This window comes from Echiichthys vipera, assembly GCF_963691815.1.
Source record: "Echiichthys vipera genome assembly, chromosome: 4".
In the NCBI taxonomy this organism is placed as follows: Eukaryota; Metazoa; Chordata; class Actinopteri; order Perciformes; family Trachinidae; genus Echiichthys; species Echiichthys vipera.
The window spans coordinates 19189554-19261642 of NC_139829.1; the positions used below are offsets into that span (position 1 = coordinate 19189554).

Sequence of the window (72089 nt, forward strand, 5' to 3'; positions counted from 1 at the left end):
TGTACATGTACATATTGCCTTATTGAATGAACTGTGCCTCTGAAGTCCAGTGCAAGGCACCTGTGTTTTTATGAGGAGTGAAGTAAATGCAGCCAATAATGTCCCGTTGTGCAGCTGGAGGACTGTTTGGTTTTGGCTTGGTGATCTCTGGCCTGGGAAGAGCTTTGAAGTGTAGCTCATGTAGCTAATATACCATCATAACAGGACATTACAAGACCATCATGAGAGATTTGTAACCGGAACACACGTTCGATTGATTTCATGATTATGTTGCATCAGATTCATGTTTTAAAATCCATGCCACAGTGTAATGTATTGAACTGCCTGATGTGACTATGGTTAATTAATAGAATGTGTCACAGTCTGGTCTCTAAATCACTGCCAGCCACCTACGGAGTGTTTGGTTCGGCAGCCTCATTGTCAGGTAACCAGCGCTCACTCGGAGGTCCTGTTGTTTTCAGATATTTCAGCTGGCTGATGACATTTCTTACTAGGATGACTGGTTTTGACAGGCAACAACCACTTTAACAAGTCATTTCCAGTCCGATTCACAGCGTACTTGAAGTAAATCTTACGGTAACCACTTATCAACAGCAGGGCCTGATAGTAACCACTGGGGGCCAACTCGTCACACATTTCACTGAGTGTTAATGTGATTCTGCTTGTTACCAGAGAGGATGTTTTGAAGCTGGACTATAGTTTCAACGTATCAGTGTTGATGATCACTTGTTGTAGAGTTGCAGTAATCAGTAACTTGTGTCCCTGCTGTTGTAAAGTGCTTATTTGCACTGTGCCTGCTGCTTAAAGGGAAAATCCTTGTTTAAACAATTCACTGCATTCAACCCACTGAGCAGAGAGTGCCTGGCCATCTTTGTGAGCCTCAAAAAGTAATTTAAAAAAGCTATAGTAATTAAAATAAAATAAAAAGTGACTAACTAATATTAACATTTTGGTTTAGCTTTTTAACATTGAAAAACTATATTGGGCTGACAAAAATACAAATGATAATTTGATTTTGTTCGAAAAATATGAGCCACAAGGACTGTTTTCTTTTGTGCATACGTCATTACTCTGAGGGTGCAAGTGTGAGTTATATTCGGGCTGGATTTTCCCTTGAAGAGAGCACAGACTCCAGCTGGTGTACACCTGCTCACACATTGTTTGAAACCTCTGCCGCTGTTCAAATGCAGCGCAGTGTTACGTAAAGTATATCGAGGACTGCAGGGTTGAGTTTGGGAAAACATAAATGCTCTTCAACTCTCAAACACATCATCTGAAGTTAAATGAAATTTTAAAATAGTACTATTACAGTGATCTCCAATCACGATAGTGTAAAATGTTTCCTGTATCCATAAACTGGCACTCCTTCAACATATTTCTGAATGAAACGATGTGTTTCTTTGCAAATGTATGTCGACTGATTTTCATTAGTTTTTTAGTTATACAGCTTTCATTTCTACATTGTGGGTAATTCAATGCCTTTAAAGGTTCATTAGGTAACTATTATGAAAAATAACTTTTTGTCATATTTGCCCTGAGCGTCAATCAATAAATCATGTTTCTTTGCCTCCACCCGGTACTTCTAAAGGCATCTGGAAGATCCTGTGCACAAAGGAAACTAAACAATCAGAGCCGGGCAGTCTCTGGCAGTGTGACTGCTCTTGAACTGTGATCAAACTGTGTCACTAGCACAGATTAAATATGGATCAAGATTCTGTTACTTCTTTGCCTTTTTCTCATCTAAATGTTTTCAGTGTTTTTTAGTGTACTGTTTAGCTGTAAAATTAAATAATTTGCTGTGGGCAGTGCTTGTTTGGGCTGAACTGGTCCACAAACGTTCTCATTTTACAGCTGGTTTCTTAAAATGATTTGTCTCTTGTATTACTGTCAGGATATAGGGACAGTTGAGCAAATATGACAAAAAGTTTCAAAGTTACCAACTGCAGCTTTTAATGTATATGATTACTCTCCATCCAGTGTCATCACTCAAGTATTGAACTATTAATTTATATTAGAAAACCTTTGTCAAGCACTGCAACTCTAATTAAAATGAAGGCAGATGTGACAGAATAGTATGTGCCTAGTGCATGTTGCCAAGCAGCATGTCGCATCCAAGTTTCTCTTTTCCCTCTGTTATCTTAATTTATATTTCTTTACATGCTCAATAAGAGAAAAGGACGGACAAGAGAATACTTTGAGAAAGATAGAAAAACTTGGCTGGCAGGGAGCTGACTTAATTTCCTGTTTAAAACGTCTAACACCACCATGAAGTTTGATAAACTAGACAACTCTTGATTGTAAATCAAGGCAACAACTTCCATAAATTTCATCACATTTAATAAAATCCACTGCTTTTTATATGCTGGCAGGATTGATTGATGTTCACTCTAAAGGTTATCTCCCAGAAAACAAACTAACTCATAAACCAGATTCTCCTTTGAAAACTGCGAGTTTAGGTATTGAATTGACATCTTTGACATAAAGCAGCCGGCAGATCCTCCCTGATCGACTCGATAGAATAGTGAAATCTTTGTACTTAACTGTTCCCGCTGATATAACCTGTTCAGTCTTTCTGTTTTTGTAAATGTTCTTGTTGCAAAGCAATCATGATCAGTAGTATGATCAGAGAAGACTGGACTTCTCTAAAAATGTATGTTGTTCAAAAAGAGGACACAAGTGAAATGTGGATAAACAGAGAGTAAACTGCACAAAAAAGACTAAAGACTGCTTGTGGTTATTGTGTCAAGGTTAGCTGTACCCAATACTCAACAATCAAATGACACGGACTAAGGTCAGAGCTAACACACATATCATATTTACTGAAACTTACAGTACTTTGACCATCTGAGGCAAAGCGTGGAGACTTATAGCTCTATAATCATTCTCTTAAAAAGCACAATTTCACCTGGACTAACTGCTAGTCTTTTACCAGTTTGCTGTCTTACAATGTGCGACTTTAAGAAGGGGACTAAAGGGTCCACAACCACTATTTGATGATTTGTCCATTCATGCTCTTCTTTTCTCTGGATTATACCAATCTAGAAGAGGAGAAAGGAAAAGCACCACAGGGTCGTACATTGTATTTATTTATAATAATTGTGAAATGTATTTGGCTTCTATCTTTCATTTGATAGTTTCATGAATGTATGTTTGCATTATTTCATCTACCAGTTATTTTGTTTTCTCTCTTTTGAGTTATTAAATCATGATTACATTACTGTAACACTACTGTTCATGCTTAATGGACCCAAACTGTTAATATCTGGCTTCCTCCTCCTAAAAGATTCCAAGTGTTGAAAACGAAAAGTTTCTCATAAACCCAGGAGAAGACTCGCTCACTCACACTCACTCAAAGTTGGCCTTCCTGACCCCTAGCGGCCGTTAGCAGACATGGCAGCGTCAGAGGATATTTCACGCCTTGTAATACATCTCTGATTACTACACTTTTAACAGTAAATCAGCTTGCACCTGCAGTTATAAGTCAGGCCTATGGCACCAACTTGTATAGGCTTTTTAAAATGTATTTTTGCATCTTTCTTTGATTAAAGCAGGGCTCCTACTCTACCATGTCACAGTCTGCTCGCTGTGACATGGTAGAGTCACAGCGAGCATTTATCCCTTTCTATTTGCAGCCAGTGCCAGTGTGCCACGCCCTCCCCAGCAGGCAGGATAAAGTTGTGTGTCCTCCCGGTTCAGACTCAGAGGGTCAACGCCTTTAATTCCCCCACTATATATCCCTGGACCTTTTCCTTTAAATGCAGATATTTCTGTTTTAGCCACGGCATATTCATTATAAAAAGATTTAAAAACTAGTCAGCCCCTTATCTTTCTCAATTAACTGCTTTTCTCACTTAAAGAGGAAGGAGAAGTCATCACTTTTAAAGATGCTCTGCGTCTTTTCCCGCTGACTCGGTGAAGTGAGGCAGGGGTAGCGCTTGGAGAAGAGGGCGCGGACACCTGCGCGCACAGCCTTTATCCATTTTTCAGCGGAGGGCTCATTGGAGAGCGAGCCGGTGTGTCTGAACCATGGCTGGATGTTGCGTGTCGGCGGAGGAGAAAGAGAACCAGAGGATCAACGAGGAGATCGAGAAGCAGCTGCGGAGAGACAAGAAGGACTCTCGCAGGGAGCTGAAGCTGCTGCTGTTAGGTGAGCATTACTGACTAGGGATCAAACCCGCACATCTGACTTATCCTTCTCACACAATACTCGGTGGCCCCAAATATAGACCGAAATATGCTCCAGATGGGATCAAACTCTTGGCGCGTACCTCAATCCTTACCCTTTCTGTCCCTTTCCGGCCAAAATATCAAAAAACAATCGTTCAAAGCTCTTAAAAATGTGCCTCTGAAGGAAAACCTCACTGCTTCCTGACCACACCTGGGCATGCAGGGATCGGTGGGATAGCAATCAGCAGCCTGTCGACTTAACTCTTTAAGTTTACATTTTATAATGTCGGGATAAACAGTCACTTTATAAAAAGTAGCCTATTCTCTTCAAATGTTTGATGAGTTGGAAAGATGCTGATAGATGACTGAGCATCCAGTATTAAAGTCATGAGCAGGCACAAGTTTCATATCTAACTGTTCTCTACATTTCCTTTATACTCATTCCTCTTTCTGCTCTCCGGATGTGGTGCAGTGCGCGCTGGCTTTCCCCGTTAACATTCAGGGTGTGAATGAGCAGCTGTGCGCCATGATCGTGCCATTGATGAGTGTATTTTGGACTTGAGTTGAATTGAATTATTTTTTTATTACAGTGCCAAAGCATATCAAAAGCTGTGTAAAGACACTTTACATATCGAGTAGGTAAAGACACTCAGAGAGTCAACAATTCCCCCATGAGCAGCAACAAGTCACACTATCTTTGATAATAGCTACGTTTGACCACAATGTCTGTTGCACCCTGTCACATTAGTTAATTGTTTGATTTATTTTATGTTAGCTTTATTTGATTTGATTTATGTCAGCTTATTATTACTCTGACCCTTTCCCATCTTTGTATTGAAACTGTTGCACAATAATTTCCCTCGGGATAAATAAAGCTTCTCGAATCTTGAATCCTTGAATCTTGAATAATAATAAAAGCAGTTCACACCTGCCACAGAAATACTGAAACAAGGCGACATGCAGATGATATTGTCCCTCCCTCTGATGAGACAACTGGACTTTTTTTCAGGGTAGCTGTCCTGTTGCATGGTTGTGATGTTTAAGCATGGTTGGGCTTTTATAGAGATTTTTATCATGTAAAGCCAAGTTTTTCACTTGTCCTGTGACAGTGAAGGGTGGGGACACACAGCTCACTTCGTGCTGTGAGTTCACTGACTCGGTCGAGGACACTTCAGCAGGTCTGAAGCCAACTGAGAAAGGGGCTTGAGACTTTAACCCAGGTTTTTCTTTTAGTGCTATGGTGCTGTGTTCAGCTGTGTAGCTTTGGGGACACTCCACAGATCAGAGAGTTGTCACATGACATCCAAAGAGTATCGATGACTCCATCGGTGCTCTGGACACCAAGAGTTTTTTCTTTTTACTGCAGCAGCGTGGGCGCACTTCAGGGACAGGAGCCATAGTCAAGACTTCGGTCAGTGGTGTGTTTGAAAGCCATAACTAGCTGCTGTGGGCGCGTCTCATGCAAAAGTAATGCAAATCCAGCCACGGACATGACATGAGCCGTGGGTTTGCCTCCACTGCTTTCGTTGAAAGGGCTTGACACAATTTATTGGAAGTCCCATTGAATTTGTTTTGAAAATTATTTTATAAGCTCAATGAGCGGTAGATGACACGCACATCATTGATAGTTTAGATCTGAAAAAAGGTGGTAGGCAAATTTTTAAAAAAAATGTGGATTCTGGTTGTGAGCGTTCTGAGAGTTTATATGAAAAGACACAGAAAACAGGTCAGTAGGCTGGTGAAATAGCTATACAAAGATTTACATGTCTGATGGACATACCAGTTCAGTGTACGTTTTGAAAAACTCTTGACATTAAAAGAACAATTTGGCAGAATTTGAACTGAAGTGCAGTCATGGTTAGAGATATTATTATATAAATTACACTATATGCATCGTCTTTCTATACTTTTTAAAGATTTTTCCAGGTAAGTCAAAGTATTATAAGCAATTAGCTGACAAAGGTATAAAGTAATCTGTAATCTTGGACATCTGTGAAGTATTTTAACAATAACATGTATTTACCTGAGTGACTCAGAGCTCTCAGTGGGTTTCATTAGAGTGGTCACAGTCAGGTCCCTGGAGGGGAATAAAAGATCAACACATTCTGCCTCTTCTGTCCATTCAGTCACCAGACTTTAAAAGCTGTAGGACGATGCAAACATGTTAACACTGCTCTATACAGTAAAGTGTGCAAGTACTGGTCAATTTCACTGCTCCTCGACATCATTGGAAAAACAGTGAAAGCATAAAGAAAGCAGGAATAAAGTATTATAACGGACTACCAACTAGGGCTGGGAGATAATTCAATATGATCATTTATCATCTTACAATTGAATCGATACCATGAAAAAAAAATACAACGATACACAACGTTGTCTAAATTGACAATAACGATCACATTAAACCAAATACTCAGAAGATGTTATCTGAAATACCTGAGGAGTATACAAACATAAGCTTTACCAAGTGATTATTTCATATAGAGAATTCATTTATTTAAATGACCAGAAAACATGCAGTACATCATATCGACCAGCCCTAATATCAACCATGTAGACGTGTACATTTAAATAGATGTAGTATCGATATTAAATATTAACAAACTAAAACTAATGCAAGCACAAAAGACACAAAGAGATCAGACAACAAGAACGGTCTAACTCATGAAGAGGAAAACAGAATTAGTTGGCAAAACATGGGGAAACAAGAATTAAGAGGATTGAGATTCGTGAAATATTTATTGGAGATCACTGTACTCTATTTAGTATAGTTGTGACATCACAACCGTACAGAAGTCCTAACGGCTTATGCAACAAAACAGTGTAAAATCAGTGGTGTCCCTTTAAGCATTTTAAATGTTTCTTTAATTTGAACAGTAATTCATCTCCAAATCATTCAGGATTTAATTTGTATGTGTGCTTATCTATTATAAAACTCATGATAGTTTACATGAGTAGTGATAATAGCAGCAGGAAGCAGGCACCACCACGATCAGCAGAGGCCTGCGAAACACCAAAGCACAAACATCTCCGGGGAAGAAGTTGAATTAGTAACTTGCACCGATGAGACATGAATGATACAGACAGAGAGGAGAAAAGCTCAGAGGAACAGGAACAGTTTTATCCCCCGGCAGACTAGGCCTATAGCAGCATCATTAAGGGCTTGTAAGCCCTAAATAGTTAGGGCTTACTAGCCCTTAATGAAGCTTTATCAAAGAGGAAAGTTTTAAAGAACAGTGCAGATTTTAGAGCCACTGAACTAACTACGGAAAACCCCACATTAAGGTGCTCTACTCAAAATAATGAAAAAAAAAGTGGGTGGGATTGCCTCGACACGGCTCTCAGCCCATTACTTCACTATATCTTTACACAGAAAATAGTTGTTTGCTACAATGTTAATGTTCTGAATATCGAGTAAAGTGCCTTTAAAGACAGGGACAAGTCACAATAAGAATGAACTTAATAACCTCACATAAATCCTACGAGAGACTTAAAAACCAGGAGGCATACAGTGATGAACGAGTGAGGCCTCTGAGCTACTTTAAAGATGACTCTGTCATGGCAGACATGCAGGATCGTGATTTGCCTCCATTTCAGTGCTTACTTGTCCGTCTTACCCAAACCCCCCTTAATCTCCAAGAAACTTGACTTGTAAACAGGGTGCATTCAAATCACGGACAATTTGTCTAAGCCTTGTTTGCTAAAATGTAAAGACTCAAGTATTCATGATGTCATGCAAAACAGCCAGGGAACACTGCATCCCCACTCAGAGTCTTCACAGAGCTTCAACACAGTTTGCTGACAGGCAGGGATACAGATGCAGGTGTATACCAAAAGACACACACACACGCACACACACACACACACACACACACACACACACACACACACACACACACAGAAGCACGCACACACACACACACACAAACACACACGCACACACGCACACACGCACACACGCACACACACACACACACACACACACACACACACACACACACACACACACACACACACACACACACACACACACACACACACACACACACACACACACACACACACACAGCAACGTTCAGTACTCAGGTCTGGTGACAAAAACACATTTGTTAAACAAATAGATTCAGCATCATGTGGTCTGAATGAGAAAATTAGGAGCTTGTGCTGTACGAACTAAAGAGAGACGTGTGTGTGTGTGTGTGTGTGTGTGTGTGTGTGTGTGTGTGTGTGTGTGTGTGTGTGTGTGTGTGTGTGTGTGTGTGTGTGTGTGTGTGTGTGTGTGTGTGTGTGTGTGTGTGTGTGTGTGTGTGTGTTTTACAAAGACAGTTAGTGAATTTAAAATTGATAGTCATTAAATGTAGGCCTTTTAACAGGGTGTGTGTCTGTTTGTGGAAAGCCTGTTTGTGTACACACACCGCTGACACTCTGCAGAGCCTCATGAAACTATCATGCACACACACATTGAGATGATATTGTCTCTGCTCTTATCCAATGTAATTGTGGGGGGTTATAAAATGCAGAATATGAATTAGTTGGTAAAACACACAATTGCTGGTTTATCAGGTAGATAGATCTATTGCACTATGGATTTTTTTTCAATACAAAGGTGACTGTACTATAATATTGTACTTCAACTTGACTCGTAGTAACAAGCAACACACAGATGAGTGTCAGAATGTGATATGGATTTAACCCTCACTGTATCCAACAGGTACTGGAGAGAGTGGAAAGAGTACCTTTATCAAACAAATGCGGATTATCCATGGAGGAGGATACACAGATGATGACAAGAAAAGCTACGCCAAACTGGTCTACCAGAACATCTTCACATCCATGCAGACCATGACCCGAGCCATGGAGGCACTTAACATATCTTTCACTAATCCCCAGAACCAGGTACTGTACAGATGGAGCCGAACTGGGTCTGCTACCTTTGTTGTTTTTTTTAAATCCAGGTTCATTTTGATACATTTTTTTCAACTTTATTTTCATTCATACATGCTGTCCTTTGTTTCAGCACAGACTCAGCTACAAGCCTGACTTATCATTTTGTAAATTTGACACAGTATAAACATGTGGGACACGTGGAATGAAGTTCTCTAAATGACAGACTGTCTGTCTGTATGTCTGTGTCCATAGAGCCACGCAAACTCAGTCCTGGAGGTGGAAGTGGATAAGGTGGAGGAGTTTGATAAAAACTTTGCAGAGGCTATCAGGAGTCTCTGGGATGATGCAGGGATACAGGAGTGCTATGACCGACGCAGGGAATACCAGCTGTCCGACTCCACCAAATAGTGAGCATTAGATGTATAACTTGTTGCTCAATACTATACACACTACTCTCTTCACTTCTTTCTAATAGTTACCACAGATATAAAAGAGGGTAGATAAAATAACAAGGTAATGCCTCAACTCCACAGAGTAAGGTCTAGAGGACCTAATGGTCCCATATCTCAAGAAGTAATATTTCCATGTCTTTTTTTATTATAGCAGGTCAAGGTGCTCTATAAATACTCACAGTATCAAAATGCTCAATCCAAAGAGAAATGCACACAGCCCGTATTCAGAAAGTGTGTCTTTAAACAAGCCATCAGGACTTCACTATACTATCAGGACTTCACTATACTATACTATACTATACGTTGGTAGAAGGGGAAGCTACACTGCTGCAATGGTGGTGCAGAGGATTTTAAGAGGGGGGTCGTAAAGAGACAGGCGCTATAATGGAGCGTTTAGATAGAAGGTGAATACATGTATATTCAGACAGAATGAGAAAATTTTAGTTTTTTTAATAGTCTATTAAAAACCAAAAACACAAGCATGAACCTGAATATGAGCATAACATGTCCCCTTAAGTAAGTAAGTACCTCTCTGACTCCTCATGTATTGAATAACAACAGGTTGCATTATCATACCTTCAATTCAAACATGCGCATGGTGTGTATTCTTATACTGATTGAGAATATTCAAACCTGACTACTTTAGCCCAATTTAAATAAGTAAAGAAATAAAGTATTTGATGGAGAAGACTTTGAGTAGTGAGACCTTAATATTGGGCAATACATGAATAAACCACCCTCTTTATCTTGCTGTGTCAGGCTGCCATGTTTAGTAAGTACAAAGACTGTAATGAGCACAGGAGCTGTCCCTTCTGATGACATAGATGAAAAAAATTAGCATTAATAAAGTTTCCTTTTTTGTGAAGCTACTGATGATAAAAAGGGAAAAGAAAAGCAACTGTTCTAAGCTTGTGGTTTCTATTTTTAGCTGTGCAAATGCAGTGCTAAAACACACTGTATTTGTACTTATCTACTACTTCTTTCCTATGATTTTGGTTTTAACGTCTCATCTATGTCTCACTAACAGACAGTCAGTAATTCAATGTCAATACTTACTTAATTGATGATGCACTGCGTTTAATCAACATGTAAGTGCACTTCATTGTATGGTAAGACACATCAGGGTTTTATTATTACGGCTCTTTCTACCTTTCTACACAAACTCTAACAAACTAACAAACCTCAACTGTTATTTTCCTTTGAATTTGCTCTCCTTGGGCTCATTTTCCTCCCGTTTTCAGCTATCTCAGCGACCTGGGTCGAATTTCTCAACCCTCTTATATACCCGACCTGCAGGATATCCTCAGAGTCCGAGTGCCAACCACGGGTATCATCGAATACCCCTTTGACATGGAGAATGTCATCTTCAGGTGAGATATACCATACAGTTTAACAGGTAAAGGTTTAAGTATGTTGCATTGGAGCAGGAAGCATCACAGGTTGACGTTGCTTGTTGTTGACAACTGGCTGTTGTGGCAGGATGGTGGATGTGGGGGGTCAGAGGTCAGAGAGGAGGAAGTGGATCCACTGCTTTGAGAACGTCACCTCCATCATCTTCCTGGTTGCGCTCAGCGAGTACGACCAGGTCCTGGCTGAGTGCGACAACGAGGTGAGAATTCAGCTCAACAGCAGATCATACCCCAGACTTGGACCCTTAAAAAATGTCTTTGTTACTTTTTTCTATGCTGTAATTTTCATTTCAGAACCGTATGGAGGAGAGCAAGGCTCTGTTCAAAACCATCATAACCTATCCCTGGTTCCAGCGCTCCTCCGTCATACTTTTCCTCAACAAGACTGACATCCTCAAGGAGAAGATCATGTACTCTCATATAGCCACCTACTTCCCTGAATTCACAGGTTAGTTTATTAAGTTTGTGCTTGTGAAGTACAACGCTCGCTAATTTATTAGGAACACCTACTAAAGTCCTGCATACTGACAGGTGTTTCTGTTTTGTCCTCCCCATTTATATCAATAAGGGCAGACTAAATAAACCTCTCTGTATAATACAGTGCATTTCAACAGCACCAGAATTTCATCCTCCAAACGCCTCTCTTTTTAAAGGTCCCATGTTCCCAATGAGGTTTTCTTTATCATTTATAAAGCAGGTTTAGGTGCTTTATAAATACTGTGAAAGTATCAAAACACTCAATCCACAGAGAAATGCACACAGTCTGTATTTAGAGACTGTCTTTAAACACGCGGTTACCACCACTGTACAGTAGAGACTTTGCAAGGTAAAAGTGACGCTACAGTCAGTCCCCGGCTGCAGTGACAGTCCAGAGACACTGAGAGCGCAGATCCAGAACACCTGGAAAGGCTGACCAATCATAGCAGACTGGGCTTTATCGGGAGGGGAGCTTAAAGAGACAGGCGCTAAAACGCAGTTCTTTCAGACAGAGGGTGAATACAGATGTATTCAGACAGTATGAGAAAATTATGTGATTTTTTAACATTAAAGCATGTGAACATGTTCTAGTAGAAATCCAAAATACAAGTACAACAAGTAAGAACCTAAACAAATTAACATCATATGGGACCTTTAAACAGTTTCAACAAAAACGTGTAGCTAACCATCATGAAGGAATAATTGAGTGTCGTATTAGACTGCATTAGTTTTCGCTAGTTTCACCAATAAACTGGCAACGAAGCAGAAAAGAGGAAATACAAAACAATGAAATGTCTCAGATTTGGTCTCTCGTCATATTTAGTGATATATTTCAGGCTTAAACAAATACTACAACGTTTTGATGTTGAATTTACTGATTTCTATGATTAAAATAATGTCAACCCTGAATTGCAGGACCTCAACAGGATAAAACAGCTGCTCAAGAATTCATCCTGAAAATGTATCAAGAACAAAATCCAGACAAGGACAAGACGCTGTACCCTCACTTCACCTGCGCCACGGACACAGAAAACATCCGCTTTGTCTTTGTGGCTGTCAAAGACACCATCCTCAGACACAACCTGAAGGAGTTCAATCTAGTGTAAAGAGGAGCGGGAGGAGAGCCAAGACAGGAGAATTACTTAAAACAAAACTTTACAGTTATTTTTCTTGGCTGTCTTATTAGAGAGCAATTAGATCCAATATTTATGGTTTCTTTAATCCAAATGGTTTAAATATTTTCATCTTTTGTGCCTGTAAAAATCCATCCAAAGAGAACACGAATGTAACAGACATACTGCACCCAAATTACTGTTTTTGTAGGTTATTGTCTGAAATGTAGTTTTTGTGTACTGTAGTTTTTTCCCCATGCCATTATAGAAATGTGCTGTAGAAGAATATCAGTGTGAAGTAATAACATTTGGGCTATTTATTTAAAAATATAAATAGTAATATATAGTAGTATAGTATATGGTTTCTGTTCATGCAGAAGCTGCAGGAGTGCCTTTAGTCCTGAGTTTTATGATTTAATATTGTAGATTTTTTTTCTAGCACTAAGCCACCTGTGCCTTATTTACTCAGGACAGTCAGCACAGCCACTGAGTTTGTTTAGATGTAAATAATCCAAGTTGTGCTTTGGAAAACTCTACACAACTGTTTCTTCTCAGGAGGAATGGAAATTATATTTATGAACATTTTCAATAAACAATTATAGTTACTTAATGAAGAGTGCAATTTGTGTGCTTGGGATTTTCTGGGTACAAGAAATACATTTGAAACACATTTTATTATGTATTTTAAAACACTGAGGAAAGTAATTAAGCCACTGCAGTGAACACTTTGCTCATAACATAAACATAAATGTCAACAGAGATATTTAGTTGTATTAAACTGCGGTGCACCCCAAAACATCAGCAAACCTTTTAAATGTACATAAGAGTTAACAGCAGCTGTTAATAATTAGCATTCATTTCTTTTAAATATACCTTTCTCTGCATAATTCATCAACATAATTGGCATTGCATATGTGTGGTATAAAAATCACAAAATTAAAATCTGTAACGCCATAATACAGACTATTGTGTGGGGATGAATATATACAGATCAATAATATATTAGATCAATATACAGCAGATTGATACATGTCAGTACGGTATAAAAATAGCATGCGGCTCTAAATCACACTGAACAGTCTTCCTCTTGCAGATGTAAAAAAGAAACGTGAAAATTGAGTAAAAAACAGGGTTTTGAAAAAAAAGTACATTTTGAATTATGTGTTACATACACACAACTTCAATCAGCTTCCCTTTTACAGTGTACAACATTAAATGTGCTAAAAAAAACTATGGTTAACTTGGCCTCAATGTTATCAAGCGGTTTTCTACCATGTCTCTTACTAGATGTTGCATGTCAGTGTAGCTTCTACAGCCAAACACAATAAAACTGAAACTGAATTAAATTGTGTTTTGCGAAATAAAGGCCTATGTAATCCTGAAATTCCATCATCATTTTAGACAGAAGCAGACAGTGAGAAGCTGCATTTGTAAACTCAAGACTTTGCATTACCTCTCGTAAAATAAATCATTAAAAATCAATTATGCATGTGCGAAAGGATGAGTGCAATCAGAGTGAAGCTGAGCTTCTGTGGTAAATTAATTTGAGAATGCTGCCCCTTTATAGCACTCTTGTAAGCACGCACACACACGGGCACGCACACACACGGGCGCACGTACGCAGCATCATCTACCATGACTCACACATGTAGGTAAAGTATCATGCAGTAAATAACAAAGGCACTGACACACACAGACTTTGTGTGTATTTTTTTTTTTTTTTTTATCATTTGTCGCTCTTCCTGATGACTCAGTATTTGGGTAAACTCTCTCTTGCGTCGTCCAATCTGGAAAGAACCCACTAAAAAGAAACACAAACCATAGTTAGAGCTCATTTATGCACAATCATTTCCACGTAGGATTATATAAACATAAGGAAATGGCCAACTTACCTTGGCTATCTCAGGAGTTTTAAAGTTTATGATCTTCCCAAATTCCTTGGCATGGAAGACGGACTTCACTCTCTCCTGTGGTACACGAGACCAAGAACACATTTAGTGCAATTATCTGCTAAATGATTGTTTAAAACCAGTTATAAATCTGTAAAAATGCAAGTCTCCTCTGGGGGAACAAGGAAACTTCTGATGTGCATCTTAGGTGTAAAAGTTTGCTGTTGTACCTTAGCCTCAATGCGAAGTCTGCGGTCCTCTACAATCATTGGGTCCTTGGTGAACTCTTCAAACAGATACTGCCATTCACAGGTCAGCTGGCCAAATGTGCCTTTGGTCACAAAAAATATCCCCCTTGAAAAGAAACGACATTAAGAGGGTTAGGACTCCATAGGTAAAGGATACAGTATACTGTTGCAAAAGGGCACAGAAATATTATCTCCATTTACAAAAACACAATAAAGTTTACAGCGGATCAAAAACATACAGTCAAAATGATCTGGGATTTGACATTTTCATGGGTGTTTGTGAACATGAAGAGAAAAATTAAATGTAATGCTCATCTCCAACACAACTCTATCATGAAGAGAAAAGGAAAAGGCAGACAAATCAGATGCCAAAAACACTCACCTCTTGGTTATCATGAGGAAATCTGACTCATTGACCTTGGCATGAGCAAAGTATCTGTACTTGGCGAAACGTCCGTTCTCAATTTTCTAAAGAAAGACAGAGAGCAAGAAAGAGAGTGAGTGAATATTTAAACAAACAGCAGGACTTAAAAGATAATTCTGAATTGGACTAAAAACATAAATGCCAAGATGTCCATGTATCATGATAACATATATTCAAGTGAATTCAAACAACAGCATACTGTAAATAAGCACAAGTTAAAATGGTCCTCTGAAAAAAACTGTGAAAATATTGTGGGTTAATGAGGAAAGATGGGATGAAACAAAGACAAAGACAATGGCAGGTACAAGTTTAAAATATTAACATTTTATTGTGAACAGAAGGGCAGTGAATAGTGGCAGTGAATGACAGAATGATAAAACAAACAAAGTCACAAAGAAAGAAGACAATGTTGATGATGTCAAGATTTTTTTGGAGAATGAAAAAATACATAAACGATGAAAAAGAAAAGTTTCCTTTGTAGCTTGTAAGAAAATTATGAAAGAAGAGAAGGAGTTAAATAATAAAAGATAAAGACAGTCAAAAAAAATAATCTACACATCAAGTTATTAAAAAACAAAAAAAAATACTATGTAAATAAAACACATTTCTTCAGTTATTCAGGGTCCTTTCTTTGCTTTGTTGAAATCAAACTTTGACTCCGGCACAGACAAAGCACTAACGCTACGCTACAGCTATCACTTCTAGCTAGTTTTACTCATCACCCTCATCCTCTGAGCCACTTCTACGCCATTCACTGTCGGCCAATCTCCTCTGTGGACACGACAAGAGAGAACAGTCAAGGTCAGAGCAGAGAGAACCAAAGCCTGTTTCTACCCAGACAGCAACCGTCTCACTGTTGATTGAAGACAGATCAAAACCTCTCACACCAAGGTGAGAGTGTTTGGCGTTGTGTCTCTTTTCTTTATATTTTTGTCTAAATGCCATTTGTTTCTGTTAAACTGCTTTTCTGTCAAGAGTCATCCACCCAAAGTAAAAAGTAAATTTAATGCAGTCACAATCTATTTGAAGCCAGCAGTATTTAACTTGCTACAACAGAAACAAAGCATGAAATGTGACATCCACTTCCACTTGATTTATAGTTGTGTTACACGTGCCATTAGTCTTCATTTGGCATAGGAGAATAATCTGTCACTAACACATTACCAGACAAACAAATCTAGCCTAGGTGTAAAGCTAATGATACAGATGTGTGACAAATTAAAGGACAAGCCTGAATTAAATGACAGGAGAAACATAAGGGATGCAGATGCTTCTACACAGGACATCGGTTTGATAGGAATGAAAATGCTTTTGCAGTCACCAGATCTGGACCAAAGTGACGTCTTGGACACTTTGAACACTTTTCACCACCTTCGCCAAAACGCCAAATGAGGGAATAATCCTCCAGTAGATTTCAGATACTTGTAGAATCTTTACGAAGGAGCGTCAAAACCGTTCTTGAGGTTCGCTGAGGCCCAACACCCTACTGAGGCACTTTAATTTGTCACCTATCTGTAAATCTTTACTATTAGGCAAACATGGTAGCTCTGACCTGAGACTCGAAAGCAATGACTGCAACCCACTCCATCCAGCTCGACTGCTACATAATGCAGCACAAAGTGACCCACAGTTTATGCTCATAGCTTAAATGACGCAGAACTGAATTACTTTGAAAGATACATTTAAATATACTAATATGAGAAACCCATTCTGCTAAATCACATTCAGCTCAATGTACTGATAAAGAATTTGTTAAGCCGAAACCTCAAAGGCAAACATAATTTGCCAAAAGACCCTAACTACATTGTGTTATTTGAGTAACAGTGTGGAGCAAAAACAGCGAGGTAGTCACAATACACAGAAGCCCTGCTGCTGACAATTACACACTAATTGCCTATGAATAAGTGAATCAACACTGTGCTTTAAAGTAAAATGTTGAGTGTTTTCCTCCATTATCACTTATTTATTTTGGTTTCAAATGTGTTATTTTGTGTTTAATCACTGAGAACTGAGCAGGATTGCTCTCTTTATTAACAGGAAGGGACAATACAATCGATTAATTAAGTGCAAGGATAATTTTCCTTTTTTGTAAGAAATGAATGTCGGTATGTGTGTGCCTGCATGTATGCACACTGACACACACAGTCACAGTCCACTAGCAAACTTGGGCACAAATGTTTAGAGTGCACAATGGATGCATTACTTAACACATGGTAAAGTCACAGAAATCTAAAAGAAAATTAAATAGTGACAATATTCCGTTGTATTAAAGTTTTCCTCACCTCAGTCAAATCAACAATATTAACCAACCTTTATTAGCCAAGGTCTGTCTTTGGAGAGCAGATTAGACTTTTTTGTCCTACCTGGAGCATCTGACTGCCGAGGCCCTCCCTCTGCTTATATGGTCGTATGACACCATCCTCGTGAATGAAGCGAGGAGGACGCAACGAGGTGACATCTTGTGAAGTCTCTGCTGCCCTGAAAATGAGACAAAATGCGCCTTTTGAAAACTCATGAAACAGGGGTGTGTGTATATATCTACATACAGTATATATATATATATATATATATATATATATATATATATATATATATATATATATATATATATACATACATACGAGTGTGAAAGTATGTAAAATCAGACATTCAGCACCCCCATGATCCATTGTTTCATAACCACATTTTGCACATTTTGCAACGATTCGACTGTCAGATTGGCAGGCGAAACAGGCAAATATACACTAGTTATGTAAGCACATGAACACCAGAGCACACATCCATTGACATACATAGACATAAACAAACCTCTTGATCCCTTGGAAAGTACTGCTGGCCATGTCAATAATTCCTCCTGTAGGTCTGGCTACGGCACCGACCAGGCCTTTCCCAACACCTTTAAAAAAGCCTGCTGCACCCTCCTTCTGGGCTCCTGCAAAATAACACATCGTCACATTTATGAAAACTGATATGAGGACCTCCTGGAATAAACAGAGCTGCTACACTGTTCCACAAACAGGACAGAACCCACAGTTACATCGTACTAATATTTAGCTTTTATGCTGTTATTTCGGCCATTCAATTTTTATATCAGCAGTCACCAAATGTTATCACTAAAATCTGTATGAGGGGCCAATTCAACATACCTTTAATAGGTTTGGTAACAATCCCTGTGATACCACTGACAAAACCCTGAAAGAACAAAACAACAATATTACCAAGTTGCAGCAATTCATTCATTACGGCAGACCCTCTTACAGGCCAGAGACAAATCTACATAATTCTTCTCACTAGTTGTACTGTTTAAATTATTGAACAAGAGTTGCAAGAGAAAGGTCATTACTATATATTCTTACACTAAAAAACATGTGTTGTCAAGAGTATATTTTTCCGCTGATTAACGAAAGTGTGCGTACGTACAGACACTAATCCCTTTCCACCCCTGGTCAGGCCCTCTCTCAGACCACTGGGTTGTTTGTTCATAGCCTCTCGTCTCTTCTGCTGGTATTCCTCGTCCATTGTTATGGCAGCAACACCCTTTGCCATGGCACCTGTGATCCTGGAGGCCGCACCTGCTATACCCCCTGTTAGGTAGATACAAGCCTTTATAGTTACAGCACTCTTAAATATGTCTATTTCTTCTTAAAACTGTTACTATGACCTATTGCTTCATCTCCTGTTACATATAGAAGAACAAACAACACTGAACACCACCAAAAAGATCATCACAAACCATACAACCATCCCACAGACACACACATACAAGCCTAAGAAAGCATTATTCTGTTTTTTCCCATAAGGACCAGACAAATTTTTACAGATTTTTATATAAGCCGTATTCTTACCTACAGCTCCTCCCACCAGAGCCTTCACCCCAAGAGCCATTCCTTCCACAAACTCCTCAGGCCCCTGTATGGCTCCCTGGGAAAGCACAGATTACAATTAAACAGGAAGAAGACATGAAGACATTGTCTATTTTAATAGCTGTTCAAGACAAGGTATCATGTAAATGTTCACCTTAAATAATGAGCACTAAACTTTAACTTTTTTAATGCCGCAACATTGATACTCTATTTTAGCACTCATCAGCACTTGTATTACATTCCTACCTGATAAGGCTCATAGAAGAAAGCTTCCACTCCCTCAGACAGTCCTCGGATCAGTCCAAAAGGATTTCCAAGTACATCCAGGCCCAGCACTAGCACGTACATCTGTTTAATAGCCTGAAATAATAACGGGTAAGATGAGTCGTAGCCACCCCCTGGTTAGTTTAATTCTGAAAGTTTTGATACATAATGTCCAGAGGGATATAAAAACTGTAATACATGAAAACACTTCTAGAGTGTTAAGAGTGATTATAGCATTGTTATTGTGCATGTGTGTTACCTGCTTTGAATAATGTCTGATGACCTCCCATTGTAGTTGCTGGGTGGTACAAAACTGGAAGGTCAACTCAAAGAAGGCCAGCCTGAAATCAGTGACAGGATCAGTCAAGTAGCAGGGACTCCTCCGACAGCAAATCACACAAAAATAAATGAATGCTAGTAACTGTGTGTGAGTGATATGTTTTCTGTGTGTTCGTACTTGAAGACGACATCCTGCACATCAGTGAGTGTGGCACCGATACTCTTCAGCAGCAAGTTGAGGGACTGGACAGGAATGAGTTCTGTATCCCGCTTCTCTTTCAGGCCGTCTTCTCCTCCTGTACTCAGAGAGAAACTCAGGTGCAGCTGCAAATGAAAAAAAAACATGACTAAGTTTCTGGTGTTAAGCTCACAGCAGAAATGTGCTCTCTAGCTGAGTCTTGTGACTATATGTTGATGCAGATTTATTTGTGTTTCTTTTCATTTCAACAATAAATACTTTGCTTTTTTTTATCATTGTAGTTTTGTTCTAGAGATTTCAATATTGGACTCAATATTGGACTTCGCACCATTGGCTCCTCAGCCAATCACATACACCAAATGTCTTAAACTGCGGTTCCTCTCGTACTAAGCGGGATTACTATTGCAACAACACTCAAAAAATTGCTGCTCAATATTTTTTCACCATTTTTATAATCATAGAATTATCCATCCATCCATCCATCCATCCATTTTCATCCCCTTATCCAAGGCTGGGTCGCATGTGACCCCGAGGTGTTCCCAGGCCAGACGAGATCTATAATCTCTCCAGCTCGCTCTGGGTCTACCCCGAGGTCTCTTACCAGTTGGACTGCCTGGAGAACCTCTAATGGGTTGTGCTCAGGAGGTAACCTGATCAGATGTCTGAACCACCTCAACAGGCCCCCTTTACCACGAAGGAGCAGCAGCAACTTCGAGGAGGAATGGAGGAAACTAATTTCAGCCTCTCGTATATGCAGTCTCGTTCTTTCAGTCACTACCCAAAGCTCATGACCACAGGTGAGGGCTGTAATGTAGATGGACTGGTAAACTGAGAGCCTGCCTTCTGCCCCCAGCTCCCTCTTCACCACAACACTCCGGTACAAAAACTGCATCACTGCTGACACTGCAACAAACTGCCTGTCCATCTCACGCTCCATTTTTCTCCTCACTCATAAGACCCTGAAAAACTTCTTTGCTTAGGGCAGAAACTCACTCCTAACCAGGAATTACAACATGAACTACGTACAAATATATACATACACGGTCTATGATAAACACACACAGTGCGTACTGTACAAACCTTGATGGGGGAAATGTGGAAGTACTCATAGAGGCTGATAGGAGAGGTGTCAGCAGCAGAGGAATGGTTTAGTTCTGTCTTTATGTACTCTATGTCCTTCTCAAACAGTTCCACCTAGAGGATTAAGACAAACACAATTAAACTGGCACAGAAAACAAAAGTCAGAACGGATCTCAATGAGTCTTGAGGTCAGTGAAGATTGAACTTATGTATCACGGATTCTGAACAAAACACTGGTTCTGTAAAAGTGTAATTCCAGCACAAAATCAGCCAATGGTCTTTTTTGGCACTTGTATACATCAAATAAGCCATCAAGTTTTTTTCATGTATAAACTACAAATGGAAAAATCCGGTAGCTAAAAGCCGGGCGTAAAATAACCACAAACCTCTGCGGTAGCATGATAAGAGTCCTTACACATAAAAAGAAGCATCAATATCAATGGGCTCCTTCCTTTAGGATTGCAGCTGGTAATCGACTTGGACTTTACTACGGGAGGAGGTGGTACCGGGGCCAGTTGGTTAGTCTTTCAAAACACTCTTTTAATAAACTCCAGGTTCGCTAACTACGTTGTTGGTGCTTCGTTTTATGTGTAAGGGCTCTCATGCTACAGCAGAGGTTTGGGTGTTATTTTGAGCAGTATTAGTGGTTAAAAAAGACGTTTTAATGTCTTCACCGTACTGCCCCGAGCTAATCAGTGTTAACTGTAGCCACGTCTGGCTGTTAGCGGCTCTACCAGATTTCTTTGTTTCTCCGTTGTCTTGATGGCTTACTTGATGTATGTAAGTGCTGAAACAGACCATGGCATGATTTTGCGCTGGAATTACACTTTAACTGTCTTTGGATATGTGAGTGTCTGACCTCCTGTTCTGAGCTTGTGATGCTGGCATTCTCAGGTGTGAACAGGTCCAGGATGGCGTAGAGGAAGCCCAGATCGAGCTTTAGATCCATCTCTTGAATCAGCACCTTGAAGTACCTGAGGGGGACAAACATTCCCATCACTATTTTAGAGCAAAACTCATAAAACATAATCCAAGAACTGTATGCCAGAATGTGGCTAAAATGGAAACCAGTTCAAATATGAATGTTTTCGGGGCACTGGGATCAAAATCAGAGTATAAAATTATTGGATTATCAGAACGGAGCACAAATACAGTACTGTGCAACCCAACAAACAAAGACAGCAGGGAAGCACAGGAGGTAAAGTGAGAGAAGAATCAAATGAAAAACAATTACTTGATGCGAGAGATATCAGAGTGTCCTGCTGTTCTGGTTACAATGCTGATATCAGTTAGAGGTTTGGGTTCTGTAAGAAAAGTACAAATAAAATAATATTTTAGAATGAAATACTGAATACAAGCAGCACACACTCATTTTAAAAATGACTTACAAAGTGGATTAACAGACCTGCATCCATGGTGATTGATTTCGGCAGTTTTACAGGGTAAAAAACATAGGGAAAGATGGCTCCTGGTAGCTGATTCTGGATCTGTAGGGGGAAAGGATGTATAGTTGAAGCTAGTTAACTAAGGACTCAAGGACTTGATAAGCAAATGCTGAGGAAGTCATTCAAATAAATTGTAGACCTATAATACAGACAGATTTTCTATATATTTGACTCCTTTTCACCTGAATGCGGTGGATTTGGACACGGTAGGCACTCTGTCGTGGGGAGACGCTGTACTCCACCTTCACCCCAGGCAGGAAGTGCCTCCTGAGAGGAGCTTCACATGGCTGCAGCATCCGCATATCCAAGCCATTGGGTGTAAAGGACACCTGGATTGACAATGACAAAAACCACCATGCTTTAAAAAAGTAGGCCTGCAACTAAAGCTTATTGTTTACATGAAAAGGACAGCTTTCTTTGTTAACCATTTTCAAATTTTATTAATCACTTTTTAGATCAGACCAGGAAACTGAATAAACATTATTTAGTCTCTCACCTGGAAGTTGTTCTCCAGGTCAACGATGGCATTGTCTACAGGTCCAGACTCAGTGTACTCTTTGAAGCTGTTCTCCAGCATCTCAGCTTCTTTGGTGCTCAGAGTCTTCCAGCGACTCTTCTTCTTAGGCTTTAATTCCCACACCACATCAGAGCTGTGACAAGAAAAGAGAAACCAAAGAGAGTAAAATCATTGCATGGTATATAGCTGCAGCATAACCTGGAGAGGCCTAACATCATACAAATACATATGCATCTTACTGAAGTATTATAATCACATGATTTGTAGGTAAAAAGTTCTGTTGCTACTTCAATCAAAACAATTAAATTTCATCTGAGTCTATGATGGCTGTGGCTGGATGTTTTCACACAATTGAACTGCATAACAGAGACTTGTCATCAATATCTATGCCATAACATGAACCACGCCCAGTTTTGTCCTTTATTACATTTGTACACATATATGTATTTTGCTAGTTATCTACCTTGTGATCCCAATAAAGGAGACCTCCTGGCTGCTGCTGTTGTTGACCAGAGAGACGCCCACGTTCTGTAGCGACAGGATGATTTCCTGCTCGGCAAGCTGCGCCTTCTCGCTCTCACCGAGTAGCTTGTAGATACATTGCTCCTCAGTGAACAGTACGACACGCTGGAGACCTTTGGATCAACAATAAATAAAAATTTTTTAGCAAGTGCGTTCTCACTACATGGCAACATTCAAACACTGGCAATAAACTAGCAATTGTGAAGATTATTTAAAGTAAATTAAAGACTGTGCAAATCAAAGTTGCATAATACATTTAATAGGTCTGGGCATTTAATTTCAAGCTCAATGTACTTTACCTTCATAAAAGGAGATCACAAACAATTTCCCCTCACTGTTCATGTCCTCATGCAGGTCCTGAAGATGCAAGCACACACACCAACTCCATTTAAATAGACTCAGACAGACGTACACGTCATTACAAAACATAAACGATTTGACATCACATACTGCCACTATAAAAATTGCCTCTATGAAAAATTTGAGACTATATTTCAAAAAGTGAGCTGCAGATAACATGCAACACAGTTAAATATACACTATGTCAGTAATAATACATATTAGCATAGAGCCACTAAGTTGGTAGTTATGGAGACTGTATCTATTAAATGACCTTATTGTTATCATATGCTTTAGCTAACAACTCTCGATCATCTTGTTTGTTTGTTTTCAAAACTGTTGTTGGGCATAGTTAAAGTACTGAGTGTGATATCTACAAGCTCCTTTAGACCTAGAAGGTAAACATTTTTGCTTTAATGATGAAAGCAGACCGGCTCCTGCTATCCATTGAAAAGGCAGAGTCAGAAGCACCTTTTGACAAGGTGAGAAGTTGATCTGATAGAGCACAGTACCTCCTCACTCTTCAGCTTCCCACTGTAGGTACCACACTTCCAGAAAAGCTCTCTGGAACCAGTGGGTTCAGTCCAGGTGTAGTGCACAGCTCTCCCAGCCTCCAGCTCCTCCTGCTCCGCCTCCTTCTGAGAGCTGCACGCACCCAGACACACATGCCAGTACATATCAGTAACATTACTTATGACTACTAAAGACCAAAAAATTAAATTCCACTGATTTGAGATGACAGAAAAATAACACAACGGTACAGAAAAACAGAGGACAATATAACGGAGCCCAGCCACCAAGAATATACCGCCAAAACAGCCATCCAATCCAAAGTACCTGTCTGACAGAATAGACAAACAGTTCCCATCAACAGACAGAAAATGACAACGATGGCCAAACACAGAAAAGTCCCCAATACCTCCAAAGCAGAGATACTGTTTAAAATATGCATGTTCACTCTGATACCGATCTTGATTCGGACGAGACAAAAGCAGACATAAGAAAATGAAACAAGTCAAAAGCTACAGATGGAGATGGAAAATAAGGGAATACTAGTCAAAGCAACATTACTACTGTAAGAAGCAAGAGGTGTGATCCCGCTGTGCAGAATCCCAGCCAGTCAGCAGCATTCAAAGCTAGTATTTCTACAAGGTTGTGGAAAGGTATCAAGGTTTAACACTTGAAAAAATGGGTTTAGATGTCCAACCTGCTCCTTTTAATCTACCCCATGGTCCTTTAACAGTTTAGATGAGTCTACATTTCTAGCAGATCAATAATATCAGATGAATAATTAAGCAGGTCCTTTTAAAATATATAATTTGAGTGTGACAAAGTGGATGTCAGTTTTGAAACATACAGTATAAACAAAGTGTAAGGAATTTTTGTGATACACATATTTAAATGGAGCACAGTAATGTCTTATGATATCATTTTTAACAAGGCTAATACAGTATTTATTTCTCATGGGTAAGGGTGAGGAGCAGATTACACAGACAAACCAGAATCAGAGCTGTAGCAGTCTTCTTTGACTTATCTTTACCTGCACTCTTGATCTGACCACACTCTGCACGCAAGTGTGCTGTCACATTGAGGTGACTGTGACGTTAGCCTTATAATAATACACAAATTCATTATTACGTGCAGCATCATTTGTGTGCCTGCCCCATAAATCATTTTTTTTAAAGAGTATTTTGGATCCTTCTTGATTTTCATGCTATTCTTAATTCTTCCACCTGGTGTCATCCTTGTTTCCCTCCCTCATTTTGCATTAGCTAGTCATTCTACTCGCCATGTGAGGCAGTCTTTTGCTGAGTTCAGAGTGTGTCAGAACAGTTTCCCCTTTTTATATTTTTCTACCTGTCCTCCTCCACTGAGAAGGAGAGGTCGAGTATCTCGTCAGCCACCCACGTGGATTCTGTCCGGGCGCTGCATGACCCACAACACAAAAACATAAATCATCTATCAGCAAAAATAAACACTGTAAGTTAGCATTAACTAAACGACTTAAGAATTTAAACCGGTCAAGGGTGCTGCAAAAAAGAGAAGCATGTCATTATTTGGCAAATATGCAAAATACATATCAATGAAATGGTGAATGTTGTGCATGAGGAAATGCTATATCCTCTTTTGGTAAAAATGAAAACCTGCTGTTTAGAAAGTGAGTCATAAATAAATAAATAAATACTTAATTTAAAAAATAATACATCTGAGGAAGAAATAAGCAAAAAATAAAATGAAAATAAAACAGAGTGAATGAATAGACATGGCACGTCTGGCAAAACGTCCTTCTTTGATTTTTGAGATTTTCTATTTACACTTGATTGGGCACTTCTTTCTCTCAGGGCCAGTGTAGCACATCAAAACATGATTCAAAAGAAACTTGGACCACAAAAGCAGATTTAAAGACAACAATCACGCTAAAGAATCAATTTAAATTTTAGGAAATAAATAAAGAGAAAATGTTTTGCGCGCATTAACTGAAGATAACAGGTTCCAATCAAACAGAATTTCCTACAAAGGTTTGTTTTAGTATAAGATTAACTTCACCAAAATGATGTGATGTCAATCCATCATGAGTAAATACTTAAAAAACATCTCACTCATTTTCTCATTCACTCTTGGTCTTAGTCAGTTCCATTATTAAGCCGCCCACCAACTGTAATTTTCCATTTCTGTGGTTTTAAAACCTACATCAGTATCACGTTTGATAACACAATGAACCATGGAGACATGCTTCATCTCTCATGTTAGATATCCAACTTTCTCCTCCCCAGTCTGCACCTCTATTCATAAATATATCCCACCCAGTAAGTATTTAGTGCTGACAAAACTTAATAGTTTCAATTTGTTTATTTTTTTCTGACTGTCCTTCTTTTTTCTCACCTCTGATGGAACTGCAGAGTCTGGTCTTTTGTGTGGTTGATAATGAGGAAAGGGGCTGCGCCGTCGTGATACTCAGAGAATCGAATTGTGGCCGAGTGTTCTGATAAGTTCACATCTACAGCGATCCCACCCACCTGCGGAAAAAAAAAAACATACATCAGTCTACAAACTGGAATAAATGCTGCGTCTGAAATAGCATACTATGCACAACATACTCAATATGTATATTATCGCTCAACATACTTTTGTGTGAATAAAATGTGGTATATATCTTTGTGGAGGCATTAAGCTATAATTTCCTGAGAGCCTGGTTGGAGACACATAACCATGGTAAACCTGTGCCAACTTGCGCCAACCTCAGCTCTACAGCTTCAAGTTTAGGGTGTGAATTACTGGCAAAAGGAAAGCAACTAGTACAATGGTAGCAGGTGACAATATCACTGATTTTTAGTGTTTAAATTTTAGCTTTATTTCCGTTACAGAGCTGTCTTGGTCGCTGTCTATTTGTTATGAACATTGTCATCACTACTGTGTCCAGTGAGCCATATTTCACAGGAAGGAGAATGCAATTCATGTATAGTACTTAAAAATCTCACATACTGTTTTAGCCTACTAGATAGTATAGGATTTCGGAGGCAACCATAGTATGAGGGTGTCTTAAATGTTCTGCAAGTCAATGTGAGTACATGTCATCAGGATTAGATATACATGAACATCAACTATCACAGATGATAACAAGGTCTTAATACACTACAGCTTGTAACAAATTACTTAACAGGAAGGGACAACACTTGTGTTTGTGTGTACTTACAGAGTTGTCCAGATGTAGCAATAGGCAATTTTCTGGTCGTGTGAAGTCAATAGTCTGAGGAGGCAATAAACAACCTTCTACTTTGATCTTTACCCGCTTGGTGTCATTCTCAGGCCAGAAGGGAATGGCTGACTAAATGTGGAGAAAAAAAAAGATCAATAACACTGTTCAGTAAGGGTCTCATCTGCAAATGTTACACAGTAAATCATTCAGTATTTGAAAAACACAACCTGTACATCTATAATCAGTAAAATCCTACTCCAGACGTTTAATTTATAGTAAAAAATGAATTGAAATGTTTAACGTGTCAAGCATAATTGTACTTGATGGTAGTGAGAGTGAAAACCATATGATATATTATTCATTTGTTGCTGCCATGTTAGTGAATGTATACAGCATTTAAGTACAGTATAATTCACAGGCTGCAAGGAAAGACAGATGTAAACAAGAACAGTTTTGGCTCTGACCTGTTCTGGCTGAGCCTCGGTCCAGTTTTCCTGGCCCTCTTCACATATAAAGACGCTGTGCTTGGTTCTATTGACCAGCATGTAAAATGGCACGAAGGACACCATGCGGGTCAGACTGAAACTGCTTGCGTCAATCTTCACACCAACCTGAGGTCAGACAGGCATCACACAAAAGACTGTGAACTTATTCAATAACAAAACCTGCCTTAGTTACATACAAAAGTCATTTATATCTCCATTCAATACATCTGGCACAAACACATTTGACGTTCTCTGTGGGAAATCTTACCAGGTAATCTTTGTATCGGCCTTTACATTTGACATCTCCATGGCTGCCAACTGTATCCAGGGAGAAATCATCAGAGAGTTCACTGTCTGAGATCATGAGACGGACCTAAGGGGTTGAAAAGAATGACAGAAATAAAAAAAAGAGGGTATGGATATTAATCTTTGGATCATCTCACTATTCCAGAGTTTAAGCTAAGACATACTTACTTCAAGTTGGCCTTAAAGCTAGAGTATTTTTCCCGTTGGTGATAGGATGTCTTTAACTAATTAATTAAATGATTTAATTAAAAAACCTGTCTAATTATTTCTACAATATCCCTCTGATGTTCTTCTACAGTGACTCTTCTAATGCAAAAGGATGTCTTCAACACATGTGCGTATTTAAGACAAATGGTTATTTGTGAAAATGAATGTGATTTCAAAGATATGACTATCATTTCTCAATTCTCACTTATGATTTGAAGAAACTTCAGAACCCTAAGCCATAAAGCTGCATCATGTCCACAATTGTGCTAATAAAGAAGAGATATAAAATAGAAAACAACAAATAACCTTTTTCTTTTAATTAACTTTAATACCCTCTTACCTTGTTGTTTTTCAGGAAGTAACGAGGCTTGAAGGAGAAGAGCAGGGGCATGTCATAGTCCAGGGGGTGTTTACGGTGGATATCATCAGCCTTGTACTGCAGCAACCTGCCTGTCTTGTTCACCATCCAATATGGTGAGTGGATAGCAACCACAGTTTGTCCCTGGTCATATTTAACATGCACTGCTATATCCAACTCAGCCTTCTTCATCTCCGTCCCTTCACCATCGTCTTCGTTATTTTCTCTTAGAGACTTGAACACTATGAAGGTGATCTCTTCCTGGTCACTTTGGAGACTGTACGACAGGATGAGTTGTTAATTCAAATCAGAAATGTAGCAGAAAGCAAGTGATTTTAGATTTGCCCGTTATATCTTGAGGATGATGATGATTAATATATAGGTATATATATATATATATATATATATATATGTATATAAATAACATGAATACATTTTCGTAATAACAGAAGAAAACACTATCAACAGGAAAGTAAATCATCAACAATGAATGAAATCGTAGTCAAACCTATACTCAGAAGACCAGTCCTGAGCCAAGTAGTCTAGTAGGCAGAGGTCAAGACTTGATTGGTTTATGACTGCAGTGTGAAGCTGGGCAGAGTGGCCTGGTTCGAGAGTGGCCTCAGGAGCAGAGACTCCACTGTCCTGTTGAGCAGCAGGCAGAGAGGGACACTGAATTTAACAGTAAATCTGGAGTATCAGATTTTAGGAAGATCATTGGCTGAAAAGCACAGCACTAATTCTGATAAAATTCTGAAGAAAAAAAACCCAGAACAAAGCAATACCCTAACTTAATTTGATGACAAACCATGACATGATATTGCTCTTACAAATCAGAGTACACGAGCACTCAAGATTGTACACATTACTACTCCATTTTCCAAAGCATAGTATATTTTAGGACTTTTAGGTTTTCTTTTTTCCAGGTAGCAATGTGGTTGCAAGCAGAGACTGTGTTATTATTTTGTTGTTGACGCATTCATTACTGCTTAAACATCTGTGATCTGACAAATGTCTTTAAAACAAAATGCATTAAAACTTGTGGTGTTAAAAATATAAACCAGGAGATAAACAATAAGCTAAGATGATGCTGTGAAATTTTTTAGGTTATAGCTTACATTAAAAATGTTGCTGTTAAGTAGCTAACACTCAAGTCTCAAATGTCAATGTCCTGACAAAGTAAAAATGATCCTTACGGTAAAACAAATTACTATATGAAATATCCACTGTGATAGAAAACCTATGATTCAGCAACTAGTATACGAGTATAGTAGTCTCTGCAAATAGATCTTAACATTATTTAAATGAACTACAATAAACCATTGACTACAGTTTGGAAAAATTTTCAATCTACAATGGCCCACCTGAGACACACCCTACCTTAAGTTTGTAAGAGATGGGGTAAGGCAGCAGATTGCGTAACAGGATGGAAGGCCACAGGTGAAGCACAAAGGGCACATCAAAGTTTTCCCCAACACCTCCAGTGTGTTTGAATGTCACAGAATCTCTTAATGGCACCATGTTGACTATCAGCACACCACCCTGATCTCCACGGCGATGGCAGGTCTGCTGGAGGCGCATCTCATGCTGCTGGTGTGTCTCAGGCTGCTGGTTGTGGATGTCTTCGTAACTGAAGCCCTCTGAGCACTCAAACTGCTCATCCTGATTGTCAGCATCCTCCTCTGTTATTGGCTGAAGGCTCAGCTCAGATCTGAGAGGGGCAGCAGAGAGCAGGCATGGGTCAAAGAATGTGTACTATAGGTGCGTTTCAGGAACTGTGCAGGCGCATCTTTGCATGGGCTTGCGGCCGGGTTGCATTCTGACCAGTGGTCCTTTGCTGCATGCTCCCTCTCCCTTTCTCATTTACACACAAACACACCGTACAGCAAGCGGGGTACAAGTCTGTTTGTCAACAAAACCATTTTACAGTGCCCAGCATTTTTAGTATTTTCATTCATGTTACTTGTACATAAGATGAGGATGTGAATCATACGGGCCACCTTAATTCAAACTGCAACTATAGTGTATTCCTCACTTTGAGAAAGAGCAGCGCGCAGCTGTAATACTGATCAGCTGATCAATGGCGATCGAAACCCATTCAGAGTGATACGTCACCTCCGTAGTCTCGCAAATCTCTCTCTGGCCTTTTTTTGTAATGAAAACACAGTGAGAGAAAGGCCATTTGAGAGGGCGTGCCCTGAAACTTTCAAAGCGGTCACATTTTACCCTAATGTAAACACGCCTTATGTTAGTGGGAGTGAGAACAAGAGAGACAGAGGAAAAGAGAGACAAAAAGAGACAGTATAAAGAAGTAAGTGTGGACATGCAGACTTCGTGTGTTTGCTCTCACCTATATGAGTCCAGAGGCACACAGAACTCTTCAGTAGGGAGAGCTGTACCCAGACATGTGGATCCTTCAAAAACTTTAAATGGGATCGAGAAATGATTGATGATCTGTAAAAAAAGGAGATAGATCATTTATTATTATTTCAATTAGATCTCTAATTCTGTTCTATTTTAATACATAACGTTTTACCTCTACTGGGATTGCTGCTTATTATCATATATTTTAAAGACAATTAAAAAAATAGGAGTGGTTTTGATGTAATCTGGAAAGAACCACATATCTTGATAAATGATGTGCCTGGCTAATTGACATCACTACACATCTAATTAACTGAAAGAATGAAGTTTATAAGAGATCCAGTAGGGGAACAACGTACCTTGAAGGAAAAGTGTTTTTTATATTCTACAACATATCATGGAATATTATTTGCAGATAATATATTAAACATAAGATAATCAGTGTAGTACCTGGAAAGGAGAGCGGATCTTGATGTACTTGCTGCCCTCCACAGAGTAAATCTGACAGACCAGGAAACGAGTAACTCCTGAGTCTTTGTGCACTACACTGTACATTCCTCTGCCCACCTTGATCAGGGGGATCACACTGGCTGAGGTGTGGCCCATTGGAGCTGGAGAGGGCAGAGGAAATAAGAGTGTATATGCATTTGACATCAAATATTTTATTTTGACATTTTTCTTTTATTAGTTTGATGATGATAAGTAACAAGAATTAAATAAGAGGGAGAGGGGATGGATGGCCATATTCAAATATAAAAACACACAACATCAATAAGGTCATCTTTAAAAAATGATAATTTATATTTTGTGCTTTTACTTCATTGTAAAGTCAAGCTGACTGCCCAGTTGTAACATTGTTGGCCAATGATCTAAAAGTAAATTGTTTGAGAGATAGAAATACAAATTGAGTTTACCGTTTAGTCTGTTTGTATAACTAAACGGGGTTGGCGGTAATGGTGATATTGCAACAACTAATTGATGTGATCGACATGTGCATATCACAGACTGTATGTAAAGATGGACAATATGTCTTCACCTCTTCCCACTGTACAAAAGTGAAGCCAAAATACCCGGATACGAGGGCAGCCATCTTCTAATATTGCAACCAGAGTATGCGCTGTAGTGGTACCATCCATATACGTACTCGCGTTTCACCCAATTTTTATAGCATCAAATAACTAAATAAAATCAAACTTATCAGAAAACACCTGAACATACTGTATATTGTGTACTTTGATTTTTTTTTAGTTTGGCCCATGTCCCATCCACTTACATGTAGGGGGTAGTTTTTTTGACCTATACTGCAGCCAGCCACCAGGGAGAGATTGAGATCTTCTGGTTTCACTTTTGGGGAGCTATCAAGCAGTCCATCTTTATAACAGTTTATGGTGCATATACAGCATACGTGTGTAAACAGGTTAACTTACTAGGCTGTATGTAGTAGTCCTTTCCACTCAAGGAGATCATGGCTGAGAACTGGTCAGAGTCTGTTGTGGTGGAATAGTCCATACCGAGAGTTTCCCCATCCTGCAGCGTCACCATGCAATCAGTGTTCTGCTGGACTATGGGACAAAACATCTCACTGTGGCGGATGGACACTGGCAGGCCCAGGCGGTTTTTCACTACAAACGGAGCTTCATCCTTCTGGAAGGAGTCAGCTGTCTGTTTGGCAGCCTCTGCAAATGCCTGGGGAAGAGCAGGAACATTGTAGATGACGGCACATCATTAGAATTCCTGTTAAATTGATTACAGCCCTTCTCTTACCGTCCCCAGGTTACTGAGCATGACCAGTCCACATTTGGAAAGGGTGATGTTGAGCTGGTCTTTGCTGCTGATGACGATGACCGTTTTATAGTCCGGGACATGGTAATCCACATCTGACAAACCTGTGTACTTCACTGGCTTCTTCTTCATCTGGTTATAGGACAGTGAAAAGTTAGAAACACTGTGTGCATGTATGTGCGCATGTGCGTTCGTGTTTATGTATATCAGTACCTTTAGTTCCAGTCTCCATGATCTGAAACCGTCTCTTGTTTCATCTTCTAAGGGTTCCAGCAGCGGTTCCCACACTCCCATCATCTCATTGTAATAGTGAACCTAAAAGTTAAACACAATACAAAAGACAATAAAACTTCAGTAACCTTTACAACCGAAAGGGTTCTGGTGATAAACAGCTGGAATACGTTTGAGATATTGTGGTAGATTACTATCAAGTACTATATAAATATAAAAACACATCATCTTAAAGAATATTGTGCATGGTTCATCTCTGAATGGACCAAACAATCAAAACCACAAACAACAACTGCAAAAGTCAAGCTGAAATGTTAATATAAGAATTGGGATAAGGTCCTAGGATCAAGTTTAGGAAATAAATATAGTGCTTGTGTGTTATAGAGCTGCAAAACCACTACTTGATAAATTATTGGTTTAAAGATAATCTACAGTTGATTGAAAATAAGCGTGTGTGTGTGTTACCTCCAGGTTGAGCTCGCTGTGTAAGTTAATGAGGGTGGACCAGTTTTTGACATCGCCATTGAAGGACGACTTGGCCAGAAGCATGGGGATGGTGCGGTGTCCCACTCCAGCCTCCAGAGTCAGACATATTGATTTGATGGTCACCTGCAGGGATGGATAGCCAATAAAATTACACAACCTGTTCTTGTGCCTCAAACTTTTATCTGTGTAACGAATAAAATACCACTGCAAAACCGATCAATGTCCAATATTGATAAATAAAAACTGCCGTACAGTATTATGAGTTAAGTCACAGTGCAGACAAATACCTGTAATGACTCTCCCTGTGGTATCAGTGGGGCCAATGACTCTGTGTCCTCATCCCCGTTCTCTTCTAGGAACCAAAGTTTGAGCTCCTTCCAGCCCCGTTTCTCCCACAGGTCCACGGGAACAGGACTATCCAGCTCTTCTGGGGTCTCCGCTGTGGGAGTCAGTGCTGACTGAATTGTCATCACTGTGTTGATGATAATTGGAGATACCTAGGCAAAGGGTCAGACCACAGAGACATACAACTGATTTATGCTTTGATGCCCCAATATTAATTAATGATACAAACCTGTATATGTAAAAAGGTGTAACCAGACATACTGGCGGACTCAGTTTAAAATGGAAAAGAAGCAATAAATGTGCTTCCAGCAAGGCCTTTATTATATCTACCACTAGATGGAAACATTTAATCCCTAGAAATATATTTTAACATTCATATTTGTAGAAAATGCATTTCATAGACTTAGATTTCTGGATTCATAACATGTAATGATAATAATAAAATAACTACCTTCAATGTTATAGCATTGATGGAGACCTCCATGGCCTGAGGGGAGGTCGGGGACTGAGTACTCTGGAAGAACACCTGACACGGCTGCAGCACTGTGGTCACATTGTTTCTCCTCTTCTCTCTCAAGAAGGGACACGCCACTACCTGAAATCATTTATATTTGTTATTTTTACCTTCAAGATAACTTCTGAATTATTTTATTAATCTGCATTTGAATGGTTATATTAAAATGGCAATACAAACCTTGAGGTCCTTGATAACAGCAGTCATCTGTGATCCCTCTGCACCACTTTTCATCACGAGCTCACACTGCGTGGTCATCACCAAGGCCGGCGCGTCAGCACGCGTCAGGTCAGCCACAAACACAATCTCCGGGTTACGCACCAGAACATTCATCTCTGTCTTTGACACTACGGCGGGAGCTACAGCTGACAGCGGCAGAGAGTATCAGAGAAAAACCTCAATTCAGGTCGCAAGGCAACAGGGTAAAAATTATGTCATATTAATTAAATTCTTCTTAAATTAAATTAAATTCATAAATTACAGTTACAATATGCAGTATATGACACATTGTGTTGGCACAGACACACACAAAAAAACAATCCAAAAGAAAAGAGAAAGTCATAATTTCCTCCACATGCTCTACTTTTGGATGTGTCTGATGAAGAGAACTTCAATCAAATAACACTTTCAATTAAAAGCTGATATGATTAACTCACTGGACTCTTTAGATGTGATAGAGGAGTTAATATTCTTTTTCTCTCCTGCTCCAGTACTGCTCTTGGCTTGGGGGACTTGAGCAAAACCCTGCTGGGTGGCCTTGAGAAAGATATCTGCCACTGTTAGAAGGAACTCCATGCTGGCACACAGGTATACATCCTGCACCACTGTGTCCAAAGTGGTGCCATCACGGCCCTGACGGTAGTTAACCTCCACCATCATGTTCTGTTCCGCACCAGGACGCATTGCAATCATCCTGGAGAAAATGTAGGAACAGAGAAACAAAACGTTAAATGTAACTTGCCCTATATTATATTTTTAGACACGAGGATTATGGGCAGACAACAAGAATATCTAACCAATCAAGCTTGGATATATTTTTATTTAAGTTAGCATACAGCATACTGTTGGTAGAATTTTAACAAAATATTTGAGAGGCAAGACATCACTGTCTGGATGTGAAGTGATAATATATGTCTAAATGTATGTGCAAGTGTAGAGCGAGGCTATATCCGTACTGAAAAATATGTGCATGTGTCTGTGTTTGTGAACGTGTGTGTGTGTGTCCCTAGTACCTCGGGGTGACCATCTTAACTCTGGGTCTCTTGTCATCTAGAAGGCAGGCAGCTAGTCGGACTGAGGCCTTCATGGAGCTGTCGGAGAACATGTGGAGGGAGGTGGAGATGGTGCCCAGAGTAAACTCTGCCAGCTTCAGCTGCTCATCGTGTGAATCCAACAGCTGTATCTAGATAATGACATATACACTGTTAGACTGCGTTAGTTATGCAAGTGTCACACATCAGTGTGTGGCTACTATATGTGTGTGTGTTGTGTGTGTGTGCGTATGCATTACCTCATTCCCATTAGGGCTATATAGGATAAGTGTCATTGAGTCGAACTTGAAGTCTAATTTGAGTGTGCTCTTCAGCTTGTTGCTTTTGTGAGGCTCCACAACAGCAGCCGTCACTACTGTGTTATCTACAAAGTGACAAAGCAAAAACCACGTGTAAAACGTTTAACTGGTTTATTACAATGGTTTAAAGAAGAAGAAGAAGCTGTCTAGGATCTTCAGGGTCCTGAAAACCCTGTAGAAACAAGTCCATTTCATTTTGTGGACTGATCATAAACGTACTCATCTGCCAATTAAGTTCTAATGTCTTGTGTCTATACACATACACACACAAGCATAACCAAAATGCCTTACTGCTGGCTGGTCCGGTAGTTCCAGAGCCCTGGGACTCTTTGTTCGATACAGAGTCAGAGGAGTGGTCAGTGGTGGGCGGAGGAGCTGGAGGTGGAACAGCATCGGACTTCTCTGATAGGTTCTCACTCAGAGTCCTCAGGACCACAGTCATGTCATCCTGGCTGAGGATCAGCTGTTAGGAACAGACACATGATTTGATAATGATATACTTGATTTAGATTTTCACTTTAAGCCTCTCCCTAATTCTGCGATCAAAACAGACAACAAGGCACCATCACTGATAAAATCATAATAAAGCTTCATATGTAGGCCTGTTAAATATTAATCCAAAAGGAATCATTTAACAAACTTTAAACAAAACAAAAAACAGATGAAAGGAAATAAAATACAAAAATAATAACAACAACTTGTCATGCTACCATACATCACTACTTACACTCATGGGCTTAAGATGAGCAGTGATCTCTATATCAGGTATGCTATGGTACCAGTTGGATGAAAGATTTCTCTGGATTTCCAAGTCCAGGCTGACCGGCATCAACAGCTGGGTCTCACCGTGAAAACCTTCATCTATGTATGTGGTTCTGGACACAGCAACAACACATAAGTAATGAGAAAAATCATCGAGATAATATCTTTCAGCAAGTAAACATTGAATCATAATTCCTAAAGATGGCTCGTCTCTGACCTGTACATCTTGAGGTCAGTCAGTCTCACAGTCATTACATCCACAACAGGTGGGATTTTTGCAGTACTTTTAAAGGGCTGCTTGGCAAAGCGATTCTTCACAGACAGCAAACCAAGATCAGCTACAATGACATTGGAGGAAGAGGAGGACTGGGGAAGGAAGATGACGGGTGCATTGAAGTGGACGTTCAGAGCGATCCGAGTGCTTCGCTCAGCCAGCTCCTTAACACCTGACGCTGCCTTTTCTGCAGCCTGCACTGTCACCTCGGCCAGGGCCTCTTTAGCCTCCTGGAAGTTATTGATGAATGCCTAGCAGGAAGAAAGAACAGAAAACAACAGAAATTAATAGGAGTGCAGTAAAAATTACGTACAAGGAAAAATGTATAATACAAATACGTAGTTATAATACAAATATATTATTAGAAAAGTACAGTTTTAAGTGAGTAAGGTGTTATGTTTTATGGAAAATGAATCTTTACCCGATAAAAGATACATGATAAGGAAATGCTAATCCTGCTAATAGAACTGACACATAAATGGGGCTCTATCTTCATTATCCATCAAAGGTGAACTGACGAGACCAACTGCTGTATATGTGATTCTTACCAGTATGGAAGAGACAAACTTGTTAAGGAAGATGACCTGGATGCATCCCACAGTCAGCGTGACAGCGGTGTCAACTTTAGACATGTCAAGATAGGCGTCTCCTCCTGTTGCGTCTGTATAGTTTACCATGCGGAAGGAAAACACTTCCTTATCTGCTATAGACACAGCCTAAGGAATGAATGAGAGACAAGAAAGCCGAATTAAAGAGTCCTAAGGACTATCAGTCTACTACTATTCGTATCCAGTGTCAACATTTATGAGGTATAAATATAGACTTAAAGAGACACAATCTGAGACAAATTAAGAGTCCATCATGGATGAGCATAGTCTTTACATTTTTTAAAAAGAAGGACACTTCCTGATGATTGTACCTTCTTGTAAAACGCATCTTTGTCGCAGTCGAGGATCACAATGTTCTTCAGGTTTGCAAGAACCTCCATGTCCTTTTTCCTCATCAGAACCTCAGAAACCAAACCTGGATGGAAGTAAAAAAGGGAGAGAGTGAGAACAAATGTCTTTTCATTTCTCTCTTAATGCAATACTTGACCAAACACAAACGTTGAATCATAAAACAAATTAAGGTTCAGGTGACAACAGGCTTGTTGCAGGAGGTAGCAGTGGGACACAGTGGACATACAATACCATTTATGATTGATAAAACAGCACAAGCAATATCCACAAAATTGCAATGGCAAGGGTCTGAATTTAATATCTTCTGAGTCGTGGAGCAGGAGATGTCACAATCCTTCCATACCTTCGATACTAATCTCAGAGATCCTGGCTTTCTGTCCTCGAATAAAAACCTTTAGACAGCGAAGATCAGCTCGGATATGCAGATTCACCACATCTGCAAACTTTGAACTCTTTGTACCTGTGAGAAAAAGGTGACGAGAAAGAAAAGATGAGTAATTAATAGGGGTGTCATGATTCTCCAAAACCATGATTCGATTTGATTTTAAGGTCAGGATATGATTCAATATTCAATTTGATTTTATCATGGGGAAGGCACAATGTTGCTTTCTGTGGTGGTGGTTTCATGTTGTTTTCTGTGGTGGCTGTGGTGTCTAGAAGGTTGCAGCTGCAGACTACTTGCTACTGGCCAGTTTGCTACGTTGTGTTGTCATGTGTGTTGCAGATCCTGTTTCTGATTTTGATTAACAAAACTGAAAACTAATTTTGATCGATTCTCAAACTGGAAATGAAATCGTGATTAAAGACATATAGTGAAGACGACCACAGAGGAATGATGGTTTTGAAATGTGAAATAAAAATGAAACTTTGAAAGGGTTATTAGGAACCGTTACTTTTTTTCTTGGTTACAGTAGTTTCCTCCTTCTTTTCTCCCTCCTTCTCTGCCTCTGGCTCATCCTCCTCAGGGATGGTTGGGAGCTCCTCCTGCCCTCCTTCCTTCTTAGTGGATGGAGGAAGGAGGTTGGTGAGGAAGTTCATGGTGTTGAGTAGAGCCTCTGTATGGAGATGGACATCCAAGGATGAGAAGGTCACCTGATGGGGAGTGCAATGTCAAAACGTTAGTGGAGAAGAACAATAAAATTATATCTTTGCTTTTTTCTGTATCACCATGTTTTATACAGTCAGGGACATAAAGATCAGTTTAGTTTTAAATATTCACTTTAAATCATCTTCCACCATTGAATAGTTCATAGTTAAACCTGCATGAACATGCATTCAAACATAGAATACTAGTTAATTAACATATCCCTTACCTTGATGAGCTGCTCTGTATTGTTGTGTTGAGACTTGAACTCGGGGCCATTCTTATCAGCCTAGAAAAGAAAATTACAATCCTCAATGAGAAAGCCTTAAACCACCATTTGGGAAAAAAAACATTTAGGATACTGACAATTTGTGCAACTACTGTAAACAAATGGAGATGAAAGGGGTCTGTTTCAACGTAAAGCATCACACATACTTTAATATACTCGAGGGTGAGCAGGTCAACCTCTGTGTTGTCCAGAGTGGTGATCAGCTGAACCTGCTGATCTTCAGAATCTATACAAGTAAAAACATAAGAGATAAAACAATAAAAACTGCAGCCAAGACTCGCAAGACTTTTACAAATGCTTCTTAGTTTGTGATCACCAAATGTTAGCTAAATTGAGTTATTAAGAATGTCTCCTGGACTGTATGAGGTGACACGCAGTCCTGCAAGCATCTACTGACCCATGTATTCAGGGCACTTGAGGCAGATCTCTCGCAGGTAAGTGTTAGATGTCATGTCAAAGGTGCGTAGTTTCAGTTCAGTGCCCAGACCCTCAATATCCAAGTGGAGCACTGTGAACTCCTGATCCCCAGACAGACGACACAATTGAACAGAAAACTAGACAAACAAAGAGGACAAAGAGGAAAAGAGCATGCAGTGGGACAAAGGGTAAACAGATTAGAATAATGGAAAGACAATAGGTGAATTAAAACGGCTATGACTATGTCTGTTGCCTAGTTCAACAAGACCTCTTTTTTTACCTCACTGATTTCAAAATTCATGATGAATTCAGTCATGTTCTTCTGAGCTTCTGAACTTTTTCTTTTGCTTAAATTTGCATAGCGCAGCGGCATTGGATTATCTGGAAAGAATGGTCGATCACCAACAGGAGAGCTGGGAGCATCGTAGAACAAATCTTCCTCAGACCCTGAGTGGTGACAAAGACAAAAACACACACAATCACCGATTGTACTGCAGGTACACACACAAACAGAGCGTTACAAAGTATCTAGCATGATGATTACGCACACAGAAAAAGTTATCCATCGGGGCTTTCTGTCAGAAAGGGTTTATTTTAACCCAACCAACTATCTTTTCTGAAACTTAACAAAGTAGTTTTGTAGCCTAAACCAGAGGAGATTTTTGACAGAACACCCTGAAGGCTAACTCTTACTACTTTGAGGACATATCTATAGCATGTGAAGTATGTCCTACCCAATGAGGTGATGCTGATGGTCTCACATGATTCGAACATGAGAGAAGAGCGCTGGTCAGCTAAGTTCAGAGGTCTTCTTGGAGTGAGCTGTGGAGTGAATGACTGCTTTGGCTGAGGAGGAGATAACACCATGAGCCATACCAGCAAAAAACGTATTAACATACTGAATTTATTGAAATCTGTTCCTGATTTGAGTACACTGTATTCATCAATTAATACTCATGTTATTTTATTGCATTTCTACTAAGAATAATTTAGTCACCCCAAAGGGATCAATAAAGAGAAGTCTAAGTCTAAACTGTAGAATACATTTTTCTATTCCTGTATTTTGGCCAAAACTGTAATTTCATTGTTTCTGCGAGGTAATTTATCTGATCCACACAAAATCTGGGGGACCATCCTGCTGTTATTACCTTGGGAGTGGAGGATGCAGCGGTGCCATGTGCAGCAGGTCTGCTTTCAGGCAGTGGGATACTTTCTACCAGCTCCAGAACATTTCGAAGTTTAACATCAGAAATACGAAGAGACAGCAGAGGGAGCTCTCCAGACATCTTATACCTGGAACACAAAGATATATATGCAAAAATATGACCTTTAACTTGAGTGTGCCTTGCATCTTTAATCCTTACAGCATGAAAAAACAAATAGCTGGATGAATGGGAAAAAATAGAGATGTTCCAATACCATTTTTTCCTTCCCTGTACTGATTCCGATACCTGAACTTGCAAAGCTTAATCATGGGGTATTGAATTGGTGCATAAAATGATGTCCTAACTGATTTTAGACAGTACCTGAAGGCATTTCCGAAACTGGCATCAGTATAGGAATAACTCCAGAAAAAAAAAAAAAACTACAAACTCACTTTGCCATGCGAGAGTCTGTGACGACCATCGCCCTGCTGAAAACCACTTTTAGATCTACTGGCTCTAGAATGTGGAGCAGCGACTGTTTCTGCTTGCGGGCCTTTTTCCAGTCGCCATCTATCGTACACAGAAAATATTTTACAGTTATCTTAAAACACACACACACACACACACACACACACACACACACACACACACACACACACACACACACACACACACACACACACACACACACACACACACACACACACACACACACACACACACACACACACACACACACACACACACACACACACACACACACACACACACACACACACACACACACACACACACACACACACACACACACACACACACACACACACACACACACACACACACACACACACACACTTAAAGAAATCTCAAGCATTCAACTCAAAATAACCTTGAAATGTGAAAGATGCATGCGCTCATGTGTGTACCTGGTTTGCTATAAAGGAACTGCAAGTTGCTAAGCTGTATGTCAAAGCGGTCGTATGCTCTGGACATGATGTCTTCAATGTTGCTGGAGCACGCTGACAGCTGAGGCAGATGCTTCTTGCTTTGACTTGACATCTGGAAAGACAACAACATTTAAATGTTCAACATGAGTAACTAAAGCCTTTAAATTAAGGCTTTGGTTAACAACTCAAAAGGCTAATTCTCTTGTTGTTTTATTTTTCAGTGCATGTTCAGGGAAAACACATTTATTATTTACTTGGTCAAAAGTAGGATTTGGTGGGTTCAATTTTTTTTAGCCCACTGTCAAGCTTTGCTCTCTCTGACCTTGAAATGTCCAAGATCCAACAGTAAGATGTTCTGAGTGCCATCGTAAAAACCAGTCTGTGGAATGATGACATAGGAGGCCATCAGGTTCACCTTCAGGTCGAGAACTTTCTGTGTTTCGATCACGTACATCAGACCTAAAAAAACAAACAAAAAAATGTCATTAACTTATCAATCGTAGCCAGAACAGACAAAACAAATAAAGCAGGCTTCCATGACATAACAAGAATTATTTTGTATTTAATTAATGAAGTTGATAGAAAAAAAACCTTTATAAAGTTCAACATCAAGCAGTACAGTGAGCGTCATGTTTGTAATACCATGATCATAGTAAAGTAGTAGTAATACTATGACTATACACACTTTAGTTGGATGGAATACATGCTGTGCATATCAGTTAATTTGCTTGTTTTTTATTTATTTGAAGTACAGCAGAAGACTGACAGGAATAAAGGCTCGTGGTTCGTGGGTCAGAGTCGAACCCAGGCTTCTGCGGGAAGACTTGGGCTACATTTTGCTCGTTTTATACTGAATGTGGGTCCAGTGAACACTAATAATTTGTCAGTAATGAAAATGTTCATCCCTAAAGTTCAGTATGATACACCATGCATATCAAAGAGCTTTGTTGTTGTTAGTATAAGCTACAGTGAAAACGAATTTGAAATTTCAGCAAACAATCTCAGGAAACAATGAGTTTCAAGAAAATAAACATGAATAGCACGATCCAACTGGGTCATTGGCTGAGACATGCAAGCTGTGTGTAAAAATGTGCGAGAATGAAGCTGAACCCGGAAAAAACAAGGACTGAAGAATGGAAACATTTGCCCATAAGAGAGTTGCGCTTTGAATCAGCCCCTGATATACACTAGATGTTTGTTCATGCATGTGCAACTGACCGGTGGCTGTGCGGTCTCTAAACTGCTCCAGTTTCATTAGGGTTGCATTGGTGAGATCATCAAGCTCCAGGTCATCAGGAGGCATGAAGAACGCTGACATGCTGTTCACCGTTATCTACACAGACCCATAAACAAAAAATAAATTTGATATCACTTTTATGTATTTTTCATGCTCATACATGGTCACAGTCAGATAACACTCACAGCATCATAAATTATTTCCAAGGGTTGTGATTCCACATGAAGCCGTTGGTTGGCACTCTCATCCAGCGGGTTGGTCTCAAACAGGATGCAAAGCAGCGGGGTCCCTGCTCCTGTGGCTGCCTTCCTTGATGACAGGAGGATTGGTGCAGGCCGGTTACTGGCCAGGCCGGTGACTTCAAACAAACTGAGCTGGGCTGTGAGTCTGATAAAAAGAGGAAAAGAGACTAAATGTCAGTGCCACCCATGTCAGGATCCCAAGAATGAGATATACTGTTCATACTGGGAGCAAAAGGGATGACCCTATGTGGTCTACCCTGCTGATTACATAAAAGACCAGCTATAAAATTCTTCTACAGGGATTTGGTATTCATGGGTGTTGTTGACCAAAAGTAAAACCACAAACTGCTGTCACCGGTTTTAACGATAACTTGCTAATCACAGTATTTTTTATTTATTTTATTTTTAAAAAGTTATGACAAACTTAATGGCTTGTGCTCCAGGTCTCTGTGTGAGCGTGGACTTGAGCTCTCCAACAGTCAGCCTGATGATCTCATTTTTGTCCTTGTTGTCTTTGATCGACACAGATAGCCTCTCCATGTGGAAATTGACCTTCATGTCCTCAAACTAAAAAAAATGACAACATAGTACATAATCAAAACATCTGATACAGGAGTTGCATTTTGAGCTTAGTGATATTATGTAAGTGGAGGAGGGACTTGCATTCTTTGGCAGATTGGGATTAGCAGCGGTCTCACTGTATCCAATGGCAGTGTAGAGTTTGGCTTTCTCAGCAGAGGTTAACAGCTCATCAAAACCTGAGAAACAGAGAGACAGAGCAAGAGTAAAAAATGCATTAGCCAACACCATTAACTTATTTACTACAGAACTACACTGGAGCACTTGTATTTATACAGTATGCTGTTTTTTTTTTTATATCCTTATGACTACTTTCTACATCCTACCTCCAGACTTGACCTCTTTTGTTTCCATATCGGCCTCTCCTCCCCAGTTCCACACCCAGCTCAACCAACCCTGAGACTCTTCTTCCTCCATCTTAAGCCCTGGACGGTAAATACGGAGGCCTGCCTTGCTCGCCTGGGGAAGTAAAACCAAAGACCAAAGACAGTTGAGATTTTTTTAAATTTTAAAATAAATGAAATGAATGTCTTATCCTAACAAAGACTGATTCAAATATCTCAAATAGTTGTATAGAGAATGTTTTCCATATGTTGGCAGTTGACCTTATACAGTACATTAGATGCAACTGCTGATAACTGTTACTACGGTCAGTTTTGTGCTTCGTATTTTGTCTTGCATCACCAGTGTTGAGAAGCTACTTTGAAATGAGAGCTTTGCTACTTATTTCTTCACACTAAAAGAAGTTGAACTACAACAAAACTACCCTAAATATAGCTTGGGTAGTTAAAGCTTCTTAGAAAAAGTAGTTCAAACTAATTTGTAAAAAAAAAGATCAAAGTGACGTGATACAAAATTATAACAGAATATAAAATAGAAAAGTGACAGGCCAGTGAAATAATCACTCAGCTGAGTTTATTGCAAAAGTTCCCACTTGTTCACAGGTCATACATAAAAAAAACATGAAATCCAACTATTAGTGGGAAAATGCTTTGGTTTTGTATATAATGTCAAACAGCCTTCCGAGATTACTCAGTTAGCCAGATAACTTCTAAAATAACATGCAGAAACTTCTTTGGACATTTGCAAATAAATAACAAGCAATACTTATGACTGACACCTAATACATGCAAGTTTAGTTTAACAAACTGAGCTGCGTACCTGGAATACTCTTAAGACCTAAACCTATCCTATAAACCAAAGTGTTGCCTGGGCATGTCTTCTCAGCAATCAGGATGAAAGACAATGATGTCGGGCTGGTCAAAGGGGCTCAATTATCGTAGAGAAGCAATAGTCAAATTAACTACTTGAATCACTGATATGATGGTAGCTGAACTACCAGCAAGCTACTGCAAAATGTAGTTAAAATTACTAATGTAATTACATGTAGTTAACTATACTCTAAGGCTGTTCATCACTTTGGTTATGTGTGGTATGTTGGTGGAAACATACAGTGCAATTTTGAAAAAGTTATTGTACTGTATATAATTTCTGTGTTTATTTATTCTTAAATGTATTGCCATGAATGAATATCTGTATCAGTGGAAAGTAGAATACTGGAGATATAAGGATTAAAAGGGCATTAACAGTTAAGCACATAATTTGTTCGCTACAATGGTGCAGTCATTACAATTTATGCGACAGATATAGTACAAAGTAAGTAAACAAGTAAAGATACCGTACAGTAGGTAGGTGAGACAGAGCTTACCTCAACCTCAGCCTGCTGTCTGGCCAACGTGATGTTAAAAATATCCAAGCTTTTCTCGGGCTCCTGAGAACAGATACAAAAACAGCTTATTAGAGCTTTTAGTATAAATTACTAAATGTCCATTACTGATCACATCAGAAAAAGATGATGTGTAGAGAGCAGAGAAGAGACAGCGGAAGGACCTTTAGATTCAATGTATTTCTCTGAAGTATATAATCAATCTCAAATGCACTGGATAAGTTGGAAATTATGGCTAGGTGAAAAAAGTATCACTGAAAGGATATTGATATGGTAATGTCTTTTTAATTAACTACTTGCATATTATATTATATTTCCGTTTTATATAGACAATGAATTATGATCACTGTAGTCAAGTATTTGCCTGCGCACGATAGAGCATAAACAGCAGGTCTGAACTTGCACAAGCAGTAATGTCTCACCAGAAATAGATTTTGTGGGGCAAAAAGTTCCAGAACGCATAAACACCTTTATAAAAAAAACTCATAGGTCGTGTTCACCCCTTTTCTTAATATCACATGAAGCTGTCATGGGTTCAAATATTAAGATCTTCAGAGATTAAAGTGGGAAACTAGATATCTCTTCCCCCTCCCCCAGCTTAGCTCAGTTCATCCCTGTCCCACCTGTAGTGCCCTGAGCAGCTCCTCGCTGGGTTTCTTGCTGGTGATTTTGGTCTTGTAGAGCTCTCTGTAGCATTTTACCATCTGCCGGTGACTTTGAATGTGCTGCCAGGACCACATTTGGAGACGAGGTTTCACATCCACCTCCAGGATGCCTTTTATCACGTACCTCCACCTGCAAGGTATGCAGAAGAATACAGTCAACCTCACAATGTGCATATTTTAGGTATTGACACATGCAAGGATTGGTAAAATGTCATGTCATAAGGTTATATGGAATTTAAAAATCAAAGTTATATTGTAAAAGGGTTTTCTGACCATATGGAGGCATTGTTGTGAACATGGACGGCAGGTCTGTACTTCCTGTACGGCAGATTCCGTGACATCATATCCACTGAGCCCAGCAGCTCCAGGATACTTATGTACTAGAAAGAGAGGTAGTAAGCAATCACTCATTGGCAAAATGTACTGTTAGAAGTAGAGTTATCATCCCTGAAGAATTTCTTTCACAATTGGCCCTCTCAAATGTTGCATTCATTTTCTCTGACCGTGTCTTTAACGACTCTCTGCTTCTCTTCCTCTCTCCAAAATGTTTTTGTTTTAACCAGGCTTTCACACACACACACCTACCTGGGGTCTGTTGAGTTCAAAGGCTACCTCACTGAGATTGACCATTAGGTCCACTTTGGGAGAGGAGAAGTCCACATCTGACCTGGGATTCATCCGCAGTTTAGCGCCAGCTGAGATGGGACGAAAAACTGTGGACCAGCAACAAGGGATAAATTAGTTAAATTAAATTGTTAACCTTAACGCTATTTTGTTAGATGGTGGGGGGCTATATGGCTTTATGGGTCTGTATTTACGAGGTTAGCCTCACCTTGTGTCTACAATTGAAAGTCATAACAAAATCTTTTGAAATGTGCTGAAAATATGGTAAATGGTAAATGGACTTATATAACGCCTTTCTAGTCTTCAGACTACTCAAGGTGCTTTCACATTACTTGTCACATTCACCCATTCACACAGACATTCACACTGATGTGTGGACACCTACATACCATCTAATCTAATCTAACCCTCCACACCACATTCACACATCTATGCACAGCATAGGGAGCATTTCGAGGTTCAGTGTCTTGCCCAAGACACTCCTCCTTGACCAGAGGAGCCGGGGATGGAACCACCGATCTCCTGAATGGAGGACGACACGATCTACCTCTGGGCCACAGCCAGTGATGCATCAGGTTGCGTGATTCTCACATTTTTTTCAGGCACAACAGTATCAATGTGAAACATCAAATACCAAATTCACATTCTATATACAGACTACTGATTAAAGCATGTCAAGTAACATGTGGCTTTAGATTGGTTTTACGCAGTCTAGAAAACATTTTCAAAGTGAGCATATTAAATAGAAGTATAAAAATGTGAATAAAGGATGACAGTGACAAACTCACTGAAGTCATGGGTGATAGAAAGAGAGTTGTTGGTTTCCACGCTGCTCTGGAGACACCGCTACAAAAAGACAAAGGCAGAGCAGCTTAATTTAAATCTGACCTGTTTTCTTAAATCAGTATATTCTTAACCTCTTAACATATTTTATTTAATAACTTCCAGAATTAAACCATCACAACAGCATATTTATAAACGTTCTACCTGCTGGATTTATCCTAGAAAGAGCCAAAATCTGCACTGATGTTAGAAGAACATAATATGAGAGCAAAGGCTTTAAAATGATTTGAGAAAAAAGGCTTTCATACCGTGACTCTGTTAATTTAAATCTGTTCTGCTGCCTGAAAGTGAAAACTGGCCAAGATTGTTCTGTAACCCCACAATAATGAGGCTGTGTCTTCAGCATATAGCAGAATAAGAAAGACAGTGGCATCACCAAGTACAGGCTGGTGGAGGAAAGTTTTAAAACAATAATAACAGGGAGACTCACCAAGGCCTCATCTGCACTGTGATTGGAGAAGAGTAAAGAGTTGACATTCCAGTAGGCAAACAAGTTGTCTAGTTGGACCAACTGAGAAAAGGAAAAACACAAAGCAATTAGAGTGGTGCAGATGCATATCGGAAGGGAGATAGCTGACAGAGTACAATGACTTCTAGAGTTTGGATCAAGGCCCAGTTTTGGTTATCTGTAAAAAAAAAAAACAGTTCAAATTCCTCAAAACATTTTCAAAAACTTTGTTTAAGTTTACTTGAAGAGACAAAGTAATCAAATGCATTGACAGACATACAGTGTCACACAGGATACATTTGCTATTTCTTTGAAAATATAAATGTGTAGGTTTTAAAGTGCAGGCATAGCCGACAGATGAAGTGGTTGACTTTTTCTTACCTTGAAGAAAAGTCTGGAATTCTCATCCAAGAGTTTGGGGTTCCAGTTCTCATCAGATGTCTGTAATGTCAAACCAATGAGAAATTGGGGCCTTCATGGGATCACTTTTTACATTTATATATAATTATGTACAAGTTTGATGAATTAATTCATGGTTAAGAACACCTTGATTTCTGAATGTAATAAAGGATATCATTTGACAGGACAAAAATTCCAACACATTACGTACCTGAAGACTGAGGTTCTTTAGTGACACTCCAAATGACAACGGGCAGTTTGGATTAGTGACCTGTGGAAAACAAACAAGAGAAATAAGAGCTAAGCCTGGTTAAGACTGCATTAACTCTGCATGAGTTAATGCACATGCTGTCAATCACTGCGTTTACATGCAGTTTAAAAACCCGATATTACTCGGGTTAAGGCAATACCCCGGTTTCTCAAACGCCATGTAAACACCTTATCCCGGTTAAAAACCCTGAAGTTCTTAGAACCTGGTTAACAGACCTAGATAACTCCTTTGGTAACCTGAGTATTTGTCCACGTATACGCTGTAACCGGGGAAAGATTGGGTTATGAGTCGATGCATGCTCCATAGTTTACAACTGCCTCTTCCCACTCCAGAAAAAAAAATGATCAAGGAGCAACGCCAAAAACAACGTGAAAAGTCGTACATTTTCTCCCCGCTTTCAAAGTTGTTGTGATTTTGACAAAGGTGAACTGGAAGAAAATTAAGTATTCCAAATAGTTGTACACTGGCAGAGAGCCATCTACTGTACCAGAGGTAAATATATTCCCGTCATTCTTCACCTCTCATGTACATGGGGAGAACTGCCATAAACCGTGGTATTCACTTAACCAGGAGAAGACCATACTCTGGTTACTGCAGTGCATGTAAATGCGCTAAATGTAGGGAAATCTAAAAATGCAATAACCTCTTGTTCCCTGGGTTTATTACTTACTGCTTACTTTCCAAACACAAATTTGAGTTATACTGTAGGTTCATACACCTATAAGGATCTCAGTTTGAAAACTCACATCATCTTCGTAGCGTACATGGATGTTAGAGATCTTGACTTGCAGGTTTTTGATGACCTGAGTGACAAGCTTCTCCACAAAGGTATCCTGTTTTTCCACATCAGGGTTCTCTGTCAAACAGAAACAAATATAATACATATAAGACCTGATCTGGTCCTGCAGAATTTCTGAAACTTTACTTTACACTTCAAACAAAGTGCTTGTGCACAGATTTGCTTCTGATCTGGGGCTTTTGTCGGCAACCACAGCAGGTGGAAAACCAGGGCCAAAGTTGTGTCGTGTAAAACTCTTGCTCTCTGATAAAGTGTAACTAATTATAAATCTCTCTAACATTGCTTTTATATACCAAAACATCTCAATACAAGTTGGCTTCATCTTTTAAGATTTTTTTATTTTTTTTACCAGAAATGTCTTATTTTTTTCACTTTTCCTCACTTACACTACTACAGCTTGGCTAAGAATGTATCTGAAACCTGTTAAAAAGCAAAAATTCCTGTCTTTAGTGTGGCTGGCACACACACACACACACACACACACACACACACACACACACACACACACACACACACACACACACACACACACACACACACACACACACACACACACACACACACACACACACACACACACACACACACACACACACACACACACACACACACACACACACACACACACACACACACACACACACACACACACACACACACACACACACACACACACACACACACCTTGCTCGGCAGCCTTCAGCTTTGTCTCCTCTATCCGCTGTAGCTCCCTCTGACGAGCCTCCTGGAGCTGCTTCTCCTCCTTTTGTGCATCATACTTTATACCTGGAAAGAAATCAGAGTCAGAATCTTAAATCCCAGGGGGAAGAATGGGATCAATATAAATTATTGTTTGTCTGTGCTTTTTTCAAAACAATTAAATATACAGAAAGTTAAGCTGGCGTTTCCTGTTTGTCCTGACAAGTACTTTAGGGTCATGAATAAGTGAGAGACCTTCTTTGTCTGACCACTGTGCTAGACTGTGTTGTGTCTGCTAATCTTAAGGGTTATTCATTAGACTGAACTTGATATTACTAATATTTTAAATGCATGCTTTGTGATTTGTTTGACTACAATACAAGTCACTAGAATGCAGATATGTTTTAATGTGTTACACATTTTTAAAACATTGACCATGTAAACAGGGAAGCCTAATCATCTTAACATTGACATGCAGAATATGCGTCAGGCACTGTATGTGCTAACTGAAATGGTGGGAATGAACAGTATATGCTACAATGTTTATGATGAGTACTTAAATCTCATATTTGTGAATGTATTTAGCTGAACATAGACAGTGATCTTACTTGCTGTGGGGACTATGAGTAGATAAACGCCATCAAGTGTTGCCTCTACTGACTGGGTGTAGAGGTTTTTCCATGGTATCTTTAACTCCAGCCGTCCTATTAACAGAAACACAAAGTGAGAAAATCTTCTTCTGTACCAAATGGATGGCGGCAGATAGGGACAGTAACTACAATCTCACCTATATGGCCGGCTCTCACTTTAAAAGGAATGTCAAGTTGACTCTGCAACAAAAGAACAGTAAGTCATTGTTACATGAATCCAGACAGACTAATTGTACTTACTATAAACATTTACTTTCAACTTACCAAGGCATTCTCCTTAATTTCAAGATTTGTAAGAACAGCATCACCTATGAGGACAGGAATATTGGTTTACTGATTGTTACTATGTACATTCTGATCCAAAAAATAAGAATTGTGTTTTGAGGCTCGTAGAAACAAAAACCGATCTACAGGGGAGGTCTCTGGCCTTTGTCTATTGATTTAATTCAACACTTCAAAAATTATTGTTGAAGCCATTCACATGTGGCCAATTTAACTAGTTGCTACCAAGTTTTTTTTTACAAACTTTATTTAACTATTTTACTTTTACAACAATTCAAACATGTGCTCAACATAAAAATGTATTTTGACAATACATTTCAGTAAAACAAAAGTATTACAACTGTTGGACATATATATATATATATATATATATATATATATATATATACTGTATGTGTGTGTATGTAAACATGTGTGTATATGTATGTCCAACAGTTGTAATACTTTTTTTAGAGTTCACAAATTTGAGAGACCTCTGGAATTCAATTTGGAAATCGATGAAATTGGGGTTTTTGTTCAAATACATTTGTGCAAATAAAACATACGATATAAATTCATCAAGTCAACAATAGCTTCACTATTATAAGCCTCATGTTATGTACAATAAACATTCGAGTCCAAAAAGTAGCTGCATGTAAACAACAACAGAATACATGTGTTAAAGAATCTGGTTGCTAGTTGCTACAAGTTGGCACATGTTTAGCAGTGGCTCGGACACCTGTCTTGCAATACTCCCATTAGCCTGGATAGTGAACAGAGCTGTGAGAATCAGGTTTTCGGCCTGAGCTTGTTAAAGGGACTCAGTATGAAGCACAGTGACGAGTCTTAACCCGACTGTGTGAAAGGGTGTGACCCCGACCTACTCGCTTCTCTGGAACCCGCAGGCATGCACTGAGCAAACACCTTCTAGTAGCAAACGGCACGTTAACATAAGGTGATTGTAGCAGTCAGAAATTAAACTCTTGTTGATTCAGCTCTCTATCTATAACAGTATTTCGCTGCACTGTCTTGCTCACACTGGACAGCTAACGTTGAACCAGATCAACTGACACTGACAGCTGAAGGAGCCTCTCTCACAAGACTGATGGCTAACGCCTGTTAGCATTAGCTAGCCAGCTTGGCGAGCTAGCTGGTCCACTAGAATGACAAACACAAGTTCAGTTACCTCCCCATATTCCCAGCTTCAGTTGTGAACTGTCAAGGTTGACAACGTAGTCCCCTAAAAAACGGTTGAGGACGTCTACCACCAAGCTTTCGAAGACCATTTTGGCGTTTCTTTCATCTACCTGACACCATGTTTACATTCTGAGGACTCGTTCGTCTCAACGTCCGATAAGGACGTTCTCCGGTGGGCGGCACTATGACGTCATTCCGTACTGCTGCAACGCTGGGAAACTGGGGCACTGTAACAACACAATTATAACATACGAAATAGAGATACAAAATAATAATGCTATAGTTTTTTTTTAAAGGAGAAAAAGTCTATTTGTTATCCTATTGTTATTAATGTGATGCTCACCACATGGTTTGATGCGCTGTAGTTTATTTTGTAAATCAATGATAAAGTTGATGAAAAAAGAAAAATAAATGGGGGCACTGCATTTCCATTCTTTAAAAAAAAATCCTTACATTTTACTCAGTGAAATAATGAAAAAATATTTTTTAGAAGTTAATTTTACTTAACATAATCTGTAATATATTTTTACAGTTTTCTGCCACTTATCCACCGAGAGATTGCATTAATTTAATGGGTTATATTAATAAGAATTATTGTTTTATACTGCTGCTAAGTACTTAAAGATTTCAAGATAATAGAAATGACTGCACACATCTTTGTCCTCTGCTTGTTTGTGGAGTTGCAGGATTAGTTTGCCTGTATAGATATCTCGAAAAGGTAATGGATTTCTGTGACATTTGATGGACAGTTCAGCCTTGAGTCATTTACCAGTAACCTTTTTTTTTTTTTAGCCCTAATTGTGAACCTGACTGACAGTAAAATTGTACAGGGACATTTGTCAAGCAGAGAAAATGCTCTTAAAAGTGTAAAGGATAGGAATGATTTATTTGGGTGTAACAGCAAGATTAAAGCTCTGAGTTGATCCTTGTTAATCCAACAGATTAATCACCCGAGTCTCCAAAATGATGCAGTACTAACAGACTCTCATCTGTTGTCGCTTTTTTTCCCCAACACAATATATTTAAGCTACGATGCATACTTTATCTGTATGTTGGATTAAAAAGAGTCAAGTGTTCGTAAAAAGAAAGAAAATGGGGGGTTTCAATACAGTTCTTTTAAATTCTTCAATGACCCCTGGCATGTTTTATGTTTATTTATTTATTTTGTTGTTGCTTTATTTAAAAACTTTTCTTCTTGTTTGTTTTTGTGTGGGGGGGGGGGGTAAATTTCTGTATATTTTTATATCTACTTCTGTAATGAATTCCACTTTTAGAGGAAATGTTAAAAAAAAGAAATGGGGGCATATTCTTTTTACATTCATAAATGTAAATTTGTCAAGTAAAACCTCACTTTAATGTGTTCAAAAAAGAAATGATGTTATATATTAAGACAATTACTTCATCAAAAAAACTTAAAAGCCATCAAAACTGTAAAATTGTGCTCCCCATTTAAGGTTTACAATTCATTTATCAATTCTATAATGAACCCTGGCATTGGTTATTCATGTTTTGTGTGTTGCTTTCCTACTTGTTTGTTTTTGTGTATATATTTTTTATTTTTCCGTATATCTACTTCAAAAAGCAATGTTTTATCGTATATTTCTGTTATTATTATTATTATTATTATTATTATTATTATTATTATTATTATTATTATTATTATTTCTATCATTTGTAATGAATACCAAGTTGAAAAAAAAAAAGAAGACAAGAGAAATGGGGTCACTGAGCGTATACATCATGATGTAAGTGGCCTTTCTTGGCCTTTTAATAGAAAGGTTTTACAAGACTCATAACTGATATCAAAGTTGCTCTCTTTAATAGTGAAAGAGTCAAAATACTATATCCAGAAATTCAAAAGCTTTATTTGTATCACTCATGAATGAAACGAAACAGTCTACATATTGATACACTTTACAAACAGTATGGAGGCTGTTAAATTGAATGAAATGTGCTCTTTTTCACAAATGTATATAAAGACACAAGTAGGTAAGTAAGTAATTTAAGTACAATTTATTTTTATAGCACTTTTCAAACCAGTAGGCCCATTTAAAATGTGCACAGAGATGAGACATGAAAAACAGATACCTCTCATTTGACTTGCAGATCCCAAACTGATCTGTACAGTTTTGTCTGAGAACAAGGTAACCTGTAACATTAACATGCAAATCATACTGCAGTTAAGTTAGTGTCTGGCAATCTTTCTGGCCACAGATGTACAGTACATGAGGATCATTAAGAGGTATATCAAAATCACAATTACATTTTCATCACCTAATAACTACAATTGTATGCTGTACATATTGAAATACTGTCTCCTTGTTGCTTAGTATTCTTATTATCTGACAACGTTTTACATGCGAAATGCTCCTATAGCCTACTCAAACTCTGTTATTTATTATTTCCCAACCTTCTGCACATATTATAATTATTAGCACACATCATGTGCTGTCTTCCCACCAAATGACACCATATGAGTTATTCCTCAACCCATTTTTTAAGAGGGAGTAACTGAGACAGTGGTCTGGTGATCACTCCAATCACTGTCCCTCTCCTCAATGTTCCAGCTGCAGATTTATCCACCACTTTTAACCTCAGCTGCAGTTCCAGCAGATCCTCTCTACTGAGCTCTGTAAAGAAGAAATCTTCTTTAAACACAGGGCTGCGGCAGTTCCTGATAGTGGAGCTCTCCTGTTGCTGCAGCTTCCCTGGGGTCAGACACAGATTCACTGCACAGTTAAGGGTTTGTCGGTCAGAATTGTCACATAGGCCTTCCACAGATATCACACGGACTCTGACCGTGGAAAGGGAAAAGAATGTGTTGGTGGAGAATGTGGTGTGCTCAGCAAATATGCGCACTTTACTACGGCCATGCAAAGGGAGGATGTGTTCATGTTGAAGCCTCTCCTGGCACTGCAGGACATCTAGTGGGAAGAGGACAGGTGGGGCTAAGGTGAGTGAGCTTTCTCCTAAGCTTGGAGGACTACCGGGTGAAGTATTCAAACTAAAACCCCCCCTCTTCCTCCTCCCTCTGTTCACCCTACTGTCAATTAATGAAGGACAGGACATTGCTCCTTTAAGACAACCTCTGCCGGGGAAGTAGAGGGATGATTTAGCACTATAAGGGGAACTGAGGGGAGAGGAGTCACTGGAAGAAGGTGTTTCACTCCCTGTGCTTTCTGTCTCTGACAGGCTTTTGGATGAAAACAGAGGGAGAAACCCAGATAAAGTTTTCTTGGGCAGTTTTGTCACCTTTGCCAGCCTGGGTGCCGTAGTAGGAAGACTTCTATCAAGCATGTAAACAGGGCGCTTTGAGTGGAACAAAGACTCCTTCCGTCGAGTGTTGGGGCTCTCATATATTCCAGTCAGGCCATACCCCTCTGCAGAGAATGGCAAAGGTTTCTTTGTAGCCTTCCAAACCATCACATCACCATTCTTTGTCTTCACATCCTTCGTCTTTACATGTGTGGTGTATGAAGAGGTGCTGCTCCTGGGTATCTGGTTCTGACAGTGCAGGTGAGGTGCCACTGTTTCAGCTCCCTGCAGCAGGCTTCTCTTGCAAAGCCTGGGGGGCAGGCAGAACTCTGGGATTTTGTCTGGGGTGAGGATGTTGTTGATGTAAAGATCGTGAGAGAGACTGGCCTTAGAAGACAGAGATATATCCTCCTCACTCTTCGCCATGTAACGTCCCAGTTCTAGAGGAATGCTCTCCATGCTCTCCCTTATCTTCCCAAAGACCCACATAGTTATTTTCCGATGCTTTAATATGATGTGAATTCTTTGGAAAGTCCAAACTTTTTTTTCCTCTGGCAACAAGAATAAAAAATATAATTTAGGGGAATCAAACAATGTATGAAACAGAACACACTTTTCAGAGCTAGAAAATAGGAAGTTAAAGTTAACTCAAAATGGTGAAATGACAAATATTTCTTTCTCACCCGCTGTGGTCTTGATGTGTCCACCTCTGTAGAAAGAGTGAGTGTGACGATTTGCCAGTGACAGAATTTAAAGGTGAGCATGAGGCTCTGCATCACTGGTCTACCGCCCCCCGTTTACGTCAGAAAACAGGCTGTACACATACATAAACACACACTCCACTAGATACAGTGTGTAGAGTTACTCAGTGTCTGTTGGAGACTGAATGGGTGGCATTCAAATCAGGTGCATCAGTGTGCATTTAATTGTGCTTCAAGGATGTGACGTCAACGTTCCAGTTGAAGGAATTTACATCACTGAACACTGAAATGTGCCTATTGTACTGTAATTAAAGGAAGCCATAGTCACAAAGTATTATGCTCTAAATTCCACTTGAACATGAAGCATAAATTTATATACACACATAAAAACTGTTACCGAATATATTTTTATATCTGATGTCAAATATCTAAGATATCTTGAGTTGTGATAATCCTAATTCACCCCCTATTAGATTATGAATGACACTGTACTCTCTTCGTTATCAAGGTCATGATGACGTAAGTATAAATAAAAAATGAAGTATAACCGGTTTTTGAGGCGGCTGACCTCTCATTCAAAGCCAGAAGCGCACCAGGCCTACAGAGAGCACCCATGACCTCAAAGACCCACTGACCTATACACAGCAGGCAGCCAAGACACATGAACTGATATGTACAAAGCACCACTATCCTTTTTTTAAAAACATATCACACATCTATTTTCACGTTATCGAGGGAGCATTTTGCGATTTTCTATTTATCCTTAAAAGCAAAAGATAATTCATACAATACCAATACTGTTAATTTTTTATGGCATAGCTTTTCTACACTCAGTAGAAGTCAATGTGACCTCAGGTGTTTTTGGTTATGGTCACTGTCTGCCAGAATTGTATAGGCTTAATTTACAGCATATATTAGATTGACTCTCCTCTTTGATTTGAATACACTTCATACAAACAGCATACACACTCAGCATATAAATGACTGAATATAGAGTGTGAGGATGTTCTGTATCTGCAGGATGAATTCATCTTTCTTAGTTATTCAATCACATTTCCAGGGTGCAAATAAACTGTCTCTGTCTTTTTATTGGCACTCATGGAAATCCACTTTTTTTTTTTTTACATAACACATATTTGTCTTGTTTCCTCTGCCTGTCTGCATGATATAACTTTCAGCTCTTGATTTAATATCCAAAATATCTAATAATCTAATAATTAGCGCCAGATCTATTTGTTCTAGTCTAGATTGTTCAGTTTTTGGACTCTTCCTGCTTCTCTGGAAAGGTTTCAATCAATCCTAAAGATAGTGTAGCTTGATTTCTATCGAAGAAAGCCTGTTTTGATTTTTTTGAACCTCACCATGTAAAGAAATTACATATATTTCATGTTATCAAACATTGGCATCTTGTACTCTGTACACAGACAAAGCCAGTTGTGAAATCTGGAAAGCCTTTTGAACAATATGAGTTATTCAACCACTAGAGGACGTACATGGATTAGATTTACTGTTGGGCAACGTCAAACTTAACTCTTGGTTAAGACATTAGTGGGATATGATTAATATTTTTGTATGCATTTTTAGCATTATGACATTTATAAAAAATGATGACAAAAGAAAATGCAAATCCAAGTCAAATGTGTTAGAAGCACACACACACACATGACACTTGTCCCTTGTTTCATTAAAATGATCATCTCTTATTGTTCTAATTAAACACTCACAAGTAAGTGAGAAGCAACACTTTCAGTTTACATGCAGTGTGTGTGTGTGTGTGTGTGTGTGTGTGTGTGTGTGTGTGTGTGTGTGTGTGTGTGTGTGTGTGTGTGCGTGCGTGCGTGCGTGTGTGTGTGTGTGTGTGTGCGTGCTGCGTGCGTGCGTGCGTGCGTGCGTGTGTGTGTGTGTGTGCGTGTGCGTGTGCGTGTGTGTGTGTGTGTGTGTGTGTGTGTGTGTGTGTGTGTGTGTGTGTGCGTGTGCGTGCTGCGTGCGTGTGCGTGTGTGTGTGTGTGTGTGTGTGTGTGTGTGTGTGTGTGTGTCAGAATGAAAATGAAGATGATGAATACATTCGGGAGGAGTCAGGGGCCTCCAGAGCACCCAGGGGTCAAGAGGCTTTTTGTTGTAGTGAAGATCGACTTTATTACTCCAATAAAAACCCAGAGTGTGCTCTATGTAATGGAGAGATAAATGACTGGGAGTCAGAGAAGGACCTCTTCCTTTAACCACTGCCACAGCTGCAATTAACACTAACGAGAGAACAGTGCATTGTAGCCAAATTTTCATCTGCTGTAAAGTACATTAGTGTTAAAACCTTTTTGTTCTGGAGCTCTACATTTTTTTAAGAATAGCAATTAAGATTTTTTTTTTTCGTGGGCTTCATTTTGTTAATTCATTGGGTAGAACAATATGATAACTAATCAACCTAAATACTTTACACATGTTAGACTATACCTAATATGCTCTTTGTATTTTACCTTAAAGTTCATTGTGAAGACTTTTGTAGGAGTCAAGTTCATGACCTTAGAAAGTTTCTTCCTCACAGTAATTTATATCTTCTATTGAACCATGTTAAATTCTATACCCAGCTTTTGATTAAAAAATAATACTATTCTGGCCCAATATCAGCAAAAGTGGAGCGAATATATGTAGTCTAACCAGCAGCCTCTGGTTGTCATCTAAGAGTTAAACTAGTAAGGACCCAAATTTAAAAAAAAAGCCAATTTGTCAAAGAGCACACTTCACCTCTGCATCAGTGTGCGTTATAGTTGATGTATTACATGCTGTAACCTCATCCCTAACCGCCTGCCCAAAGCTAAGAGTGAACTTTCAGCCTTCCTTCATCACAAAGAAGGTATAATGGAAACTTTTTTTTTCATGAAAGATGACTCTTTCAAACTTGCTCATTTAGAGGAAACGTTTGTGGTGATTCAGTTTGGTGTAGAGAATGGGACAGGAAAGACCTCTGGTGCTGGATGATCAAAGATCAGTCAAGCAAGTCTTTGTTGATTCTATGTGGTTAGTCTTTGTTTAAAGCATCTCTAGGTCTGATTTCAAATGATGCTTTTCAAATGATAAATCAGTTTCATGCTTGCTGTCTGCTGCTAAATTGTCCATTTGCCGTTCTTAACTCTCCTGATGATTTATTTAATAATCTTTTTGCAAGTGGAAGGGCAAACTTTACACTTCGTATTGTGAAACTATATACCTGCAACAATGAAGGTGCAATAAGATAATCATGTAAAATTAGCCTTAATTCTGTAGTGTAATGGCTTTCAAAGATAGTATACAAATTTAAAAAAAAGAGTATGTGAGTTACTAATTACAGTTTTAGAAATTAGTATAATGAAAGCCTCCTCAAGCCTGTACAGAGTAACATTATGTGGAATAAACATTTGTGAGTTAAAATAGACACGAATAAGCACAAACAACAAAACTAAAAGAAATCAACTTTGTGTCACAAAAAGACAACGAAAAGAAACTGTTTATTATCCACTGCAATTCTGAGACGATGACACTGAACAATATAAAGGGTAACAAAACATGTTTTCCTTACAGTAGATATAATTTAAAACTGCAAAAAACTGTAAATGAACATGTAACTCATATAATTTAAAGTATTTAAACAGATTTAACTTCAAATGTCAAATGTTTGGGCACATAAAATGAAAAGGTCAAAATCAATTATCCATCCCTATCGGGGTCGCTGGAGCTGATCCCAGCTGACGGACGTGAGGTCGGGTACACCCTATATTTATATATATATATAAAGGGTAACTGTAAAATCTAGAATAGAATTTAAAATCCCTCTCCTTACCTACAAAGCTCTTATTGGTCAGGCTCCGTCGTATCTTAAAGAGCTCATAGTGTCATGAACGGTACAGGAATAACACAAAGGTGGACTCAATGCAGACACGGACAAAAGAAAGTTACAAATAAAACGTTTAATAATACAAACGGAAACACACTACAGATAATCAAACACAAAACTAACTAAACAAACACGGAAATACAAGAACGGGGAGACGACGGGAGATCGGGAACACAGGAAACTACGGAGAGAAAACAGAACACAAAACACGATTAGTAAGCTTACAACGAGGAGCGTGAAAATCACTACGAGAAAGGGGATGCCAGTCCGGGGGGAATAGTTTTACCAAGGTTGGGTCGACGACGGTCCGGCGCTGCATGCCTGCCAGCCTCAGGCTTTTAAGGTGGTGGTGTAATCAGCTAAACAGGCAGCAGCTTTGGAGGAACGCCTACCGGACCTACAGACAGACAGGGGAAAGCACATGCAGGGAAACGCAGACAGAGGGAGACAAACACACACAAGACAAGGGAGAGGAGGGCACTGACAGAGCTAGATCTTGACACATAGTACCGTATTACCCGACTAGATCGCTGCGCTCTGAGAATGCAGGGCTACTTGTCGTTCCTAGAGTCTCCAAAAGTAGAATGGGAGGCAGAGCCTTCAGCTACCAAGCTCCTCTCCTGTGGAACCAACTCCCAAGTGTTATTCGGGAGGCAGCCACTGTCCCCATATTTAAGAGTAAACTTAAAACGTTCCTTTTTGATAAAGCTTACAGCTAGGGCTTACGAGCCCTTAGCAATGTTGTTATTTTTAAGCTGATTTTGTTCTGCTTAATTATGCTGCTATAGGCCTAGTCTGCCGGGGGATAATACTTTTCCAGATACTCTGAGCTTCTCTCCTCTCTGTCTGTATCATTCATGTCTCATCGATGCATGTTACTAATTCAACTTCTTCCCCGGAGTTGTTTGTGCTCTGTCGTCTCGCAGGTCTCTGCTGATCGTGGTGGTGCCTGCTGCCGTGGTCCTGCATGACGCTTCCTGCTACTATTATAATCTATAACCTTAGCTGTGCTTGTTTCTACTATTCTGCTGTATTAGCTGCCATAACATATAAGTCATATTCACATTACTATAGATATTATTATAGTAACTGTAAGTGTGTCTGTCTCTGTCTTTGTGTCTGTCTTTGTCTTTCTCTGTCCATCTGTCCGTCTTTTCTCTCTTTCTCTCTCCTTTTCTTCTTCCCCAACCGGTCAAGACAGATGGCCGTCCTCTACAGAGCTGGGTCTGTCTGACGTTCCTGCCTGTAATAGGGAAGGTTTTCGTTGCCACCGTACTCTACGGGGGAATTGTTGGGTCTATGTTTATCATAGAGTGTGGTCTTTACCTAGTTTGTAAAATGTCCTGAGATAACTTTTGTTATGATTTGGCACTATAAATAAAATTGAATTGAATTGAATTTACAAAACATGTTTTCCTTACAGTAGATATAATTTAAGACCTGCAACAAACTGTAAATGAACATGTAACTCATATAATTTAAATTATTTAAACAGATTTAACTTCAGATGTCAAATGTTTGGGCACATAAAATGAAAAGGTCAAAATCAATTATCCATCCCTATCGGGGTCGCTGGAACTGATCCCAGCTGACGGACGTGAGGTCGAGTACACCCTGGACAGGATGTATGTCTATCGCAGGGCACATAGAGACAAAAAAAGATAGACAGCCATTCACACCTACGGGCAATTTAGACCAATCAATTAACCACGTGTATGTCTTTGGACTGTGGTAGGAAGCCGGAGAACCCGGAGAAAACCCACGCAGACACCGAGAGAAAATGCAAACTACAGAAGGGACCCCCTCTTGTTGTGAGGCAACAGTGCTAACCACCACACCACCATGCCACCCTTCAAAATTATGTGCGACTTCCGGTTTGGCTGAGATGGAGTAGACACGGCTCGAGTCTATCTCCCGCAACTTTTGATAATTTTTACGTTTCAGGACCCTGAAAGTCACAACAATAGTAATATTCGTCTCGTTTAACGGATACACCACCTAAATATTCACACATTCGACTAGACTGACTGTAAAAGAAGGCTAGCCCCGCAGAGGAAGCAGGTGGCGAGATTAGCATGCCGGCCATTACTAACCTCTTGGAGCATCATCGTGCAGCCCTCTCCGCCAAGATCAAAGCCCTCTCTCCTGAGTTCAAAGCCTCCATTTCAACGCTCGAAGCAGAGCTGGACCACGTCCACACCACAGTGTCAGACCATGCTCAGAAGATAGGCTCCCTCGAGGTAAATGCAAATTTACAGGTCGAGCGTCTGCTAACGCTGGAGGCCTCTTGTGCCGCGCTAACAGAGAGCAACGCTAAGCTGCTGGCTAAAGTGAGTGACCTTGAGTCCCGGAGCCGGCGCAATAAAATCAGAGCGATTGGATTTCCACAATCTGTTGAAGGTCTGCGGCCCACAGCCTTCTATGCAGAGCTGCTCATGGAAGGCTTCGGGGAAGGCTTCCTTGAATCACCGCCGGAGTGTGACAGGGCTCACGGCACACTAGCTGAGAAACCGAGGCTCGGGCATCATCAGGCTGCACAGGAACCAGGTGAAGGAGAAAATCATACGCAAAGTGAGGGGAGGCCAGCTACCATACAGAGGGTCTCCCATCGCCATCTACAAGGACTACGCTCTGGAGGTGGCGGAGCTGCGCCAGACATACAGAGAGGAGCTTTATAACCGGGGCTTCAGACCCGCACTGCTGTTCTCCACGAGGCTGGTCATCACGATGAAGGACGGAGCCAGGAAAAGGCTCTCTACGGTTACCGAGGCGAAAGCCTTCATGGCATCCACCCGCACAGAGGTGCCCTGATGACTATTACAGTGGAAGGGGGTCCATAGAGCCCATTTCACCAACGCTAAATTGGCTAAGATATACCCTAGTCACAGTGATGCTTGTAACAGCTGTAAGCTGTCCCCAGCCAACCACGCACACATGTTCTGGACGTGTTAAATTTTGGTCAAATATATTTCAAATCCTCAAACAGGCTCTTAACACGAATTTGGAACCAAATCCTCTGACGGCTCTTTTTGGGCTTCCTTTGCAAGCATTCCACAAAACCTGAGACCCACTGCTGGTCCTTTTTAGTAATAGTCTCACTGTTATTCCTGATGATGCTGAGGACACTTCCTAATGCTGGAGGGAGAGAGACACCCCCCACCCCCCTTAATTTATTTATTTTTTGTTGATTTTCTCTTTCTTGAATTATGTTAATTAATTTTGCTATTAGTTTTAGTGTGTTTTATTATTTATTTTTATCTTACATTATCTACTTTTGTTACTTGTTATTCGGTTACTTGTTGTTGTTTTTTTATTGTGACGTACGTGTAATGTCTGACGTGGGTTTTTGGGAGGGATAGCAAGATTCATGTTGGGGTTTTTCTGTTTTTATCTGTGGTTTTCTTTTTTTTTTCACCTTAAAGCTGACGTACTGTATATGTGTTTTAACTGTTTCTGTGTTCTGGTCTGCAAAAATCAATAAAAAAAATTTGTGAAAAAATGTAATGTACAATAAAAAAGTACGTTTTTAAATGCCTAGATCTAATGATGGCCCTGAAGGCCATGAGCCGAAACGGTCTTACAATAATGATGTAGATGTGTTGCCGATTTTTTGGTCTCTTTAAATCACTAGATTACACATAGGCTTAAAGGAATGTGTCAGAACAACCAATGATTTTATTAGCCTGATTTGAGCAGTTTGATTAGGGCTTTAAGAGAAGAAAATGACAGTATGAACACATTTTCACTCCAGATCACAGGCGGTATTAGTAAGCCAAACTTTTATTAAAAGGTTTTCTCTGTAACACAGCCAATCATTATGTTTTGACATTGTGAGATGAGATTTAAAATTCCAAAGTACAAACTCTGAGCAGGGGCAGAGCTGACACACTTTGTTAAATTCCATTTCACTTTAATCCCTGTTATTGAGGAGTCAAATGAACCGATATGGGCAAAGCACTTAACCTCTTGTGAAATTGCTGAAGTTTTTTGGCCAGAGAACTTCTTTGTCTGAAGTCCGAAGAGAAAGTGAGAAAATGGGGAGGTCAGAGAGGACAAACATTGGGAAGGAGGCCAGAATGGCTGAACCACTGACCTGTTTTGAATCTATAATAAAATGTAATAATGGCTAACAAGCTGTAATAATTTGGGCCAATAAAGATAGATGGCAGATTGAAGATGATATGAGCTTTGTTAGAAAACCACTTTGAGGATGGTGCAGAGACAATATACTTTAGCCAGAGGGTGCAAATAAAATTTGAACCCAGATCAGTGAATCATGGTCTATTTGGGAAAAGAGGGAGACAGAGAGAGGGGTAAGAACACCAGAGACAATTGGGCTAGAAAGAAAAGAGGAGACAGCTTTGGAGAAGAGGGAAAAAGATTTTAAGAAGACAGGAATGACTGGAAAAATTTCAAAACAAATCAGCTGAGTTGCCTTTGTAAGACCCAAGAGAGGGTCAGAGATGACTGAAAGAAGTCACATAGTAATAGAGAGTGAGAGAAACAAAGGGAAACGTGTAAACAAAAAAGTGTATAAGAATGGAGTACATTATGGAGAAAAGACAGAGAAGAAGAGTTATGTACAGTGGCCCTGGGTGACCTGTCGTTAGGACTCTCTCCCTTGACAACTTCTCTCTGTCTCCAGGCCTGATGCCAATATGCTAATCCCCTCAGATGGCCTTTTCATTGGCTGATGGTGACTCCTGTCGACCTGTGCCAGATGACCCCTAATCCCACTATTAAAGACCACGGCAGTGAACGTGGCAAGGCGACCATTACCAAGATAAGAGCAGATGTAGCCGTATGCCGACTGCCTGCTTGTACTGAATCATAAAATAGGCTATCTCATGTGGCCCAACTGTGCCATGTACGAAGTGGACAAACATTATATGCTCTTTAATGCAAATGATGAAAAGTAATAGAGTGAATGTATGATACAATTAACTTAACAAGGTGCAAGCTTGTCACTAAACCAGCAGGATAAATCTGGTTGGGGAAAGTGAAAAAGCAGCTATCGCCCCTTCTTCATTATTACCACCATGAGGTGCCCTTGAGCAAAGCACTTAACCTCCAACTGCTCCAATGGAGCTGCTCCAGCAGGCCAGCAGATCAGATTTTGAATGAATACATGAAGGTTAGAAAAAGTATTTTAAAAGATTGGTATCTATTTGTTGCCATGTACACATTAAATAGGTTTTTAGAAATCCCCAAATCTGTTATTTTTTTATTAATATGACATGTTTTAGAGGAACTTAATTTGCTAAATTACAAAAAAATGTATTTAGGTTTATTCATCAATAATTCATGACAGCAGTAGGCCTACTGGAAATACATATTTTAGTAGATTTAAGGAAGTACACAAAGATAAAAGTTGCATTAAATGTCCACAGTTTCCGATGTGCAAGAAAAACCTCTCTTCAGCCGACCAATGACAGCTCACAGTGAGTTTGACCTTTAATATTCAGTGTGGTGCACTGTAGGTCTTTCAATTAAACATGATAGGTGTCTTCATTTAACTGTGGATGAAACTGATTTTGATATTTGATATTATCCCAAAGTTCCTAATATGCCATTTTGTTTTAAAAAAATATGAATAAACTACCACAAAGGTAATCCCTCCCAATCATCACTTATGACCCTCAAGAAGTGTGTGATGGTGTCTGTATCTGCAAAGACCCGCCACTTTGTCACGCCCCTCACCCTCAGCGTCAGATACTGACACACAGCGCACAAGGCAGTTTCCCCCCCCCCCCCCCCCCCCCACACACACACACACACACACACACACACACACAAACACACACACACACACAGAAAGGATAAAGATCTGATAAGGGAGACAAAGCTGAAGGCTGCCGAGCAAGGTGTGTGTGTGTGTGTGTGTGTGTGTGTGTGTGTGTGTGTGTGTGTGTGTGTGTGTGTGTGTGTGTGTGTGTGTGTGTGTGTGTGTGTGTGTGTGTGTGTGTGTGTGTGTGTGTGTGTTTATTTTTGTTTCAAATGTAACCACCATGAAACAATACCATATTATTCCTCTGATTCACTGCTTAGTCCTCACTGAATGGCGCTCGCTCGTTCCCTTCTTCACATCCCAAGTTCCTCAGTTCATTTTATGTTTGAATTTATTTTATTAAAAAATATATAGATATTTTACCTAAAGACACAATATAATCTTAGGTATAATGCAATTTGGTTTCCAACATTAATGTAGGATGACCGTTCCGACCAGCCTAATCTTTAATGTAGATTGGTTATTTCAGCCTGTTGGGTTATGTATGACACGTGTGGATATCTCTTTTAGCGGTTCCTACATTTACACAGAAAAGTAAAAGAAAAGAACAGCCTGTATCATTGCAATTCCTTTATTAAAACATAATTTGTCAGCCAGCCATACAAATCCGAATTGCTGGACTGAGAGGAATGTCAACATTTATTTATTGTCACTGACTCTTTCAAGTCACTTCAAGTCAATTTATATAATTTGGTAAATTGTTTCTCTTAGGTGTGTGTGTGTGTGTGTGTGTGTGTGTGTGTGTGTGTGTGTGTGTGTGTGTGTGTGTGTGTGTGTGTGTGTGTGTGTGTGTGTGTGTGTGTGTGTGTGTGTGTGTGTGTGTGTGTGTCAGGGTCCTCGTGTATCTTGTCAGGCTACATTAGGAGGTCAGCAGTCATTCTCTAATCTGTGACAAAAAGAAACCTCTTAAGAATATTACAGTTTCATTAGTTCTTAGGAGCGTTCAAAGACCTAATGACCTTGTACAGCTGTACATCTCTGTCACACACTGTCCTTTCTTTCTTTCTCTTTTCTTTCTTTCTGACTTCCTGACTTTTTTACTCTCTGATTTTATCTTTTTCTTTCTATTTTTGTCTCGTTTGTGTTCTTTTTCTTTGCCACACTCTTTCTTTCCGCTTCCTCCCCCTTTCATATTCATTTTCATGGTTGTGGTCAGAAAAGTGAGGGAGCCTAAGACAATTTCCAGTAATAAGAGTTTCTCTGCGCTCCCTTAACTGTATTCTGATTCTGCAAATAATGAAACAATTTGATGCATTTTATCTCTTAATAATGAGGGTTTTTTAAGGTAATGTGATACACTGATTTCTGTTCTCTAGTAAAACTGTTTAACAAAATTAATAGTTGCTGTAATGCAGTGTTATGCCTACATTTATTATTTAAATTGATTCCCTGAACAATGAATCCTTGTATGGCAATTATAGATTTTAAAGAAATTAGACCAAATTTATTGTATCCGATGTTGCCAGTACATTGTATAAAAAAAACTGTGGTCGGAAACAAAGAATAATATTTAAGGTTGTTCATGTTTTTGTGTGTGTGCGTGCGTGTATGTATAACAGTGTGCTAGAGTTAGGGCGAACTGCAGATCAGATCAATGAATTAAGCTACTCATTATGATGGCCTGTTCTTGATGGCCATTAAGAAAAATGCATGTAGAATTTGCCACTCTGGCCCCTATGAAGTGTGGGTAATTACCACTAATGTATCATCCCCTATTCAAGACCGTTGCGTTCCATTTCTGAGGGCTGACAGTGAAACACCTCTGACCTAAATGTTTTATTCATTCACAAGACTCCTATTATTCATTTTAAGCTCATATTTCATATGAATAACAGTGTTTCCATTTTAATCTCCGCTACATTTTTATTAGTGCTAACAGGTTTTCATATGGTGTAATATTATATTTGTGTTGTGAAATAAATGAAATATCTTCATATCACTGTCAGACGTCATAGGGCTGTTTTAATGGATGCATGAGTTGGGGTCAGTTAGAAAAATAAAAACCAACTTCTTGGTGCACCAATTACTAAATTACAGAATTTTCTCATTGTTATAACTCTTCAGTATTTTCAGTTTTTGTATATTGCATGCTTGGAAAGTTTTACATCACCAACTTATTTAATTTTGAAACACATTTTAGATTCCCTTTGATATTGACACATTGTGTTGAATTAGACATCATTCAAATGTGAGCTGATGTGCTGATGTTAAGAGTCTAACAAAACTATTGAGTCTTCAGTTATTAGATAAACAAGTTTTTATGTATTCAGAGAAAACAACTCACCAGTAAATCATCTGACAGAAAACGGCCTTATATTTGCCTCTATTTTCTAATTAAGTCCACATTTATTTAAAGTTAAAACATCATCATTATTCTTAAAAGAAATCAGTTGAGTACATAACAGAAATTGCATTTACCATAATTACTCTGAAATAGGTTTACATCAGTTTGCTGACATTCAGCTCCTGATTCAAATTTATGTTTGCAAAAAACTTAAGTCTGGCTCATCCAAGTTACTGATCACTTTAATCTCAAAGTGATATTTATATTCTATTTATTGTTTATTGTTTGTCAGATGGCTATACGGTTACTGAGCTGAACAACAAATTGCCCATCTGGGATAATAAAGAAATCCTTGTTCCTTAAAGCAAAGAGAAGCTTAAGAGAACTTCAATCAATAAACAATTTCCAAGTTGGATATTTTTTTGCTGAAAAACAAAAAAACTCAAAAAGTTGTTAAGAATGTGCTTCTCCGTGGGTGTTGGCAAAATTCACTTCCAGGTGCAGCTGTTTCTCCTAAGAGCTGCATTCATTCCAATTATTTTGTAGAAACACCACAACCTGGATTATGTTTCTTATCAACATATCAAACTAAATGTTTATATTGACACACCACAGAAAAAACACAACCAGATACTGTATATGATATGGTTGTGTGTGTAGAGATCTAACATGATAATGGATCCTGCATACCAACATTCCTACAAAATAAGAGGATCTCAGAGAGTGAAACTCACCTTATGATAAACTGATTCACACTGAGTCTATAAAAAAGCATCAAAATAGAGCATGTTAAGCGCAAGTGGAGGATCTGCCAGCCACCCAGACCTCAAATCCTACAAACGCCTTTACATACATCTGACCTCAGTTCCATTTGAAAATTAAAAAAAAGAAAGAAAGATTGGACTTTTAAGGTGTATTCCTTTATATAAAAAATATTATTAATGTTTGTTTAATAATTGCCCCTGGCCTCCTGTCATTTTACAAAAGTAGCCCCTGGGCTAAGCAAGTTTAGAATCCCTATTCTAAGGTTTATATCTCCATTCCCCAACTTGCTCCAGAGACTTGTACTGGAAATAATTTAACATATGCCGTTAAATGCTGTGGCACAACCAGCAAAGTGTCTACCCTTGTAAAAAAAAACAGCAAATATACATCCTTTTAGCCTGTGCATAAACACATGTGCACATCAGGAGACCTCATGAGATATCATGATTCCAGAGGCATCTAACTACGGTGTTATGAGGCCAGAGGATCATGGAGGGTAATAATGGCTGCATTATTACTCCTCTTATTGTGTCTTAATTAGTGGCATTTAATTATACACTAATGCAGTGAGGGCTATTAAAGACACTGAGGCCTGCTGATCAGGGAATTAAAGCAACACACGCATACGCACGCAGACACTTACAGGCTGACACACACACTTTTCACATAGACACTTTTGTCACTGAAATTTCAGTTCCCTTTAACTAGGAATCACAGACACCCTGCAGTGAAAATGTGTGCGAAAATGTGTGTATGTACATAAAGTGATAGATGAGAAGAGATAAACTTTGGAGATCTGTAGAGAAAAAAAAGAAAATGAGGAAGATATAGAAAACAGGATGATTAAATAAGATGATAGGGTGAGGGAGAAAAAAATATGGGTAATAACTATTATATGTATTCTGCTCGTTAGCACTGACACCGAAATAGGTTTTAATTCTTCAATCCCACGCTTCTCCTCCGCTGGTGCATCTCAATTATTTGTTCAGAGGCTGGTATGACAATAGTGTCGGCTTTGGGAGCCTTTGGGATGCTAAACAGGGGACAGGAGGTAGAATATAAGTCATTTTCAGTGGGCTGAACCTGGTGCTTTGTGCTTCTGGAGAGGAGAAGCTTCAAAGCTACGTTTAAACACAGCAAACAAAAGAGACAAAACTTGATCCGATTGCCCTGTCTGCTTTTGAAGTTGTGAAGCTGCAGCCCAGAGTGTCAGCTGCTCATATCCATCTTATGAAGATCATGGACACATCATGCATCAGCACATATGCCCATTCCAGATGTGAGTCGTGTCATGATGCTCTCACTGAATGTGTACACACAATCCTGTATTATAGAAGATGACAGGTTGACTTCAATCCAAACAGTAAAGTAAGAGTAAAGTTTGGCTCAGGCATGTTTATATTGTTTTTCACTGTTTTCTTTTTTTTTTCTTGGATGTACCTCTTGAATGTGGGGAACTCCCATGTCCTTGAAATGATAAATAATAATAAAAACACCCTCCTGCTAAATTGTTTGATATTCAATACACTTTCCCTGTGAGCAGTCTGAGATAGGAGTTCAAGAGGGGTTGTTTGGTTGAGTCCTGTCTTAAAAGCTCAAGTGACTTTCATGTGGCCAAATTATTGCATAATCCGAGGGTTCACTCTTGCCATTATCACTGCGTGTCCCCTATACAGATACAACCATGATAGGATTTAAATTATGCATCTGACAACTGCTGGAAAAAATGGACCTAAACGTTTTACTCAATTATCAATTTCTGAGAGCAACTGGTAGAGAGTATGTGCAGTAACCTATGCTGCAAATATTTCCTCTTGTAAACGATGATATGAACTATATTTATTACAATAATAACAATTGTGTGTAGAGAGGCAATTATTGCAAACTAAAAAGCTAAAAACAGCAAATGAAATTGTTTTTTTCATCACATTAACTTGATATAACCGTAATTTAATATAAAATAATTAGTATAATGGAATTAATCTATTTTTTTTTATGATCATTAATTGTAATGTGTTAACATAGACCCCCTAAAAACCATGAGGACATTTAATCAAAACGAGTATTTAAATAACTATGACACCAAAGAAGATTCGGTTGTAAGTTCTTTATGAATATTCTCAGATAAATAGTGTTTACAGGCATAACATTTTCAATTCACTGCTAAGTAACACACAAAAAAGTGCAACGGGCCTTATTATCAAACATGAAGGCCGGTTTGTCTTTAGCCGACAGGTCTAGATTAAAATGGAATACATAGAATAAGAGCAAGATATCTAAACAGAGTTGTTGGTCTGCATTTGGAAAACCTGTTCGTCTCTTAAATCAAAACTTTCTTTGGGTTCAGCGTCTCTACTTGTCTGATTGTATTTATCAGTGCCACATTACAGTATGTGGTAAATGCCCTCACAAATTGTGCAAATAAATTATGATTTCAATCAACATGGGTCTAATGAAAAATTCATTACACAGCACAATGTTAACCTTAGTCTTTACAAATCTCCTATAGCTGCACGTAACTTAAAGTATGATGCTGCTAATAGGCCTATTCTGTCTTATTTTTATACAATAACAATGTCCTTCTTGTTTAAGTTACTTTTCAAAAATGATCCTCAATTTACCCGGTTAGGACAGCAGGAGAGCAGGGTGTAGAGGGTTGCCTTTCCCCTCATGGAGATCGTTTTTCTCCATCACTGAAACCGCCGAGCAGAGCTGGCCCGGGCCGGACTGTAGCCCCGTCAAACTCGGCACGGGACCCAGGGAAGGTGTGGGTTTTATTGGCACGGGAACGGCGGGCAGGGTTTGCCCTGTGGCGTTGTGGTACAGGCCTTTTGCTGACACGCCGAAGGGCGCGTACTCGGATGATGTGGGTACGTGCACGCCACCCATGGACTCCGACAGCATCCCGACGTGCGGCCACATGGAGTTGACAACGCTGCTGAGCTGCGGGGGCACCGGGTAACCCAGGTGGTGCATGACTGAGGTGAGGGGGAGCC

General features: G+C 39.3%; 4 protein-coding genes across 6 annotated transcripts in view; 1 reads left to right on the plus strand and 3 right to left on the minus strand.

Moving 5' to 3' along the window:
- Window positions 1–4026: 4026 nt before the first annotated feature.
- gna14a (guanine nucleotide binding protein (G protein), alpha 14a) lies at window positions 4027–12498 on the plus strand (the record flags this gene model as incomplete). Its single annotated transcript, XM_083912682.1, has 7 exons — window positions 4027–4147; window positions 8879–9063; window positions 9307–9461; window positions 10748–10876; window positions 10986–11115; window positions 11210–11363; window positions 12308–12498. The coding sequence occupies 7 exons, from the start codon at window positions 4027–4029 to the stop codon at window positions 12496–12498; spliced, it is 1065 nt and encodes a 354-aa protein (XP_083768808.1).
- A 702-nt stretch (window positions 12499–13200) lies between these two features.
- Window positions 13201–52557, minus strand: vps13a (vacuolar protein sorting 13 homolog A). 3 transcript variants are annotated; one of them, XM_083912517.1, is made up of 76 exons: window positions 52425–52557; window positions 51242–51285; window positions 51115–51157; window positions 50936–51031; window positions 50313–50414; window positions 49576–49685; window positions 48770–48829; window positions 48541–48600; window positions 48142–48222; window positions 47657–47714; window positions 46830–46957; window positions 46518–46624; window positions 46203–46374; window positions 45562–45624; window positions 44180–44312; window positions 43938–44032; window positions 43699–43841; window positions 43218–43419; window positions 43014–43128; window positions 42118–42254; window positions 41775–41907; window positions 41301–41418; window positions 40852–40996; window positions 40438–40549; window positions 39984–40150; window positions 39684–39840; window positions 39433–39512; window positions 39227–39286; window positions 38807–39005; window positions 38257–38373; window positions 37874–37977; window positions 37503–37670; window positions 36898–37205; window positions 36646–36793; window positions 36210–36381; window positions 35859–35983; window positions 35581–35744; window positions 35005–35261; window positions 34529–34713; window positions 34286–34429; window positions 33777–33986; window positions 33469–33612; window positions 32986–33087; window positions 32755–32904; window positions 32418–32676; window positions 31441–31601; window positions 30977–31080; window positions 30007–30337; window positions 29135–29271; window positions 28609–28903; window positions 28024–28128; window positions 27735–27881; window positions 27268–27399; window positions 26457–26590; window positions 25431–25499; window positions 24086–24218; window positions 23534–23591; window positions 23176–23347; window positions 22692–22845; window positions 22378–22524; window positions 22156–22237; window positions 21985–22054; window positions 21610–21724; window positions 20751–20864; window positions 19650–19795; window positions 19452–19533; window positions 19175–19288; window positions 18911–18986; window positions 18486–18649; window positions 18212–18257; window positions 17874–17997; window positions 17429–17543; window positions 15024–15109; window positions 14624–14747; window positions 14397–14471; window positions 13201–14305 (listed from the first exon to the last, which is right to left on the minus strand). In XM_083912517.1, the coding sequence occupies exons 1-76, from the start codon at window positions 52522–52524 to the stop codon at window positions 14255–14257; spliced, it is 9840 nt and encodes a 3279-aa protein (XP_083768643.1). In that variant the 5' UTR covers window positions 52525–52557; the 3' UTR covers window positions 13201–14254. The 3 variants fall into 3 exon arrangements, with proteins under 3 accessions (XP_083768643.1, XP_083768642.1, XP_083768644.1); XM_083912516.1 differs by having other exon boundaries at window positions 35581–35750; XM_083912518.1 differs by lacking the exon at window positions 25431–25499 and having other exon boundaries at window positions 35581–35750.
- Window positions 52558–54913: 2356 nt separating this feature from the next.
- On the minus strand, window positions 54914–56179 carry LOC310945715 (C2 calcium-dependent domain-containing protein 4C; the record flags this gene model as incomplete). The annotated part of the gene is made up of 1 exon (XM_083911903.1): window positions 54914–56179. The coding sequence occupies one exon, from the start codon at window positions 56177–56179 to the stop codon at window positions 54914–54916; it is 1266 nt and encodes a 421-aa protein (XP_083768029.1).
- Window positions 56180–71718: 15539 nt separating this feature from the next.
- foxb2 (forkhead box B2) overlaps window positions 71719–72089 on the minus strand; it is a gene marked incomplete at both ends in the record, with an annotated part of 963 nt that continues 592 nt past the window's right edge. Inside the window, one exon of the mRNA XM_083912945.1 lies at window positions 71719–72089. This exon is cut by the window's right edge and continues 592 nt beyond it. Within this exon, the coding sequence (XP_083769071.1) occupies window positions 71719–72089 (371 nt within the window).

Excerpts from the sequence above, each read along its gene's own strand:
- vps13a (XM_083912516.1), bottom strand. The coding sequence starts at position 52,524 with ATGGTCTTCGAAAGCTTGGTGGTAGACGTCCTCAACCGTTTTTTAGGG. Across the intron at positions 48,223-48,540 it reads ATTCCAGACTTTTCTTCAAG|TTGGTCCAACTAGACAACTT; the intron begins GTAAGAAAAAGT and ends TCCTTTTCTCAG. Across the intron at positions 33,987-34,285 it reads TCAATGCTATAACATTGAAG|GTATCTCCAATTATCATCAA; the intron begins GTAGTTATTTTA and ends CCCTTTGCCTAG.